The sequence below is a fragment of the Acanthochromis polyacanthus genome, chromosome 20 (assembly GCF_021347895.1).
Source record: "Acanthochromis polyacanthus isolate Apoly-LR-REF ecotype Palm Island chromosome 20, KAUST_Apoly_ChrSc, whole genome shotgun sequence".
NCBI lineage: Eukaryota > Metazoa > Chordata > Actinopteri > Pomacentridae > Acanthochromis > Acanthochromis polyacanthus.
The window spans coordinates 1846844-1918932 of NC_067132.1; the positions used below are offsets into that span (position 1 = coordinate 1846844).

At 41.5% G+C, this 72089-nt stretch overlaps 3 long non-coding RNA genes across 6 annotated transcripts; 1 reads left to right on the forward strand and 2 right to left on the reverse strand.

The window, feature by feature from the left end:
* Nucleotides 1-9537: 9537 nt before the first annotated feature.
* LOC127531257 (uncharacterized) lies at nt 9538-18316 on the reverse strand. The gene is made up of 6 exons (XR_007938206.1): nt 15741-18316; nt 12771-12907; nt 12327-12586; nt 11993-12179; nt 11084-11215; nt 9538-10979 (listed from the first exon to the last, which is right to left on the reverse strand). It is a non-coding gene; the product is annotated as an uncharacterized LOC127531257 (long non-coding RNA).
* A 152-nt stretch (nt 18317-18468) lies between these two features.
* On the forward strand, nt 18469-21317 carry LOC127531249 (uncharacterized). The gene is made up of 5 exons (XR_007938194.1): nt 18469-18627; nt 18722-18813; nt 20297-20388; nt 20486-20808; nt 21186-21317. It is a non-coding gene; the product is annotated as an uncharacterized LOC127531249 (long non-coding RNA).
* A 489-nt stretch (nt 21318-21806) lies between these two features.
* Nucleotides 21807-25067, reverse strand: LOC127531252 (uncharacterized). Of its 4 annotated transcripts, none has more exons than XR_007938200.1 (5): nt 23410-25067; nt 22927-23033; nt 22707-22822; nt 22456-22578; nt 21807-21928 (listed from the first exon to the last, which is right to left on the reverse strand). It is a non-coding gene; the product is annotated as an uncharacterized LOC127531252 (long non-coding RNA). The 4 variants fall into 4 exon arrangements; XR_007938198.1 differs by having other exon boundaries at nt 22456-22574; nt 22927-23046; XR_007938197.1 differs by having other exon boundaries at nt 22927-23046.
* Between the last annotated feature and the right edge of the window lie 47022 nt (nt 25068-72089).

The following is a 72089-nucleotide window of genomic DNA, read 5'->3' on the forward strand; positions in this document are numbered from 1 at the left end:
GGTGGCATTAGTCCTCAACTCAGTGGCGCCCCATCACAAAAAATCCAGGGGGCTTAGATCAGGTGAGCTCGGGGGCCAAATGCCTTTAGGCCAGAAGTTCACCATATTCTACTCACAGAACTTTTGGACCTTGATTGATGTGTGAGCAGGAGCCCCATCTTTATGCCACACATAGTTGTTGTCAGGGTAGGTGGCCTTCAGCCAGGGCAAAATGGTGTATCTCAGAACTTTGTAGTACACATCAGCCCCAATTTTCTGATCTGGCTTGAAGAAGTAGGGGGGCATCTTATTACCATCTGAGCCCAAGACTCCCAGAACCATCTGGAGATCTCTTGGTGCCCAAACTGGATTGTCTGGCATGCTGGATGTGGCGAATGGTTCTCTCACTGATGCCAACAATCTTGGCAATGTCCTTCTGAGGGATTTGGGCATCCAGGAGATCATAAACCCTATTGTGTTTTGCTTGTTGCTTGCTCACTTCACAATGCACCGAGGTCTGACAAATACTATAAAGATTGGTTAAAGGTAAGGAACTTTGATTTTAATTGTTTTGATTACCCTCGCCGTTTGGGCAGGACATTCAAATTTGTCAATAGGACATTTTTGCTTCCCCACCCTGTAAACTAAGATCAAGTAAATGGCTGAACTCACAGGGATGACAACTCAGGAAAGAGGGGGGCAGAAAGGCACCGGGAGTGACGATCCAGGAGACATGCTGGTGTGGACAGAGGCACACCACTAGAGGCGGCAGGCAGAATCCAGGAGTGTGACTGTGACCCAAAGTAAGCCAGTGTCACAGCGGCTTGGTCAGGGCGGGCAGACAGACAGACAACAGGGCAGACTGACAGAGAACTGCTGGCAGAGCAAACAAGAATGAACTTTTCCTTTCATATAAGCAATAGAATTACTGAGACTTGATCAACTGACTGTTCAAGTGGAGTCTATAATGTGGTGCAGAGTGGAGTGAAGAGCTGGGCTTTATGAAGAGTGGTGCAGCTGTCTTCTCTCCCAGGTGATTGTGGATCCATGCTGTCGGAGGCAGAGAGCACAGAGAGGGAGAGAGAGCTAGAAGGGCACAGATGCAGAGGCAGAGGAGAACATCTTGGTTCATATACTGCTTCCCCCAACATAACTGTAGAAATATGTCTCTATTGCCAGCATTTTATGATGAGATATTGATGTTTTCACTAAGTACAAAAGAAGCAGGAGCAGGTTTTATTTCAGCAGGTCACTGAGCTGGTGAGCCAATTGAGGATTTGGGATTGTGGCTCTGGAACCAGGGGTATCCCAAAATGAGAGGGTGCTATGGTGAATTGGTGAATATGGTGAAACCAGGTAAAAGCTAAATCTCTCTCTGTTATTCGGGGAATGTGAGAGTTACCGAAGTGGTGTGGTCGGTCAGTCGTCTGAGGAGGTTGCTGTCAAGGGTCATGGCTTCTAGGAGCTTTGTCAGAGGTACAGAATTCAGGCAAAACTCTCTGGCAAGGCTGGCATCCATTAAGTTTGCATTGGCACCAGAATCCACCAACAATGTGAGTATGACACAGACGGAGAGGACGGGATTACACTGGGCAAATGGCAAGAGGGATTATCAATAATGTAAATTTGGCTCACCAGGACCCTCTTCTTCACTCGTGAGCTAACCCTTTATCGAACTGGAGGTGATAAGTGACCCGGGTGGGACATGAGATGCAACGGCTCTCCTTGATGCAACACTGTCATTACTTGAGAGTGAGGTGCATCTGTGTCACCCCAATGGGTTCCTCCATGGGTGCAGGATAGCAGCATCAAGCAACAAGGTGGGTGAGGAGGTCTGTTTCAGAGGATTCATGTGAAGTGAGCATCTCTGGAAACTGGGTGATGACCTGAACCAAGCTTTTTCTCTGTCTTTCTCTCATAGAGGCATTTGTCGATCTTAACAGCCAGGCAATCAGGTCGAGAGTAGATTGTTGATCCTTTATGCTAGCTGATAGTCTACACAAAATGCATCAAAAAATACTGATTGGTTCAACCTGCTGTCTGCAACTGATTTCCAAAAGTCAATGATGTGGTCCTGGACTCTGTTTGCCCTGCTGGAGACCCACCAGAGCTCTGTCTGCTTCTCCGCTGATAGTGATATGCTAGAAGATTTGCGTTACTGTCTGGTTGAAAAACAAGATAGAGCAACATTCACTCCACTGTGCTGTAGCCCAAGCCTCAGTACTGCCGGTGAGGTGGGAAACAACAGGCAATTTTGTCTTGCATGCTGGGATATGCTGAAGGCTGGAGCTCAAAATGTAGATCACACTGGCAGAGAAACGTACTGCAGTCTCCTGAATCTCTGGAAAACCGCTACGCACTGGCCAGGCATGGAGCAGACAGATATGGGTGGGGGTGTGACTGGCAAGGGAGGAAGAATTGCAGTGAAAGGCGGACTTTTTTCAAAGTGAATCCTAACAACATAAATGTCAGTCAGTGCAGAAAAACATAAAGAGAATAGAACTATTTTATAAAGGAAACATGCTACATTTAAGAGCATAGATTGCATAAAATATAATTTGTTGCAGTGTTCTTCGGCAAGATGGGCACCACTATGTATCGTTTTTTTAAAGAGTACTACATCCACTTGCCAACGGGTGGGAAAACACCTGCATATACTCCACCTCTTATGTACAATACATTTGATCATTCAACATGTCAAAGAATCTGTGTAAATTAAGTCTTGGTTATAGTCCTTTCCCAACATGCACATGTACTGCTGTAGACAATAAAGACACATAGAATAGAATAGAATAGAATAGAATTTATTGCCATTTGCACAGGTACATCACAGTACAGGTACACTGGAATTTTTGCACATTTCTCTGAGTCAAAATAAGAATAATTTAGCAACAATTAAAAAGAAACAAAAACCCTAAAATAAATCATACTAAAGTTTAAATTAAATTAAATATAGATATTAGCATAAATAGATTAAAAAAACCCACAACAATCAATAAAATGCTTATTGCACATCGTGAGAGTATTGCACATTTGTCCCTTGTAATTTGTGTGATGTTGCGATATTTTGATGTTATGCCATGTTATAGCACCTCCCCTCCCTGATGTCCAATGCCACTTGTCTGATGGTGGCTGGGAAAAAGCTGTTATGAAAATGGGCTGTATGGACTCTGATGATCACTGGTCTGCTGTGTCTCAGGCTGTAGCCTGAGTTCCCCCGCCGAAACAAGCCATGAACTGGATGGTGTCTGTCCGTCAGAATGTTCTGCGCTTTCCACCGGGACCGATGTGTATTTATGGTGTCCATAGACAGGAGGCCAAAGTCAACAACTTCTTCTGCAGTTATGATGACACACTGGAGTGATTTCCGCCCAGCCACAGTGGTGTTGCCATACAGGTGGTGCTGGTGAGGATGTTGTCAACGAAATGTTTGTAGGCTTGGGTGAGAGGCTGGTATCCTAGTTCAGCCTTCTTCAGCACCTGAATGGAGTTCAGCCTCTGCTGAGCTTTTTTCATTGTGATTGCAGTGTGTTTGGCCCAGCTGAGGCTCTCTGAGATGTTCAGGCCCAGGAACCTGTAGTTGTCAGTTCCTTCCACAGTGGTGTCTTTGATGGTGAGTTGTTGCAGAGGTTTGGCTTGTCTCCTAAAATCTATGATGAGTTCTTTTGTTTTATCTGTGTTGAGTATGAATTTATTGTCCTCTCTGTAGACAGTTGTTTTGTGGACCACTTCCCTGTATGACTCATCCCCTCTGATGAGGCCGAGGATGGTTGTGTCATCTGCATACTTAATAATGATGTTTTGTCCTGAGTGGAAGTACAGTCATGTGTGTAAAGTGCAAACCATTGTGGGCTCAGGCAGCAGCCCTGCGGGGCTCCACTACTCGCTGTGAGCACTGTGGAGACCTTGTGCCCCATCCTCACCACCTGTGATCTGTTTGTAAGGAAATCTAGTATCCAGTTGCAAGTGGGTGTTGGTATTCCCAGGTCTGCTAGCTTCACAGTAAGCTTCATTGGTCAGACAGTATTAAACGCAGAACTGTAATCCAGGAAAAGGAGTCGTGCATAGGTGTTGGTGTTCCAGGTGTTGAAAGATTTTGTGAAGGGCTATGACCACTGCATCATCTATTGTTCTGTTTGAGCCGTAGGCAAACTAAAGGGGGTCTGTTTTGTTTGGAACCACAGAGTTGATGTGATCTAGTACAAGCTTTTCAAGACATTTCATTCCAACAGACATGATTGCAACTGGTCTGAAGTCGTCCATTGTGGATATGTTTGCTTTTTTGGGGAATGGCGCTGACTGAAGATTTGAAGATGTGGGGGACTGTTTCCTGTGAGACAGATATGTTAAAAATGTCTGTGTATACCTCTGCCACCTGTTCTTGACATGCTCTCAGGGCCCTCGGTGCCACCTGGTCGGGTGCCATAGCTTTGCGGGGGTTCACCTGCTTCAGTGTTCCGAGGACCTGGGACTGCGTTCTTATTATAGTATTGTCTAGTCACCTTGAGTGTGCTCTGACTAATCAGTTGCACACAGTTCAGACATGCACAATAGATCTGCATCTGGATATTCTGCACAATTCTGAGTATGTACACTCCTGCCCTTGTCCTGTAGTTGCTGTGCAGACATATATTTTTCAACTAGACATGGACATAAGCAGAGGGATTCATAGGGACTCTCACAGACTTAGGTAGATAATAAAATTTACGTATCATGCACCCTGAGAGACCCTTGTGTAGCAGGAACATGACAAAGTATAGCATAAGCCTCTGAAGAAAGCATGGTACTCATGAATAACAGCTACAGTGGTGGATTTAAAAAAGATATATTGGCCATTTATGTAACACATGTATAACAAACATGCCAATATTCAAGTGTCAATAATTTGCCATAAAACAGACATAAGCATGTAAGATGCATGCACACATCTAATTCTCATTTGCTCATGTGCTTGTAATTGGTGCATGTGTGTTTGCTGCCAAATTGTGTGTGTTTGTGTATGTCTGTGTTGCTCACTCCTTAGTGTTTGCAATATTCAAGCATCAACACGTTATTCATCACTGGTCTGTCAGCAACGTTCATCCTATCTCACTGAGTCGTAATTTATCACTCTACTTTGTTTCTTGGAAACTTGCTGCTGAGCCTTCCTACATCACATTGCAAAAAAACGCACTCAAAAGCTTTGCTGCAGATCTGTCTCACACATTCTGCTGGGAAAGTAAGGGAGAAATTTTAGAGACACTGTCGCTTTATGACATGTCATAGTCAGAGCAGCTTGCAAGCAGCATCATCCAAACTCAATATGTTTCTGTCAGTATGATGTCTCTTTTTCAATTAATCAAACTATCAATTATCAGTTATTCACAGAAATGTGACTGTTGACTGCTGATGACTGTTTAGATTGCACAGATGGTCTAATCATGATGACCAATTGCTAAAGGACTGAATTTCAAGTTAATACACAAGACTTAAACAACTGAAACTTTGCATATATGTTAAATAATGTTTCTTTGCTTTTGCTCATAATAATTAAATGGTCTGCACTTAAATAGTGCCTTTCTACCTAACTGATACTCAAAGTGCTTTACAATGTGTTTCACATTCCCTCATTCATACACCAGTGGCGACAGAGCTGCCATGCAACATGTCTGCCTGCCATCAGGAGCAACTTGCGGTGGAGTGTCTTGCCCAAGGACTTCAGTATGCAGAAGGGATCGAACCACCGACCTTACATATACTGCGCATGCGTCGGCGTTGTGCTACCTTGCTTGAGGCTCGTACAGAAGGTCTCCTAAAATTGATATTTTTGACTAATTTTCTGCTCTGTTTTTAAAGAATTTAGCTTTCGGACATCCTGACACTAAGTTTTTAAGTCTCCTGACCATGACAAGTGGAGTGTTGCTAACACACCATTTTGTTTGTAGCACGTTAGCTAGCTAACTACCTTAGGTGTGACGTAATGGACAGTAGTTCACAACAGAGTATGTCACTGCAGCAGAGGAGATCTTCAGATCCATTTTTGTTTCTTGTTGTCTCACTGTAACAGACAGTCCAGGGACTGGATTTAATCCTATATCTCCTGACAGTGAATGAGAGATCAGTAATTCTGGTACTTTTCGCCTCCACCACTGGCTAGCATGGCAGCCCGACCATCGGCTCCACCACCGGCGGGCCCAGCAGCCCGACGACCGTCACCACCACCGGCCAGCCCAGCAGCCCGACAAACGGCTCCACCACCAGCTAGCCCAGCAGTCCGACCATCGCCCCCCCCACTGCCTAGCCCGGCAGCCTGACAAACGGCTCCACCACCACTGGGTAGCCCGGCAGTACCACTTCCAGCCCGGCATCCAGCCAACACAAACTATGCCTGCTTATGACTCTGTGGATTATATTTCACTTCAAAAGGCAAATAAAAAGATCACTGACCTAAAGGAGGACATACGACGGCTCTCCGACGAGCTACGGAAGAAAGACTCCCTCTTAGCCAGCTTCATGGAGGTAGCCGCAGAGCAGTCCAAACATATCACCTCCTTTCATGCTTCAAGCCAGGCCACGGTTGTTTGGGACCCTGCCAGTTGTCCAAGACCTTCCTCTGGCTCAACCCCCAGCCATCAGCCGTCTTGGTCAGAGGTGGTGGTCCGCGGTCACAATCAGTGCTCATACGGGGCTGTCTCACCTCCGGGATTAAGCCTTTCCAATAACTATGCGCCTCTGTCTGGTGACGATCCGGTCAACCCGGCTGATCCTCCGGTCCACCAGGCTGATGCTCCGGTTCACCGGGTCGACCCTCCGGTCCACCAGGCTGACGCTCCGGTTCAACAGGCCGACCCTTCGGTCCACCCGGCCGTTCCTCCGGTCCACGTGGCCCTCCCTCCGGTCCACCAGGCTGCCGCTCCAGTTCAGCAGGCCGACCCTTCGGTTCACCAGGCCGTCCCTCCGGTCCACCCAGCTGACCCTCTGGCTCATCAGGCTGTCTCTCCTCTCCATCGGGCTGATACACCTGCAGCTGTGGCTCTGGCTGCTCCTCAACTGTGTCTCCATCTGCCTACGGCAGTGGCGGGTATTTCATTGGTGGGATAACAGCGCGGGGTGACTTCACACTCCACCGGGAAGGTTAGGCCCTCTCCCGTCTGAACGCCTCTTCTCGCCGTAGACTTCTGAGGGAGGTGTCCGCCAGTCTAGCCTACCTTAACCCTTGCCTCAGGTTAATTCTGGTCCAGCTCTCCGTTTAAAGGGTTAGATCCTATCTGCCTGTTTAGAATTTCACCGAACAGGATTCAGCAGAATAATTAAGCTGGTGTCGAGGAACACTCGCCTAGGTTCTGACTGCCATACATCCAAACGTCCTACCCCTCTTATCTGATAAATACTCTCTTACTAAGCAGCCCCCTAAGTAGTAGAATTGATTTATCATTCACGTTTGTTAGCGGCAGCTTTCCTCTTATGACTGCTTGCACTTGGTGCTATTCCAAGGTTGGTTTTAGAGGTTTGGAAAAAACTAACTTCAGGGGTAATGTTTAAACACTGTAAGATTTCTGGATATATGTTTTTATATATATTTCTGTAAGGGTTTTCTCCACCAATTATAACCATAAGATTATAATAATGTTTCTGTAACTGGGGTTAAGATTACTTTGTGCAGAATTATTAAGTAGTCTAACTAATTCGGACAGAATAAAAACCTCTGATTGGCTGGGCGGGCAAAGCGTCTCTCCGACTGGCCGAAAAGCCTGTCAATCTCAGAGCATAGAATTTATACACAGATCGGATCGTTTTGTAGTTTTGCACCAAATATCTCAGTGGACCGGAAGTACGATTTTGATTTGCACCTGTAGATTTCTGATTTGCACCTGTAGAAAACAGAGAATGTGTGACTCGTGGGGAGGATTCGAGTGGTTGTAAGTAGCAATTTGTGTGTTTGTGTGTTAGAGGATACAGCTATTTTCGTGGTAAATTATTTCACATACTTATTGCACAAGTTCACATTCAGATTTGCACATATTCAAATTCTCACTTCAGTTTCACTTCGTACAATACAGGTGGACAAATATGTTTTGCACTTAGTGTGCTGCAACAATAGGTGCAAAATGTGAGCGAGTCAGTGTTGAAATATGTGACTTGTAGAAAAGGATTTGTGCACCTGTGAATATGATTTGTGCACCTGTAAATGTGATTTGTGCACCTGTAAATATGATTTGTGCACCTGTAATTACGATTTTGTGAATGTGTATTTTTGTGTTGTATTTGTGGGAAGAAAAAAAATCGACACATACAAGAAAGTATTTTACAAGTACACAACTCAGAGTGTGGGAATTCAGATTTGCTGATACACAGAAATTCAATGTACACAACTACAAATTCAATGTTACAGGTGCTCAAACATTTTGCACCTGAAATACCTCCATACTCTGGGCTTTATGGTGGCCATTTATGTCCATTTCGCTTTCTTTTTTTTTTTTTTTTTTTTACCATTTCAGCTGTGTTAATGCAAATGGAATGAAATTTCCCTAGGGTCTGGATTCTTATCAGATCTTTTAATTTTCAACTTCAGCTCTTTAAATATATCAAAAATATACTATATTCTTACAATTGTAACACTCGATCCTATCGTGGCCATTTTTGGCAAATTGAAACCCATTCAAACTACATTTTTTCATTCCTTGTTATTCAGTACTAAATCATACAAGTTAGGTAAAACTGATTTAATTCCTAACTCAACACTTCAAAATTGTAGTTTTTAATGTTTTCTACTAGATTGTGTCATTTGTCGATTTTTGGCCAAAGGAACAATTTCATGTAGTATTCTTCATTTCCAATAGGGGGCATATGATGGCTTACTGCCCTCCAATGGAGTAAATGAATGACACAATTTTGACAGGTGAATTTGACATCCTTAAGATAGGTGTGATCTTAAGGATGTCAGATAATGAAAATTGTGTCTGCGTATGAAATTGCAGCACAAAAATGTATTTGAAAGAGAGAGAAATCAATTGTTGCATCATAGATCCAGCTTGCAGTGAATTTCTGCTGATGCAGGTTATTGAGCGTTGAGTGCATCGATATACTAAATGCCTCGCCGGCCAATGAGCGATGCGTCAGTGCGCCGCCATCTTTGAACGGGAGCAAGCGGGAGTAAACAAACCAGCGATAAGCGTGTTTATCACACACCGATTGCCAAAAAGCTCAAAATGCCACAGTCTTGTGTGGCCTGGGGCTGCACAATACAACGCAACCCAAACACAAGGGCACAAGGAATCACATTCCACAAGTGAGTATGCCCTTTCCATTGAACTTTTCATAGATTTCACCAGATATTGTAGCAGAAACCCATGGTATGATACCAAGACATTGTCAGTCTGTGGCTATATCTTTGGAGAAGTGCACATAGATATGGCAAATTGGGTTTCAGAAATAAACTCATACTGAATTTAGAAAAGGATATATTGTTTTTGATTAGCACCCAGACAGCAAGCAGTTACTGAAACTATATTGAATCAATGTTATTTTTTCAACTATAAGTCATTGAATCAACGTTGAAAACTGATGTGGATTCAACATCATGTTGCACCATTTTTTAATATTGAAACAACATTGAAATTCTGACCACAGACCAATGGTATTTCAATGGTTTTTCAACCATCAGGAACATTGAAACAACCTTGACATTTCTACTCAACTATAAATCAATGTGGTTTCAATTAAATTTAAACAGTAAAAGCGCTGCTTTATCTACAGCCAGGATGTGGAAAAGGTGATGAAAACATTTTACTGTATAGTCAAATGATTACAGCAGATGACTTTAAAATACAAAGGAACTTTTATTACAATTTATGCTAATTGAATTTTTTAACAAAACAAACAAACGAAAGAAAAAGTAACAACTTCAGGAGTGTGTGTGTGTGTGTGTGTGTGTGTGTGTGCGTGCGTGCAAGCGTTGTCTTTGTGTGATGTGTGTGATGTCCCACCTTCCCTCCACCAATTATTCAGGAATTCCAGAATTATTTCTACATCAACAAAAGAGAAGAACAAGAAGAACAAAAGAGAAGAACAGAAGTCTCAAGAAGTCGGTTGCACAGGGAATTTAGAGTGTCCAGTCCCCCCTGCCCTATCCGGTGCATAGCGCAGCCACTTCTGCACCACCTGTGCAAATTCAAACTGTGTGGCTGTTCCTCCCTCCAGAACAAGAGCATCTAAACAGAAAATGTCTAATTTGTCCTTACTGTCTGTGTCCTGTGGAGAAAAACACTGCATAGCTGCATCTTTTGCCTGACTATGAATCTCAAACAACACTTCCTCCATAGATGAGACAAAACTATTTAGAGTAGACTGATTTAATCCAGCTGCCTTAAGTTGTGCAACAGCATTGGCACACATATCCAGACAACTATTAGAGTTTCTTGACTCAGATGTTGTGGCTGACATTAATTGTCGCTGCCTCGTCTACCCTGTTTAAGTCAACATTGGTGTCAATCTGTTGTTCAGCACACTCAATGTGTTTGGTGTTCAAATGCTTCCTAAAACCAGAAAAAGTACCAAACACACGGCCGCATCCAGTTTGAACGCATTTAAGGCTTAGATTTTTTCCAGGCAGGTAACCATGAACTAGTCGTAAATGTCGGACAGACATGTTTGAACTAGTTAACTCAGCCTGACAAAACACTTCATGATGGAAGACCAATGTCAAACACTACAGAAGCAACCTTGCCCTTACTTCTGCAACACGAGGGCTCTCTTTGACTTTGCTAACATCAATGTTGTACACAGTGGTCTGGATGAACATGTACATGTTGTGGAGCATGGTATTGTATGATGTCCCAAACACAAAGTGCGCCTTAAACAGTTCATCATAAGCACCAAGAGGGTGACCTGCAGGGTATGGCATTCTTGTCGAGAATGACGAAGAAGTGGTGGATTGAGTTCTTCCTCGCTCCAACAGCCAAAAGATAAGGTTGAGTGCTCGTAGTAATGGCATCAAGATGCTCTTGAATGCTTGTTCCAGTCTACGGAGAAGAGATAAAAATGTATATGGTTAATATTATAATAGAAATGTTTACATGACTAATTAATGTAAAATATACCTTATCAATTAAGAAAAAATACAAACCTTCTTGAAGACCACAAGATGCTTCTCAGCCCAGGACACAGACACTTTTCCTGGCCTCTTTCGACCCAGAGCAGTAGGTGGAATCAAGTGTAAGAGCAGTAAAATCGATGAGGTCCCTGTCCCAACCTGTAACTACACAAGTTTGATAACGCACTTGAATTGGGGGACACCAATATCATTTAGTACACTGCAATGTCAGCAGCATCTTCATTACAATATAGATAAATGATCGACTTGACTTTAAAAATGACGTTAATGACTTAATTCATTAAACCCAGATAGCAAACTATGGGTGAATCAATGTTGAATCTATGTTGAGACCTAACATCGAAATTATACAGAAAGCGCAAGGTTGATAAAATGTTGAGTCAATGTTTGCTTACATAGATTACATGTTTGCAAACATAGATTCAACATTAATTAAACATTGACCTGTCAAACATTTTAATTAAACCAAAATACAATGTAGATTCAATGGTATCTTTTAAACACAAACTTCAATGTTGACAAAATGTTGTTGAATCAACGTTGATCCAACCATCAGTCTTCAACCGTAACCACAATTCAACCTTCTTAACCCTAATTCAACATTGATTTAACATCTTTTGCTATCTGGGTAAAGTGTGATTTATGGTTGAAAAACAAACGTTGACTCAACATTTTATCAACCTTGCGCTTTCTGTATAATTTCGACGTAGGTCTCAACATAGATTCAACATTGATTCACCCATAGTTTGCTATCTGGGAAGTCATTAAATGACTCTTAATGACTTTAAAACCACCACATCAAGCTACTCTATTCTAAAAATCCTTTTGGTTAAGCCAAACATTTTGTTCAATATACTGTTCCAGTCAACATTTTGGACGTACTTCCATATTTAAATGAATGTATGTTTACAAACATCTTACCAAAGTCAACATCCACTTCAGCCCTATCCTTAGGAGGATCAGCTGCCAGCAGGAGGTCCTCAAGCTCACTGATGGAAGGAAGCTTTCTGCATTGTTGAATGATCTTTTTCTTGAATGTGGTTGGCCACTTCTCCAGAAACTTGTCTGATACATCCTCACCAAACATCAGAACAAAATCCTGTTCAACCTGCAGTGGGATGTTTGGTGATAATTTCAGGATTACACAGATAACCAAAGTTAGAAGGTGCAATAGTTATAAAATACTGATATAATTCCCATCTACTGAATTGAAAACTATTAAAGTACCATAAAACTGTTAAAATGAGATCATTACCAAGCCTTTGATGTCTTTGAAACGTGGAAAATCAGATAGTATGTCATTTGACTGCTGTGGGTCAAGGACCATGTTACGTCGATGGACAAAGGTCAGCTTCATCTTCTTCCTGACCATGTCGTCATCAGCTGAATGTTTCATCGGTGAGATCGCTTCCTTGCACTCATCTTCACTGAGGACAGTCTCTGGAACGAATTGGGAAACTCGTCTGACAGTTGGTCCTCCCGACATGTCCTCACCAGATGGTCCTTCTGCTGATGCTAAACAATATGGGGACATAGTACTAATGACAATCACATACATTTTGTGTACATACATCAGGTGTACTGCAGGGGAAAAAAAAAAAAAATCACATTAATATTTCAGAGATTTACTTTAGATTTCAAATTACTCTGAAATTTGAACAAGAACACAAATGCTAATTAAAGCCAATAAACACATTACCCATTCTTCTCCGTCATATCAGCTACCAGTATGTTCACCATTTTCCTTCTGCTCTCATCTGCCAAGGACTTAGTTCGGTTGTATTCATTTAGTATATATTCTCCACCAGATTTCTTGGCAAGAATGGATTCCACCAGCTTAAGACAAAAACCAAACAAAAATAGAAAACAGTTTCAGGATTATACACACGTGGACAAAATTGTTGGTACCCCTCAGTTAAAGAAGGAAAAACCCACAATTCTCACTGAAATCACTTGAAACTCACAAAAGTAACAATAAATAAAAATTTATTGAAAATTAAATAATCAAAATCAGCCATCACTTTTGAATTGTTGATTAACATAATTATTTTAAAAAACAAACTAATGAAATAGGGCTGGACAAAAATGATGGTACCCATAACTTAATATTTTGTTGCACAACCTTTTGAGGCAATCACTGCAATTAAACGATTTCTGTATTTGTCAATGAGCGTTCTGCAGCTGTCAACAGGTATTTTGGCCCACTCCTCATGAGCAAACAGCTCCAGTTGTCTCAGGTTTGATGGGTGTCTTCTCCAAATGGCATGTTTCAGCTCCTTCCACATATGTTCAATGGGATTCAGATCTGGGCTCATAGAAGGCCACTTTAGAATAGTCCAACGCTTTTCTCTCAGCCATTCTTGGCTGTTTTTGGCTGTGTGTTTTGGATCGTTGTCCTGTTGGAAGACCCATGACCTGCGACTGAGACCAAGCTTTCTGACACTAGGCAGCACATTTCTCTCCAGAATGCCTTGATAGTCTTCAGATTTCATCGTACCTTGCACACTTTCAAGACACCCTGTGCCAGATGCAGCAAAGAAGCCCCAAAACATTACTGAGCCTCCTCCATGTTTCACCGTAGGGACAGTGTTCTTTTCTTCGTATGCTTGTTTTTTGAGTCTATGAACACAGAGTTGATGTGCCTTACCAAAAAGCTCCAGTTTGGTCTCATCTGTCCAAAGGACATTCTCCCAGAAGCTTTGTGGCTTGTCAACAAGCATTTTTGCAAATTCCAGTCTGGCTTTTTTATGAGTTTTTTTCAGCAGTGGTGTCCTCCTTGGTCATCTCCCATGAAGTCCACTTTGGCTCAAACAACGACGAATGGTGCGATCTGACACTGATGTACCTTGGCCTTGGAGTTCACCTTTAATTTCTTTGGAGGTTGCTCTGGGCTCTGGATACAATTCGAACGATCCGTCTCTTCAATTTGTCATCAATTTTCCTCTTGCGGCCACGTCCAGGGAGGTTGGATACTGTCCCGTGCGTCTTGAACTTCTGAATAATATGAGCCACTGTTGTCACAGGAACTTCAAGCTGTTTAGAGATGGTCTTATAGCCTTTACCTTTAAGATGTTTGTCTATAATTTTTTTTTCGGATGTCCTGGGACAATTCTCTCCTTCGCTTTCTGTTGTCCATGTTCAGTGTGGTACACACCTTTTCACCAAACAGCAGGGTGACTACTTGTCTCCCTTTAAATAGGCAGACTGACTGATTATGAGTTTGGAAACACCTGTGATGTCAATTAAATGACACACCTGAGTTAATCATGTCACTCTGGTCAAATCTTTTATAGAGGTACCATCATTTTTGTCCAGGCCTGTTTCATTAGTTTTTTTTTTTTTTTTTTTAATAATTATGTTAATCAACAATTCAAAAGTAATGGCTGTTTTTGATTATTTAATTTTCAATAAATTTTTATTTGTTACTTTTGTGAGTTTCAAGTGATTTCAGTGAGAATTGTGGGTTTTTCCTTCTTTAACTGAGGGGTACCAACAATTTTGTCCACGTGTGTATCTACTGCAATACAAAGTTAACTTAAATGCTGGACATAATGACTTAAACAAAGTCCTCACACAATGCAGTTTAAGACCTGCATTTGTACCATTTTAATCCTTGTCCAATAGAAAGCAGTAGTGCAGGGATGTGAGGGTGTAAATGGTCTGCATTTATATAGCGCTTTACTATACCTGCAAGGTACCCAAAGCGCTTTACAGGATACATCACATTCACCCATTCACACACACATTCACACACTGATGGCGGAAGCTGCCATGCAAGGCGCTAACCACGACCCCATCAGGAGCAATTAGGGGTTAGGTGTCTTGCTCAGGGACACTTCGACATGAGCACAACGGGCCGAAGATCGAACCGGCAACCCTCCGGTTACAAGACGGCCACTCTACCCACTGAGCTATGCCGCCCCGTGTATCCTGAATCGATTAAAAACTGATACAATTAAGGGAGGAGCTAAATCGATGCAGAAAAATTTGTGTCCGGATGGTCTTTTTAAATGGTGAGGGAGGTGTGCTTAATATGTAGTTTGTCACCAAAGCGGCACAACAACCAGGAAAAATAATCTGAACGCTGTCAGAAGTAGCTGCTGAGACAACGCTTCCTGATTAACTTAGAAGCTAATGTTAGCTGTTAGCTCGTCATGTAACAAATGCGTGCTCAGTGTTCATGGAGAAATGAGCCTCTGTTGACATTGTCGCCACCCACTGCAACAAAAGCTTTGAATATTCTCAGTTAATTATTAATGAAAAGCAACAACAATGTTGTGAGTGTTGACCTTAAAGCATAACATACACAGTCATCCCCTAACCAGACAAACAGAAGAGCTAAGGAAATAAAGTGCAGGTATTTCTATGACTTTTATGATGTTTTATGTTTTACAAATGTGGGATTTGATAAACACATTACAGCTAAAATTTTGCATTCCCATATCTCCATGTTTCAGCCAGTCTGTAACGCCTGTCCTTTACATGGAAACAAAAACTTTGTTTATAAAAGAACATAAGAGGGACATATATTTTTCAATGTTTGAGAGTGGAAATAACACTTATCTACATTTTAACTTTAATCTAGCTTTCTTAAAAATCAGAATTTGAATCATTTCATGGGTTGAGTGTATTATTATATTGCTACATTAGTGTCTGTGTGAAGTCTTACTTGCTTAGCTTCCGAATCCAGCCTCTGACGTTTTATGGAAGGGCTGTCTGGAAGGATAATTGTATCAGAGTCCGATGAAGCAACAGATGAAACCTGGGACTCAGTTGAGGCTACCATGGAGACAAATTCTAACCACAATTGGCAACAGGAGAAAGACGACATGTTACACATAGTTCCCTCACACCCATACTGTATCTAATGAAGAATATAAGTGTCACCCGCTGAGTGGGTTGCTTTTGGATTTGGAAGGGAAAAATGACCAGATTATTAATATTGTTAAGGTTTTGCACTAGGTTCTTAACGATCGGGTGGAGCACCTTGTCAGCAACAGTAATATACAGAGGGCGAGAAAACCAGATGCCGGTGGCAAACAATCATTTAATTACAAGATGAATTTCTTCTCATACAGTACAGGTTAAACTCCTACGTTACACTCCTCGGGCCTGCAGCCAGCAGGGGAAAGTCCATCGTGACCTCAGGGTCTCGTTAAAAACTGCTAAAAGCTAAAATCCTGGTTAAAATCCACCCTTTAAGGTCGTTCCAGGGGTGGTAGGATACGGAGCACACGGTTCAGCAGTCCCGGGGTTCAGCCCTCTTCTTCCTCAGCCTGGCTCGTGTCTGGGGGAAACCACCTGCATGACACAGATCCACTGCCAGTATGGAAGCCTCTTAACACCAACCCACTCCAGGGGATATAGCCACACCAGAACGTTACTGGACAGCCCCAAAGGGATACTCACACCCGAGGCAGAGCTAACCGCCCTGCCGCTACGAGTATGCCGCGTCGTAACGTTCTGGTTTCCTCTCGGCTTCGTCTCGGCGTCACCCACTGCCTCCGTCTTCAAACTCGTGCTCCGTCCACTTGTCCACCCCTTCCAGTTTTCCTTCCAAACTCACATTAACTCACTCGTTCCGGGTCTCCATCAGGGCGCCCTCTCGTTGTTGTCCTCCGCAGGCTCCTATATAGTTCTCTCCACCAGCCTTGAAGCCTCTATCCTTGCCACCCATTAGCTCCTGTAGGGAGGAAGGGAGAACCTGGCAGGTGCAATCGATTGCCTCGTCAGAGGCGTTCATGGGCAGTGGGACACTCAATCATAGAAAAACTCAAAACACAAATAATCAAGACATGCAATACAACTGAAAACACCCACAATTCAAACTACAAAAACATGCAACACATGCAAAAATGAATATCTAAACAAACAAAGAAACCCATCCCCACTGCCGTGTAACATTAGCTTCACTTGAGATTAAACTAACTTAGCTTTATTAGAAATAAAGATTCACCTCGTGTCACTATTTGAGTAAATAGGTTAATAGAGATTACAAATTTAACTGGAACAAACCTTTTTGTCATGGTTAGCACCCCAGTGGAGGGATCTTTTATGATGTCCTCAAAGACATCATCATCCAACTCAGTCCCTGAACTGTCAACGACTCTAACACCTTCCATTACAGCTGGGACACCAAATTTGGCAAATGCTAGGAAACAGGAACAAAAGCGGAAACCAAAAAGTAGATATCTTTAAGGGCTGGACCCGAATATCTGAATAGTCGTTTGTGATGGCAGGATGCGAATATTAAACTGCTTCTCAGATATTTTGGTGTCATAATTGTGTGCTCTGGCTGCCTATACTCACTAGTGTCCTCCATTTTTGTAACAAACATCATTTTAGTAGCTTACTTTACTAGCAGGTCAATAGGGCAGGTCATAGGTCACATAGTAAAGATTTACACAGCCATCTGCTAGATCAAACATTATCTGTTGGGCTCATAGATGGTACATTTTGAATTCAAACCTGTCAGAGTTACGATCTGAACTTTTAGTTGAAGATTTGACATAAAGCGAGAGCCCTAATCTCCAGTAAATCAATTTTATCTAGCTAAATCCAGTTAATAGCACAGTTAAAGCTCCTTGCGCAAACCTCACATTAACAATATCAAATTCTTACCTGCATTCAAAAAGTCTGACAGATTTGGCTCTGTTATTCTAACAAACTTTTGGACATCGCCAAGTTTCACCTTCAGTAGCATGTTTCCTGCAGAAAGTATATTGCACATAAGCAGGATCTGTCACGCCTCCCACTTCTGTGACTTGGCTCATCAGCGGAATGACAAGCGGCTGTGTTTTCAGCACAGCCGGCATGAATTGGCAATCAGCGCAGCATATAAGCCTGGCTCTCCGCTCAACACACTGCTGGGACATTGCAGACAGTTCTCCGTCTGGTTCTCACCACCACTTGGACCCCATAAGTTCTGGACTCTTCTCACCTGCTCCGTCCACCTATCTCTCTGTACGCTGCCTTATACCCGTCACTCCCCGGACTCTATGCATCGTGGATTACTCTGCTGGCTTCGTCTCCCCTTTTTGCCCTGGAATTCCTCACTCCGTTCTGCACCTCTCCTCTGTCTGCTTCGTTCCTTGCCACGTCTATGGAGTTATATTTGTGCCACAATCCTGAGCGCACAGTGTGAAATTTTGAGCACAGAAAACAATTTTGAGCAAAGAAAAACTTAATCTGAGCAAACAAATCTATTCTGCACTCAAAAAATATATTTTTATATTTGCAACTATCCACATACACACACAGTCTTAATGCTTTTCACTCGGTTTTTCACTCTGCTCTCCTGTGGATCTCTGCTCTATGTCCTCGCTACGTCTCTCTCGCTCTCGCTCAACATCTGCTCTCTGCACACGCTCAAATCTGCCTTCACGCTCGCTCAACTCTGCACAGCGTTACAAATGTGCCACAATTCCAGCCAATCACAGACTTCTGATTCTATCCAATCGGGTCCCTGTTTCGGCCGCCTCTCGGAAGCGCTGTTAAAAACGATCGCTAAATCAACTGGAGTTCTGCTATATACGCTGGACTACGACAGATTTTCGGTGAGTATTGTTTTATTATTGAATTACATTAAATAAAGCACTATTTTGTTTAGTGTGTTAAAGTACAAGTGTAATGTTTAAATCCACATTTCAGAGCCACTGGACCCTCGTTTAATTAGCCAAGATTAGCAAAGCTGTACCATGTCGGATCCTGAACGACAACACAACGGTGCACCACATCGACATGTAAGTAGTTGGTTTTGCAAACATATTTTGTCATGTAAGCTTGCATGAAAGTCTGTGTGTCTGTTTCATTGATTTGTATATTTCTATTTGCTTGCTAAGGGACACTAGATTTGTTGGCTGCTAGCTCAATCAGTAGCTCTCACCTCAACAATTAATTTACAAACTTGACAAACATACAAACTGATGGAACAGATACACTATCTAAGAATAATGCTTTTGTTTTTACGTGTAATATTCAACTGTGATCTTCTCACAGCTCACTAAAATAGGATGTGTTGTTTGACCAAGTTACTCTGTGCAAGGCCCTCTGTCCCTTGTCCACATTGACACAAATCATAAACTCATAAGGTAAATAAGCTTGCTCAGACTATTTCATTTAAAGAGGGATGTCATTAAAAATACTTCAGTGAAGTTCATCTTGTTTGTTACTTGGGAATACATTATGGAGCCCCTAATTTAAACATGTCCCCCAAACATCTTTTAATAGAATATTTGCATTCAAAAAAGGTTGTTGCAATTTAGAACAGCCTGCAATTAGCTGACACGACTCACACATGAGCAGCCTTATTGAAATAGTACTCCCCATCTTGAACAGGTACAACATTGCAGTCTTTGGTGGAGTGGATGGCTACTCAAGGAAGGTCATTTTTTACTCTTAAATTTATATGACTGTATGTATGAAGTTTTGCAGCTATAAATCAGAGTAATTTGATCCTTACGTATATATCAGAAACTTGGACATGGCTGACTAAGCTTTATGAACAGCGTTTAAAACTGTAGGTACTTTTATCATAATCTTCAACCAAAGGGTACAGATCATTGGTGATGGCTTTGGAATAATAAACACAGCCAAGTACACAGAGATCAGTATGCCAGCCTTTCAACTTGGTTTTGAGTATTTGTTTTAGCTAGTGGCTTTCAGTATGAAATTAATGATAATTATAATGTAATCAAACATTTAATATCTCATCTGGATACATTTTTACATACAAGTAATCTGAAGAGCAATATTGTCTTTTTGTAAGTGCCCTGTATATGATCATTGAGACGAGTGAAGCAGAGCTTGTCACACTTTCACCATTTCTAGCACAAAAACATTAATAAAAAAGTTATTTAAAGATGTAGTATATCTCAGATAGTAACTGTTGGCAGAACTACAGCCCCATTCACTTTGCAGAAGGTAAAATGAATATAAAGTTGTGTATTTGAGATCCAATTTGTTTTTTGCTTTATTACATTTTTTGAATATTATTTAAACGTGCAATTGGTTCAATGAAAAATTTTGCTGCATTGGTTTCAGCTGTATGTGTCTAATAAACTCATTGTATGGAGTGTTTTTGTTTGTAGGATATACCACATTGATGTTTTTTTTTAAAAATAAAATAACACAACAAATGAGATACCAAATGCTACAAAGAACAATGTTATAATATGCTGTTAGCTAAACACAGATCTGTACATTATCCATGTGGTTTTACTGCAGGTCTTGTACTTGGATGCTGCAACAAATAACAAAGCACAAACTGCATTCTCATTCTTCATCACATCGGTCCAGCTTCATGGCTTACCGTCAAGGTATTCTGACCTGATTATCTAGTTATATGAAGTTTGATTAAATCTGTATAAGTTGCATTAACTATTACTGATACAACTTTATCTATTTTGGTTACAGGGTTAGGGCAGATCAGGGAGTAGAAAACCTGGATATTGCACATTTCATGTTTGCCACACGAGGAACAGGAAGATCGAGCTTCATCTCTGGAAAAAGTACCATGACATTCTTCACTCTCTGGAAGAGGATGGTCTACTTGACATATCTAATGCCACTCTTCTCTTTGGTGTGCACTACGTCTTTGTCCCCGACTCCGGGCAGATCTTGATACCTTTATTGAAGGATGGAATAATCATTCTCTGCGGACAGAGGGAGGTCTCACCCCTGAACAGCTGTGGTGCATGGGACGTCTACAAGATCTGGATGAGGGGGAGAGACTCGAGGTACAATATGATGTAAAAACAAGTAGGACATGTATTTTAAGAAGTTGATTGTAAGACTGAGCAGTACGTATCTGCTACACATTCTGATAGACTATTACAGACTGTAGTTTACAAAGCCCACATATTTTCATAAAATGAAGAGTACTGTACTGTTTATAAGGCCTGAATCAGGAAATATGTCATGATTTGTGGGATGATCCTGATTTTTTTGTTTGTTTGTTTCTACTACTTCTAATGAAGTAATTTCTATGCTGATGAATAAAAATAAAGCATCACTTTTTGTAATGTTGTGTTTATTCTTAAAAAAAACTCACACAAATACCAAAACTGTATTTCAACAAGTATCCATTCCTGACTGATATGTTTTGAATTCAAAGGACCTTCAGGACCCAGGCATTGACTGGCAGAGTGCTGTGCTGCAGGAAGACTCTCATGGCACAGTTGTGGTTCCGGAATTTGAGTGCCCACTGGATGATGAAGCCCTGGAAGAACTTCAGAGAACTATCAACCGTCTGGAACATTCAGAGTCACATGGTCGTGACTTATACATCAGGTTCTTGCAACAGGTGTCCAACCAATAGACATTTGGACAAGAACTTGAAAGTCAACAAATATTCCAGCACAGTGACAAAAATGATTGAAGCTTTTCTAACTAATAAAAGCAAGAGAACCCTGTATAAAGGGAATTTGTATGACTGAAGAGAAAGTCAAACACTGAGCTAACAGGAACAATTGTTTTGCTTTTTTCATTAGCTATGAACATATTCTATCAGTTAATGTTTAGAAATGGCTTCTCATTTTTTGTTTCAGATTACCAGAGAGCTATTTCTGTTAAACTCTGTGGAAGCCACCACCATATCTAACTGCTTCACTCATAAGTCTTCTGAATTCAGTGTAAGTGCTGAGAGGCTGCACTGGAAAAGTTACTGTACGAGTGCATGCACTCACAGTTTGGTAACAAATGGAGTGATCTCCAAGTGGCTCCCTGCAGTCGTGGTCAAACATGAATATTATTTTGAAATGTCTCTTTTCATCAGGGAGGATGGGAATGTGGGCTTGCCCGGTCAACCACTGGAGGACATGCTGAACTCCAAGAGAGTGGGGCTCCTCAACTGCAGCACTGTGATGTTTAAAATATAAGAAATAAAACATGTTACAAACAATTTGAACTTAAGGAATTTCAATTTAAATAATCATGTAATAGTGTAATCATCTTATAGCCTGGTTATTATCATCCTGGAAGAGACAACCCTGTCATGATCAGTGTGAGCACTCGGAACTACTTTGTTCTGATTTGCTGTGACGCTTGCTTCTGGTGTGTTGGATAGCTATATGTTATTGCCATTCAATTTTGGTTATATAGAAATAAATTGTTAATAAAGTAACCTTGTTCGGGGTGGGATTAAATAAGTTCTGTCTTCTTCCCACTCCCTTTCGAACATGTATGATTTGTAAATTTATATGATGCCTTGTTTTAGCTGCGGTTTTATTTTGTATAAGCTGCATCGGCTGTCTGTTAATTTCATGTTCGAAATAAGTAAATTTAAAAAAAATTGGACAAGTGGCATAACAGCATAACAGACCTACTGGATACCTCAACTGTACTGATTATTAGTTACTTGCCTGCAGTACTGTATAGCATAGTACCTGATATTTCAAGCTCCTGGCAAAAATCTTGCATGAAGTTTATAATCTTTCAGTTCTCTCCCGAGATGTCCCCTTTTCACTGAGCTGTGGTCGGCAGTTCATCATTATGAAATCAGCATCTGGCTAAAAAGAATAAGTGAATATACAATTGGTGTTAAAATTCATATACATATATAACAAAGAACAAAATCCAGAACAGGGGGATTGTCTGCAAGAACACGGTGAGTTAAATTGTTATGAATAATGCTTACTTTGATGATCTTCCCAGGAACAAAGAGTGTGTAAAGCTTCAGGGTTTGCAGCCATCTGACTGAGCAGACCATACAGTTCCATGCCCTTTCTCACTTGCTGAAGCATTGGAATCAGTCTTGTGGTAGAGTGCAAGACAATAGTACTATGAAAGAAAGAACACAACAATCAAAAACTGGTTTAAAAATTAAAAATATTTGAATGACAGTTGTTTTTTCTTACCGAATGGTGTTTTGTTTATTATCCAGCTTGATCTGGCTTGTGTATCCACAGTTTATAACTTCATCAGCCAGCAACATCAGAGACTGTGCATCAGCCACATGTTCAACCTGAAAGTGTTCACTGTTAAGCGAAAAATGTAGAAAGCGAAAGTATGCATAGCTCAGAGTACTACAGATTTACAAAACAGCCACTTTAATAAACACTATGTTTTGTAATTTCCATCACAATGAAACACAAACAATTTTTCTCACCTCTTCATCACTCTCATCAGAAAGTGATTTTCCTTTGCATGTCTTAATGTGTATTGCAAGCATCTGCATCTACATATTCTAATTAAAAATACACCTATTTATCGTCAACGAGCCATCTCTAATGCTTACAGCTAAATGCCTGTGCAGCAATAGCCCTTATGTACAACTAAAATAAATTACAACTACAGGAGTGGGATGTGATACAAAAATACACAATCCTGGCCTTACAAACCTGTTGCTTTATGCAAGAGCCATCCCCCATAAAGATCTTCCATTTTTGGGAATGTTTCAGCCAGGACCTTTGAAATTTGACAACAAAGAAAAGAAAGAGAGAAATAAAACACTACAATATAGACGTTAACATGTAATTTGGGTTAAAAGTGTTGCCCAATGACCGCCTTAAACACGGAAAGTCAAAACTATGAACTGACTACTGTACCTCTGCATGGTCACTGTCGTCAGGCAGCGACACCGTTTGTCTTCCCATGCCAGCTTGAAGGAGTTCAAGCTCCTCAACTGGCAAAGGTGTGTAGGGTGTGTTTTTTGGAAGCAGATAAAAAATGAGAGTAATGGTCTTGCTGGTTGTTCTAGGAGGCTGCTTGGTGGAAGTTAAACACCTCTTTTTACCTCGACTAAAGTTTGATCTGAAGTATCCTGGAAAAGCTCTGTACAGGACATATATATGTATGCATTTATAAATAATATAAATAGTCAAATATTAGATAATTTGATTTTTTTTAGACTCTCTCAGTTCTGATTATATATGAATTTAAATGTCTCTGTTAAACACATCCACAAACTAAATGAGAACATCAAATTCACAATATTATGAATAAAAACCTATGATTGACTAAACATGCAAACCTTGCCATCTCTTGCGGTACAGTTACATTTCTAGGCTCTGGCTGTCTGGTCTCTGTAGGGCTTGGTGAACTAGTTGTGGCCATGGTGTTAACCAACAAAGTTATTAGATTTCTGGCTGCTAACTCAACTGCACTTTGACCCTAAATCAATACCAAATGTAAAGTTAATATGTTCTGTCAAAACACAATTATTTAACACTTTGAAATCAAACACTAATGTCCAACAAAGTTTTCATTAGCTATTAGGTTAGCTTAAGCTCTACAGCTTTGACTCCTGCTAGTAAATCAGCTTTAATCTGAAAGGTTGGTTAATAGAAAGATTAATCAAAAGCACAGCTAATAAAAAATTAAAAAACCCAAAAATCTTAACTAACCTGACATGGTGGCGGAGTATTTGGGTTGTCATTATTTGGATCTGTCATGCTGTTTAGCTAGCACATCTGCTAAATCCCTCGTTTTGTTGCGGAAGCAGGACTGACTTTCTGCAAAACCGTACCAAAACATTACACCTGTATTTAACACACTAAACAAAATAGTGCTTTATTTAATGTAATTCAATAATAAAACAATACTCACCGAAAATATGTCGTAGTCCAGCGTATATAGCAGAACTCCAGTTGATTTAGCGATCGTTTTTAACAGCGCTTCCGAGAGGCGGCCGAAACAGGGACCCGATTGGATAGAATCAGAAGTCTGTGATTGGCTGGAATTGTGGCACATTTATAACGCCGTGCAGAGTTGAGCGAGCGTGAAGGCAGATTTGAGCGTGTGCAGAGAGCAGATGTTGAGCGAGAGCGAGAGAGACGTAGCGAGGATGTAGAGCAGAGATCCACAGGAGAGCAGAGTGAAAAACCGAGTGAAAAGCATTAAGACTGTGTGTGTATGTGGATAGTTGCAAATATAAAAATATATTTTTTGAGTGCAGAATAGATTTTTGTTTGCTCAGATTAAGTTTTTCTTTGCTCAAAATTGTTTTCTGTGCTCAAAATTTCACACTGTGCGCTCAGGATTGTGGCACAAATATAACTCCATACACGTCTTCCTTCGGCCCCCCTCTGCTCAGCCTCCCACCTCATCTCCCACTCCCTGGACTACTCGTGAGTTTCCTTTCCTCCTGGCTTTAGTTGTTTAGTTTCCATCGCGGCCCCAGGCCGTCGTCCTTAGTTTTATTAGTTACACCTCCCGTTAATTTAGTATTACCCTGTTCAGCGTTTTGTTATATTTATTCCTTTATATTAAAGATAGTCTTTATTCCACCTGTCTGTCTATTGCCTGCTGCTTGGGTTCGATCCCTGTTGTATGACAGGATCAGCACAACATAATAGAGGAAAAGTTCACATGTTCATTCTTACAATAAACAAAGACAACAAAATAAGTTTGACAGGCGCATAAAGCCAGTTCTAATTAAATTAGGAAGGGTTTTTTTTTTTAGATGAATGCATGCAACTTTTGATGAAAAAACTGTTTTAAGCCACATGCAGTTGACAAGGTATCAACTAGGCTAACAACTCATCTTGTCTAAGGTAAAAACACCAGAAAATCATTTTTAATAAATCACATTTCTCTATACAGCAATACGCCTTCTAGAATTAAAACCTACTTTACTATGATCAGCCCTGGCCACTTGTCTACATATTCTGACCTGAGGTTGTCAAATATCGTAACTTGAGTAGTTTGTCAGTAACAGTCACTGTAGTTATGTCAGTTTAAGACTACTGAGACATTAATGTCAAGTAAAATGTACTGCCCAACACACATTAGACAGAACTACATGAGTAGGAAATCACTACTCTCCTAGTTTTAATGAGCTATCACAGTCACTTTAATGGACAACAAAAATAGTGTTTGCAGCTGAAAGAGTAATTCAATGTTAACAGTAACACTACACTGAAAATCGCTTTTTAGTCAATAAATAAGCCAAACATAAATCTGTTAGGTTGATCAATAACTACAAAATGTAAAACTTGCATACTAAATCCTCTGGTTCACTTACCATTTGTACTTGTTGCGTGGCCAGCGTGCGCAATGTAACCCGAGGTGGCTAACTAATCAAGCTAACGTTAGCTAATTTCTCCCCTCTCAAACTATGAACACTATGCATGGTACACAACTCAGTCACTCTTCGGGCTTATATAAACCGTATTAACCTTATCTCGTGTCTAGTCTGACGCTATCTAGTTAGTTAAAAAGTTCACCGACAATGGCACAACTAAGCTAGCATTCACTCAGTCACATTAGCTCTTTTAGAATTCGGTATTTTCAGATACAAAACCGCCAGAAAATAACTGTAATGTTCAGTGAACAATGATATAAAGTAATTCTGACAAGCTGTTTCAGTTGAAATTCCAAATAATTAGTTTAGTAAGTAATGAGGAGAAACTTACTGCACTCTTTCCATTTTGAGAAAATGGCGTACTCAACATTCCAAGGAGTTTGAAAATGAGGAGGATGTGGGCGGAGCTCTTCAGAGTACTTCTAACACTGCCTCATTTAACGCTGGGTGTTGTACTCCAGCTGTTGTTAAAATAACTGATAGTCAATGCACTTTGACACAGCATATTTAACACTGGGGAATTTACTGTGTATTGCCTTGATGATTCAATATTTATTGTTGAGAAAACGATATAAACCAGTCTGACAGCTCAGATCAAATATCAACATTTATTCAATGTTGCCTTGCATGCAGTCTCCTTGTCAACCATAAATCAATGGTTTTTCAATCAATGTATTTTCGAGGTCAACTATTCTTCGACTGTTTATCAACACTGGTGTCATCCCTAGATCAACCAGATATAGATGCTAAATCAACCACAATAGGCGATCATAAATCAACGTTGTTTCCATATCATAGTCATCAACATCAGGTACCATCTATATTGCAATGATGATTCAATGTTGAAGTATGGTTGAAAAACTGATATCAACCATTCTGACGGTTCTGATGAAATATCAACATTTATTCAATGTCGTCTTGCTGTCTGGGCAGTTAATGAAATCAATATTATATCTAGCTTTTTTTTCATGCACGCATGGAACACAAGTAAATTGAAGAATTTAGGCATGAAACACACCTCCCCCCAGATGAGGGTGGAATACACAAAGAAAACAAGATTTTCTCCGAAATAACTCTTACTGCTGTACTGCTGTCAAACAGATACTATACTGTAATATAACTTATACTATGGTGTAAAATAAAACAATAAAAAATATTATATTGTGTACATAAATACAAACAATATAATATTATACTATAAAAAAACAATTCTGAGTTCTTACTTATCGAGTCTGATGTCTTTCCCCTGTAGGAAAAGCTCCTCTGCTTCTGAGTCGATAGACGACACTTCACTCTCTTCCTCCAGCTGCTCATCTCCAAACTGATCACTATCTCTGCGTGTGCAGGCTTCAACTAACTCTTCAATAGAGTATTTCAGTTTTGTTGTTCGTTTGGACATTATTTATAATCCAGAAACAACTCTAAAAACGATAAAACCAACTAAAGCTACAAGTTACGACGGGATGCACAAAGACGCACCAGAAGCACACCGGAGAAGAAGCAGTTGATTGTGAGATGCGGAAGCGTCCTGGAATGTTCCTTCGTCAAAGGCAATCATGTTGTACGTCTTTCTATTCAGCAGCTCATTGGCTACAATCCTGTCAGTCAAAAGGTTCCTCAAATGTGATTTGTTTAGCTGTAACCAAGGAAATGTAGTCGGGTCCATCTATGTTATTCTCGACGACGGTTGGCTGTTTAGCCATGGAATGCCACCTAAAGTTACTGGATTGGTTGAAGTTTGATGTCAATCAAAAGGTTAGAGTTCAGCTGCAATTTTGACTGCGAAACAGCGCGGGTATCTGTATTGTTCATAAAAATATGGACAGAAATACAATGGATATGAAACACGCAGCGCCACGACGCGCCGCGTGCGCACACATGGAGCCGAGCTTTTTGTGGATTATTTACTTATTTTAAGACATATTTTGGACAAAATATTATACTTGCTAGTTTTATCTGGATCCCAAAGCTTGGATTCTGGACGGTTTTTGTGGATTATTTTCATCTTTTACCAGTAAAGAGCGTCCAAATGTTTTGCTGTTTGTTGGAGAAATGTGTTTATATTAAACGCTGTGGTAATCATATCTGAAAGTGGTTTATATCGGCAGATTCATGAGAATCAAAGCTTTCCATGGGTGTATAGTGTTTCTATAATCAAGTTTGCAGCTTCGGACATTTAGTAAATTGCTTATGCAGATCTCAAAGTGTCCCGCGGGCGGGACACTGAAGCGCAATGGGTTAACGGTATTCTTATCAGTACTTTTACATTGTTTTTGTTTTGTTTTTAATGGAAAAATTAAATAAATTAAAAACATGAGTTGATGGAATGATCACTGGAGGCTGTCAAAGGTTTTACTCAATAAAAATATCTTGATGAAAGCAGTTTCATGCCTCATTTTTTAGCATAACACTAATGCAGGACGTTGACAGTCTAAACACATCTCCCTGATGCAGGCCTCCAGGATCACCGGCCTGTGGCCCCCAGCTCTGGCGTCACAGTTGGTTTCGGCCTCCGCTGATACTTTACCATGGATGGCATCTCTGCACTCTCCCAACGGGCCGGCTGAGGGCCCTGCGGCCAGGGCTTCAGCTGGCTCACCGGCACCGCAGCACAGCGCCGTGTTGGTCGGACTCTCTCTCCTGCTCCCAAGCCGCAAGTCGGGACAGTCGGGATCTGAGGCCACAAAACGATCCTGATACTGGCATCGAGGTAGGGCTCCTGACCCACCCTACCCACCGCTCCACACCAAAGCCGCTGGCGCAGCCAGCCTGGCTGGAGGTGGTGCAACGTGGCCAGAGGCCAATCGCGGGGGGGAGAGCTCCTTCACCACCACGGCTCTCGCTCTCGAACAGCTGCTGGGCCCTGAGGGACGAGGCTCAAGCCCGCGTCGCTGACCCTGCACCTGCACCAGCTCCACCTTCCCTGACTGACCAGTTTCCAGCGGAGGCGGCTCCGGCGACCACCAGCGCGGACGTGTCGGCTCCGGGGACCACCAGCGCGGATGCGTCGGCTCCGGGGACTACCAGCGCGGACGCGTTGGCTGCATGGCCCCCCTTGACTGGGATGCTGCACCGCCGACTCCTTAAGGAGGCCGTCTCCAGGCACTTGGGGGGGCTCCCCCGGCCTCCCGACACCCTCACTCCACCTGGTTCACCAGCGGCGGCCCCAGCACAGGTGGAGCGCCCGGCATTTGGAGCCATCAGCGCGCGCTCGTCCTCATCTCCCCGTCCTCTCTTCCCCCCCACCACGCTAGTCATTGGAGACTCCATAACCAGGTACATCAGATTTTTCAACGCCATCACTCACTGTTTTCCTGGTGCCACCGTTCCCGTTATCCTGGACAAACTCCTCCACTTACTCCGCTCCCTCCCTCCCTCTGTCTCCAAGATCGTGGTGCATGTCAGCTCTAACGACACCTCTTAAAAGCAGTCTGAGGTATCATAGAGAGATTTTAACTTGCTTTTTAATATTTTAAAGGACACTGGAAAGACAGTTTTTATTTCTGGCCCGATCTCCACACTTTAGCAGGTTACTTAGTCTCCATACCTGGCTCCAGTCCACCTGCCCCACCCACAACTTCTGTTTTATTGACAATTTTAATCTTTTTTGAGACAGCATCACTTTTTAACCATGACGGGATCCATCCCAACAGTAGGGTTAGCCAAATGTTGTCCTCTAATATCCAGTACATGATCCACTCCTCACCTGTTTGACAGTCTGCACTCAGCAGCTCATCTTCCCGCTGTCAGGCCACTCCCCCTCCTCCACACAATAACCTCTGGTCATCACAATGCACCCCCATATTCCCCGCTCACTCACCTGCCAATCCCCACCTTCCCCTGCCCCCCCCCCCCCCCCCCCCCCTTAATCAGTCCTGTTTCAGTGTCTGTAATCCCAGTCCACATCCCCTCCTCATGTCCTCAGCCCCGCCCTGTCAGACATTGTACTCCCTCCAATCTCATCCACATACCCCTGCTTCCTCGGCTACCCACCCTGCTTTTAACAGTATACCTGCAAACGTTGGACTTTTAAACATCAGATCCGTCAAACACAAACTTTATTTGTCATGATTTTATTTTGCAGAACAGCCTGGACTTTTTTATTTTAACAGAAACTTGGCTCACTCCGGACAATCCCATTTCTCTTATTGAAGCCACCCCCCCTGATTTTTCTCACCTCCATCAACCCCGGCAGTCAGGTCGGGAGGGGGGGTGGCTGTCATATACAAGAAGGTTTTTAAATGCACCCCAATCACCTCCAGCACTTTTAACTCTTTTGAGCACCTTGCTTTTATTATTAAGTTCAAAGACCCTGTTTTAATTTTAGTCATCTATAGACCCCCAAGCACAACACTGTTTTTATCCAAGAGTTTTCAGAGTTTTTATCCCATTTTATTTGTAAATATGACAGAATTCTTATTTTAGGTGATTTTAACATACATGTCTGTTGTCCCTCATGACCATTGAGTGTCAATTTTATCAAAATTCTGCACTCTTTTAATCTAACCCAGGCAATACAGGAACTGACCCATGTAAATGGACACTGTCTAGATTTAATTTTATTTACTGGGCTGAGCCCAGATGAGTTTTTAACAAAGGATATCTGTGTGTCTGATCACAAACTGGTTTTATTCTCTGTGATTTTATCACAGATTTTTATATTTATTTTCTTTTATCGATCAGACTCCAGTTTATCGAAGGGTTTTAAATCCAACGTCTGCTAGCAGGTTTTTGGAGCTTTTTATTTATGCATCTTTAACTGCCTTCTATCCAGATTTGTATCCAGTTTATAATACAGAAGAGCTTGTCTCTCTTTTTAATCATAAATGTAGCACTGTCTTGGACTCTGTAGCCCCCTTGAAACTAAAAAGTTCAAACAAAGAGCCCCAGCTCTGGCTTACAGAGTCCACACATGAATTAAAGAAACTATGCAGATGAAATGAAAGAAAATGGAAGAAGACTGGTTTGGTAGTTTTTATGAGATCTGGAGAGACTCCATGAAAAGCTACCAGAAGGTGGTTAAAGATGCAAGGGCAGCATTTTACTCAAATTTGATTTTAGCCAATAATTCTAACCCCAGAGTTTTATTTAAGGTTTCAGATTCCCTCACTAACCCCTCCCCTCTTATTTTACTGATGCTTCTCAAGATACCTGTGAGAAGTTTTTAATTCATTTTATTAACAAGGTTATAGATATCAGGCTTCAGATCACTCCCACAGATCACCCTGTTCATGCTAGTAGGGAAATTCTTTGTCTTTTTAGCAGTTTTGAGCCGGTGTCTTCAAACTGCAAGGTTCAGTTTTAGGTCCAATTTTATTTTCTATTTACATGCTGCCCCTTGGCCAAATAATTCAGCGCCACCAAGTCTCCTTTCACTGCTACGCAGACGACACACAGATACACCTTCCCCTGAGACCTGAGGACCCCTGAGGCCTAGCTGCTGTGCTGGACTGTCTCAATGACATTAACTGTTGGATGGCTGATAATTTTCTGCAACCGTATAACTCCAAATTGGAAATTATCCTCTTTAACATAAAAAACTCCCCCCTCAGACAGTCAAGTCTTGGCCCACTCTCTCTAAACATAAAACCATCTGCTAGAGAGTTAGGAGTCATCTTTGACTCAGATCTCACCTTCGCCACCCACATCAATAAAACCATAGAGTCCTCTTTTCCTTCACTTGCGCTCCATTTCAAAAATAAAACATATACTCTCCCCACCAGACCTCGAAAAAGTAATCCACGCCTTCATTTTCTCAAGACTGGTCAATTGTAACTCTCTCCTCCCCAGTTTGAATAAAAAAATCCCTTTCTCGCCTCCAACTAGTTCAGAATGCAGCAGCCAGGCTTTTAACTGGTTTTAGCAGACGGCATCACATCACTCCAGTCTTAGCCTCAATTCACTGGCTTCCTGTCTGTTTTAGAATTGATTTTAAGATTTTATTGGTAACTTTTAAAGCCTTCATGGGCCTAGCCCCCAGCTATATTTCAGAGCTTTTAATCCCATATCAGCCAGCCCGCAGCCTTAGATCCTCTGGCGAAGGCCTCCTGGTCGTTCCAAAGTCAAGGCTCAAAACTAAAGGTGACAGAGGTTTCTCCATCAGAGCTCCTCGACTTTGGAACAACCTGCCAGAGGAGATAAGGCGTGCGGAGTCTGTAGCTTCCTTTAAGTCATTTTTAAAAACTCACTTTTATAGAATTGCTTTTATGTGATGCCGTCTTTTATCGTCTTTTGTTTTCTCTTTTATGTGTTTTGGTCTGTTTGGCCTTTTATTCATGTTTTAGTCTTATATTTGTGAATTACGCTTTTTTAACCTTTTATTTGTGTTTCAGTTTTCTAGTTGTGTTTTTGTCTTTTAGTTATTAGCACTACTCGTTTTATTTTAGTTCCTTTGTTTTTATTGAATTCTTCTATGCCCTGCTAACTGATTAGTGTCTCAGTGTCTGATTTGTTTTTAATTCTGATTGTTTATCTTTACTTCACCTCACTCTACACTCTTAATCTTTAAAATCTATTTTATAGCTTATTGTTCTGTCTCTTTTTATAATCTCTGTTCTATTATTTTTAGTATGTATTTTTCAGGTTAGTTGTTTTTAGCTTTTACTCTGGTCCTCATGGTCTCTTTTATGTAGCAGGGTTCTTGTATTGTCTGGGTTCCAATGACAGTACTATCTCATTTTCATTTTGTGTTTTGTGTATGTCTTAAATGTTCTGTCTTTTAAATTATCTTGTTCTTTGCTGTCTCTCTTGTGCTTGTTCCTGTCTGTGTCAAAGCACTTTGTAAACCTCAGTTTTTAAAAGGTGCTATACAAATAAAGTTTATTATTATTATTATTATTATTAGTCCCTTCCCATTGTTCACAAATCTGTCTAAATCTGTGATAGTGAACATTCTCCTTTGCTGAGATAATCCATCCCACCTCACAGGTGTGCCATATCAAGATGCTGATTAGACACCATGATTAGTGCACAGGGTGCCTTAGACTGCCCACAATAAAAGGACACTCTGAAAGGTGCAGTTTTATCACACAGCACAATGCCACAGATGTGGCAAGATTTGAGGGAGCGTGCAATTGGCATGCTGACAGCAGGAATTTCAACCAGAGCTGTTGCTCGTGTATTGAATGTTCATTTCTCTACCATAAGCCGTCTCCAAAGGCGTTTCAGAGAATTTGGCAGTACATCCAACCAGCCTCACAACCGCAGACCACGTGTAACCACACTAGCCCAGGACCTCCACATCCAGCATGTTCACCTCCAAGATCGTCTGAGACCAGCCACTCGGACAGCTGCTGAAACAATGGGTTTGCATAACCAAAGAATTTCTGCACAAACTGTCAGAAACCGTCTCGGGGAAGCTCATCTGCATGCTCGTCGTCCTCATCGGGGTCTCCGCCTGACTCCAGTTCGTCGTCGTAACCAACTTGAGTGGGCAAATGCTCACATTGGATGGCGTCTAGCACGTTGGAGAGGTGTTCTCTTCACGGATGAATCCCGGTTTACACTGTTCAAGGCAGATGGCAGACAGCGTGTGTGGCGTCATGTGGGTGAGCGGTTTTCTGATGTCAATGTTGTGGATGGAGTGGCCCATGGTGGGGGTGGGGTTATGGTATGGGCAGGCATCTGTTATGGACGAAGAACACAGGTGCATTTTATTGATGGCATTTTGAATGCACAGAGACACCGTGACGAGATCCTGAGGCCCGTTGTTGTGCCATACATCCAAGAACATCACCTCATGTTGCAGCAGGATAATGCACGGCCCCATGTTACAAGGATCTGTACACAATTCTTGGAAGCTGAAAACGTCCCAGTTCTTGCATGGCCAGCATACTCACCGGACATGTGACCCATTGAGCATGTTTGGGATGCTCTGGATCGGCGTATACAACAGCGTGTACCAGTTCCCACCAATATCCAGCAACTTCGCACATCCATTGAAGAGGAGTGGACCAACATTCCACAGGCCACAATCGACAACCTGATCAACTCTATGCGAAGGAGATGTGTTGCACTGCATGAGGTAAATGGTTGTCACACCAGATACTGACTGGTTTTCTGAGTCCCCAAACCCCCAACCTCACCCCACCCCAATAAAACAAAACTGCACCTTTCAGAGTGTCCTTTTATTGTGGGCAGTCTAAGGCACACCTGTGCACTAATCATGGTGTCTAATCAGCATCTTGATATGGCACACCTGTGAGGTGGGATGGATTATCTCAGCAAAGGAGAAGTGCTCACTGTCACAGATTTAGACAGATTTGTGTAATCTCCACTCCTTTGGAAAGTCAGTTGAACGGTTTCATCAGTCAAAGACAGACTGCCATAAAGTATCTCTCCCTACCCATCCTCAAGTCCAGTCCACTAGACTAACCATGGCCAAGACACTGAAGCTGAGTCAGCCACCTCCTCTTCCTCCTCCTCCTCCCTGCTCTGGTTCATCAAATGTCCCATGACTTTGAATTGATCCTACATACTGTACGTTGGGTGAAGCATTATCAGTTTTAATTTTGGCTACAAAGAGAACTTTGTCAGCAAGATAAATTTGTTCTTGACCTGCTTTTGTCCTTTTTATGTCTGCTGTTACTTTTATTGCATGGTGGTTAGTAGTCACAGACTGTTAAGGGTTATTGCAATATACGGTATTAATTTTGTCTAAGTACCTTCTATAAAGTCTTAAAACCAGTGCACATAAAAACCAGGTGTACACATGTGATATACTCACACAAATACTCTCCACAAGGAGAAAGCTATCTTTGCAATAGGCATTTTCTGCTCTGCATGTAGTGAAGTGTGCTGATGTGAGCACAGTGGCTGATGTCTCCTTCTTTCTTTAGATTGGTCACTTTCAACACCCACAGTCTCTGGCCTCTAGAGAAATAAATAAAAAACTAATAAGGTATACTTTCCAACCTCATAGCTAAACCTCAGCAGACGCAGCAGACTACAATCAAGGCTGGCATGGTGTAGCATGTTCAAGTAGACACGCAAGAAGCAAAAGCAGAAAATACAAAATGGAATTAAACCCATCTAGGCATAAATTTTGCAGGTAATGGTCTGTGGCAGAAATATTATGTATACAGAAAAGGCAAAGATCAAGTCAAATAAAATCAAATCAAATTTGTAGAGCACTTTACAACAACATAAAAGAAGACCAAAGTGCTTTCCATCAGCTTGACAAAACAAAACAATACAATTTGGTTACTACAAAACCATAAAAACTATAAAACCATAAAATCATAATGCCACACTAATGAATCAGTGACATTTAAACAAGGCATTTTGGAATGGCATAAAAATAAAACAGTGCTAGGAGTCAAAGGAGCATCTGAATAAGTGAGTTTTAGTCTGGACTTGAACAGCATCAGGTCGGTAAGAACACGAAGTTCCAGTGGAAGTCTGTATGTTTAGGCAAACATAGTCAACACATGCAGGGCTACTTTCTTCTCGGTGTCCTCCTCTTGTCTGTCCCTCGCCTCTCAATTGTTTTCTGAAAGCAGAGCTTACTTAGCGGCTACGATGCAGAGACATCATTGGCTAAGTAGTGTCATGTGGGATGTCTGAACTTGTACGGAATTGGTCTGTGTGTTTACTGAGTTGATAACCAAAGCTGTAAACATTGGAAAAGCTGCGCTGGGATAATAGAAGCGACCCGTGAAATTTAAAATCCTGTTACAATTTACTGATTACAGGTCCAGGGGAACCTGTTAACCAGACCCCACTAGACACCGGCCCACCCGGACAGTGCCCGGTATGCCAGATGGCCAGTCCACTCCTGCATCTAGTGTTGGACTTTTTTGTTATATACATTACTTCTTATGTGCTATTCAATAGTTTCATGTATTCAGTATTGTTTTACACTGTAGAACATAGTTAAAATAAAGAAAAGTATTTGAAGGAGTAGGTTTGGTACATCTTTTGACTGGTACTGTAACAAATATGTTTTTTTTTTCTGCTTCTTTTTGTATTTTGATATTTGGACACGGGGGCTGCTCAGTGGAGTAGTGGTTAGCACTTTCGCCTTGCAGCAAGAAGATCCCCAGTTCAAATCCTGGGGTGGGCCTGGGATCTTTCTGCATGGAGTTTGCATGTTCTCCCTGAGCATGTGTGGGTTTTCTCCGGGCACTCCGGCTTCCTCCCACAGTCCAAAAATATGCTGAGGTTAATTGATTATTCTAAATTGTCCGTAGGTGTGAATGCGAGTGTGATTGTTCGTCTGTGTATGTAGCCCTGTGACAGACTGGCGACCTGTCCTGGGTGTCCCCTGCCTTCGCCCAAGTCAGCTGGGATAGGCTCCAGCACCCCCCGCGACCCTAATGAGGATAAAGCGGTGTATAGAGGATGGATGGATGGATATTTGGACACCATTAAATGGGAAATACACGTTTATCCACATAATGTGCATGAAGAATGAAGGACTTGGCACTCAGCAGGTCTGTTTCATCAAACCTCCTCACCTGTCTGTGACTCATTGATTTTGTAGAGCATGTCCATGGCTTGACTGACTGATTGTGATCATCATCTGTGCCATTGATTTACTGTAGTCTTTTCCACTGAAACCTCTGACACTGAAATGGGATTTCACAATAGTTGTTTGTTGCTCAATTCCATCCCTACCTTACCTACATTTTCATGTCATCCCTTGTGAGTCTGTCTGTTCTGTTTCAACATTCGATCAGCATCTCTGTCCTTAATGTGATTAAGCCCAAATAATCAAGGTCTTTATGAGAATAAACACATGAACAATTAATCCTAATTAAAGGTTTATCACAGTTTTCTGTGGCTACACTGTTATTTGGCCTATAGTTAAAAATCAGAGTTTGGCATATGTACTGAATCCTAGGGGTGCTGTCAAAGTGACGGACCATGTGCTTATAATTAGCAGTCAGTCCACAAGGTTAATGAAAACACACTAAAGTTCCTGATAAGGTGTAAATGAAATAAGGAAAATAATTAACAGCCAAGTATGTTAACTCAGTGGGCTGACACATCACTTAATAATAATAATAATAATAATGGATTAGATTTATATAGCGCTTTTTTGGCCACTCAAAGCGCTTCACAATTCACTCACACATTCTCACTCTGGTGGTGGTAAGCTACATTTGTAGCCACAGCTGCCCTGGGGCAGACTGATGGAATCATGGCTGCCAATCCGCACCAATGGTCCCTCCGACCACCACCAACATTCACACGCATTCATACACCAGTGTGAGAGCAGCACTGGAGGCAAGGTGGGTTAAGTGTCTTGCCCAAGGACACAACAGCACATGACTAGGCGAGAGCGGGAATCGAACCGCCGACCCTTCGATCATTGGACGACCCGCTCTACCACCTGAGCCACAGCATTTAAATTGATTTCAGTACATGTTCTCAGGTCTCTTGGTGTTTTTATTTGTTTTTTGTTGTTCTTTTTATTGTTTAATGAGAATGTTCTGTATGTATGTGTGTATGTGGCAGTGAGAGTGTGGATGTAAGTGTTTGCGGATGTCTGGACTTATTCATGACAAGCTCACGATCTTCAAAATGAAACCTATCTACCTTCATTTATACTCCACATAAAGTACATTAAGATCCTGTACACAGCAGCTTCACTTAATGTTGACATCAAGAATCAAAATGTAGAAAAAAATGTGATCTAAATGATTCAGATGGAGATGATAATCTCCTGAGATTTTCACCAGGCCAGTTGCTAAAAGTTTGCTCAGAATGGTGTGAAAATCAAACAAACTATAAAACACCCACAAGAATCAATTCTGTGGACCGTAATACCTCCCTGATAATAAAGGTCAGAGAACAGCCAGACTGTTGGGAGCTGACTGAAAGGCTATGTTAAATCAGATAACTTTTTACAAATGTACTGAGCAGAAAAAAACCACCTCAAAGACATGGCAGGGTCGAGTCCTGACAGCCAAGAACAGAAATATGAGGATGCAGTGGACACAGGCTCACCAAAACCAATCAGCTAAAAAAAAATGCAATCTGGTTTGATGAATCTTTATTTCTGCTGAGACTGCAAGTTGTAGGCTCAGAATTCAAAGAGATCACTGAGTGGTCAGTTGTATGCCACTCCTGGTGTAGTGCCATGTGCAGATTCGACAGTGGTGTGCTGCTGCTTTCGGATGGCAATACCACTTTTATTTCTGCTCTTAGCTAGTGACAGTCACATCTGTGTTGCCTGATATATCTGTCCATTTTATACCAAAGATCCACCTCTATGACAAGTACTGTCGTGAGGATGTGTTTTTATTTTTACCTTTATTGACAATACAAATTAAATGCGATGAAGATGGACCTAAAACAAATAAACATGAAGGTCCTTTATTGCTTATAGACATGCTTATTAAATGTGTAATAGTAGAACAATTTTACATATGAATGTCAATGCAGTAGTTGCTTGTCCAGGGTGAACCCTCCCTTTACCTTAGCCCCTTGATGCCTATTGTCAAGAATTCAAAACAAACCACCTTCATTCAGACTGCAGTCGAGATAGCGTATCCATCCCCCCAATGCCGGTTTGTGCACATTCAATACATACCTCAGAACCTTTAACCAGAACTGGTTCTTGTCTCGGAGTGTGACCTAGTTATTATATACCTGTTATTACTATTATATATCTGTTCTATATGCAAATGATAAATTAACAATCTCCACTTATTTATCAGTAACACATTAACACATTAAACACACAAAAAAGTGTTTTAATTAAATGTTTAAATAAATTCGGGCAACCAGGGGTTAAGTCAGCTCATCTAGACTTCAGACTCCCATCCAGTTTATTTTCTACAATGTTACGTCTTCTTATTTAAGGTATGTGGCGCTGCAGTGCAAGACAGGTAATAATGATCTCTCTGTCCTTCACACACGCACATTTAACCCTCCTGTCGTCCTGCGGGTCAAATTGACCCGTTTAAAGTTTTAAAAATGTGGAAAAATACATACATATTTTCACAGTGAAAACTTCCACATTTTCAAAAAATTTTTAGGAAATTTTTGAACATTTTTTTAGTAGGGAAAAAACTAATTTAAAAAATATTAAAGACAATTCAGGAAAAATCAACCAAAATCCAGTGATTTTTGCTGTCCAATTTGGGGGTTTTTTATTTAAAAAATTAAATTTTTGAGGGAAACTTTTCAGGAATTTTGTTCCTGAAGATTTTTGCAAATTTTTGTAAATTTGGGGAATTTTTTCTGAATTTTTGGACTTTTTTTCAGACAAGGCAACAACATTTTTTGGTAAGGACAGCACGGGGGTTAAGACAGCTACAGCAATACATGGATGTCACATCACATGGCTGATTTATTGGGTTGATCAAAAATGTCTCACCTAGCATTTATTCATTTTTTTCTCATCTCTGTTTCTCTCCTTCCCTCCCAACAGTCTAATTTTACATGTGGTCAAAATTTGTATCTACTTGTAGGGGAAACAGGCTTCTTCCATCCGAAGTTGATTTTGAGGGTTCTCATAATAAGCAGCTTCGGAAAATGCGCAGGAACACACACGCGCACACACAGAGACACACAGACAAACAGACACAGACACACACACACACACACACTATGTTTTTCTATCATTGTGGGGACTTACCATTGACTCCCATTCATATCTAACCCCTAACCCTTACCCCAAAACTAACCTTAACCAACACCAAAACGATGCCTAACCCTAAAGGAATGTTTTTGCACTTTTACTTTTTTCAGTAACAAGAACATGGCCAGGAAAACACTGTTTTAACTTGTGGGGACCGAAATGAGGTCCCCACAAGTGACATTGTTTTCGGTTTTCCTACAGTTGTGGGGACATTTGGTCCCCACAAGTATAGCCAGCATCTGACCACACAGACACACACACACACACACACACACACACACACACACACACACACACACACACACACACACAGTTGGAGCAGAGACCTCAGCACCAGTGCATCAGCTTCTCATCAGTGACACTCATTTACAACACCGCCTGAGAACACAACTTCCCTCAGTCTTGAGTCCTCTCTAATGCAGAGATGATGGGAGGGCAAGATGACTAAGTGAGTGTCTAAGTGGTCTAAATGAAGATGAGTGAGGAAGTGGTGTGATCGTGATACTAAAGGGAATGCTACTGTCTTCCTCCACAATGCTCTACAATGACGGGAAGCCTCTGGAAACATTTAAGAGGCAGGTGTTGTTGTTTAACGCTGTAATTCCAGTTCTGTGCTTCTCTCAGTCCTTCTAACAAGGAGTAAATACCCACCAAGGCTACAAGGTAAAAATGAGAAAAGATTTGGAACATTTTACACATGATTGTTAAATCATAAAAACTGATACGTCTCATTTCCTTTGTGGGGGAAATATGCATACTCCACCCTAAGGAGGTGTTGGAGACCAAAAACGGAGATGAAATAGTGAATTGTGGGGCTTAAATTCATTAGGTGAGCACAAATTTGTCTCCAAATGACTGCCAATGTTGCACTGTAATTACAACATGTATAAATAGGCAAGTGTGCTAACTTGATCACTCATTCATTCAAATAAAACTGTGACTCCAAATACATTGAGGTATTGTATGAAGTCCCATTATCAACATACCTGAGAGAGATCATAAAAAATGTAGGCATATAAATAAGAAACTTGGACAACACTAATATTAACATTAAAAGGTTAATAAAAGAAAATAAAAACTTATAGTGTGTGGAATGCAAACATAAATTAATTAAAAATGATCTAAAACAGCAGGGTAAATAAGCAAAGATACAACTTAAAAATCAGATCAAGTTACAAACCTTTATTGCTCTTTGGATAAAGTAAGTCCAATTTTTTATTAAGAGGCTTAAGAATCACAGTTGAGGCACACATGTAAAAAAATCTTGATTATCCAATATTGACAGAAAAGTTGCTTCCAATGTAATATAATCATCAGTTTTTGTCAAGTATTTAAATGTCAGCCTCAAATTGGTCCATCCTCCACAATATTTGTGCTATTCATGTTAGAGATGAAAAGATTCTCCCATTCAGTGTTTCTGGCTCATGAACTTAGTTTTATCTCATTAAAAACTGATTCATGGTTATTGAGTTCAACCTGAACTCAACAAAGCAGTGTAGAAGGGATTTGATAGTAGAATCAATATTGTCTGCACTAGAGTACAAAACTGTATCATGAGCATGAAGATGTACATATGAGGTTTTGGTTTAGTTTTAGACCTACATGCAGAACATGGAGAGGAGTATGAGGGGAAAAAAATAGATAAATACATTAATTAATTTAAAAAAAGACACAGGAGAGCATTAGTAGTCAGAAAGCAGGAATCTCAGAATCACTAGAAGCTGATTTGCAACTGACTAACTGCAGAAGCTAGAGAGTCACTATTGCTGTCCCAAATGTGCAGAACAATCTGGCACTGGAGTGAAGGAAACTCCAGGATTTTGTGAAGCAGTTGATGAACTGGAATGAGCTGCTCAGTCAGGCAAGCCTTCTAATGAAAACAAATACTATGAAGACTATTTAAAAGTTTGTCATGTTATAGTAAATTATTATGCTTTATTCAAGAAAATTGTAAGGGGTATGTTTGTGGTTATGGTATTGTTTTCAGATTATTACTCAAGGAGGAAAAAGGGGAAAAAGAAATGAAAAGCAGACCTAATACACAGCCAACTTTGTCTGATATGATATTTTTACGCACACACAAAAAAAGGAGCTTTAAAGACAAAATGTCTCCTACATCACTGATAGTCACTGTTGTGTTTGTGCAAAGCAGTGCCAGGTCTGGGAACCCACAAGAGCCTAGGCAGGATCGAGGAATGACTAGTTAAAGGTTTATTCAAACTGAAAGTTAATACAAATCAATACAGAAAGTAAAAATAAGGTCAGAAGGGAAAACTGAACCAAAGGTCATTCAAAATAAAGGTAAAGCTACAAAAACCTACAAAACTCTAAACCAATAACATCAGCAGGAATCAGACTAAAGAGACAGACAGGTTCGGGGAATCCAGGGTCTGACGAGAGGAGCTGGAGCTTGCGAAGGCCAGGTAAAGGCCAGAGTGGGGCCGGAGGCAGGCACAGGCAGGACTGGGTCAGCGAGGACGGGCAGGTGGCAGTGGCTTGAGGGAAGCAGGCTGGAGACAGGCAGAGATTGTGGAGTATGAGATTCTGGGATGTGGAAGTGTGTGAAGGAATGAACCAAGCCTTTATTGAGCGAGGTGACTGTGGTTAGGAGAGCGATCCCTGCAGCTGTCTCCAATCCTCGCAACAGGCTGATGGGATGCAGGAAGGAATGACAGAGATGGAAAAAGTGGGCAAGTAATCCTGACAATTAAGACTCCAAGTTGTTGTGCAACGACATAGAAACAAGACAATGCATTTTGATTGTTGGCATTCTGAAACCACATTGTTACAGAGAAATAGTTTGTGGTGTACTAGGGAACGGTGGTTTGAAATAAATAAATAACAGAGGTTACACAGGGTAACTAATGATCCAAGGTACCTGCTTGAGTGTTATGGTCACAAGGGTGCTCCAATTCCCTTTATGTATTGTATAAAAAGTCTGAAAGAAATAGTGCACTTCATTCCACCACTCAGGAAAACTAAGTTTGTGCTCAATTTCAGATGTAACACTTGCTCCTTGTTGTTACTATTGAATGTAAATTGCTTTAAATTCCCAATCCTTTTAATATCAATTTTCTTACTTCTTTAAGAACAAGATAAACAAGAAAGAGAAGACAGAACAAAGTTGCCCTGCCTTTCTTCATTACACATTTGTCACTTTCGTCATGCAGATTTATTTATATTATGTAGACTGCATCTTTCTTTCAGTGGATCTGGGAGGAGCGCTGTAGGCGTCGTTGTGGGTGTATATGTGCTTAAATAGCTCTCAGTTCCCCCACTGTGTACACAGATCATCTCATTCTACATCAGCCTTCATGCTTCACACAATAGTGAGCAGGATGCCTCGGTCTCCTTCTCTTCTCTGTACTTTGTGAAGGTTACTTACGCCTACGCACCTCCTAAACTTAATATCCCTTATAAACAAACTTAATTAGTGGGAAGTGATGTTTGCAGGGTTTAACTATGAGCTGTGCTGAAGGGTGAGGGTGGGGTGGTTGGCAGGAAAACAGCTGCTGATAATCACCTTATATTTCAGCGGCATTGGGGGTGGGGATGACGGATATTTTCAGTGTTGCTATGGTGGGTACTTGGAAAGTGGATGACATGGTGCGTGACAAAAGTTGCTGATGGTCGATGTACAGAGAGAGTTCTCTACAGTATGCCTCAACCTTTAACCGCTACAGCAGAGACACCGCATCAGTGTAATTGATTCTATTATTACTTCAAAGCAAGATTGTCATTAAGAGCAGAACAGAAACTTTAAGAGAAAAAAAGAAAAGAAAAAATAACTTTTTGTGCTTTGTGGTTAACTGTGCTGATGCGAAATGTGGAAAACAATAGCAAGTACAGCTTGTGATCTGGATCAGATCTGGATAATTAAGCACACAGAGAAGCTGGACCCCAGATGTTCATCACAGAGCAGCAATGCGTACAGGCTTTAATGAGTGGCTTATTTTGTTTCTTTTAATTACACAAATATAACTTGAAATAGTTCTTCAAACAATACATTGTATGGGATTTATAACATTATTTTGATTCAGAAAAAAGACCCATTTGACTAAAATAAAAAAATTGAAACAAAAATACAGCAAAGAGTGAATCTTAAGAGGGTTGTAAGCAGTAATGACAATAATTATGGTATGTGAGAGAGAAGCAAATTGATTTCAGTATGTTTCTAGTTGTTTTTTTAATTGAGTTATTATTTTTATAAGTATTTCCCCCACTATTGCACATTCTTTAATACTGCTCTGCTTATAAAGTATAATGAGTTTACTCAGTATCTCTTATTTCTTTCCTAATTTCTGATGTCATGGGCAAAACCTTACATTATTTTTCGTAGGAGGACGAGGAGTTATCTGACAACCAGTTTGTTGTCATCCTGTTTTCTTCTCTTGCACTTTACATGACTGATCACATCACAGTTTGCATTGTACTGTGATACTCTTATACAGCTCCAATCTATTTGGGTCTGTCAGGACCCTCACCCCAGCCTCGGCCTCAGACCCTGTCTGACTCTCTTTTTCTCCCTTTTGCTCACTCTCCTTCTCCCACTCTCTCTCTGTCTCACTCGGACTTGCTTGCCCTCACTCTCCCTCTCTTTCTTGGCTCTTGTGCATGCAGTAAGTCTGATTGCGGGGATTGGCTCACCTGTTCATGATCCCTCCTTCACACAAAAGCCTGGTTCATTCCTCCACTCTGTCAGACCATTGACATTTATACTTCATGTCCTTGTCGATCCCCGATCTGTCTCCTGCTTACCTTCTTCGCCATTTCTTTGAATTAAGTCTGCTTTCACCTTAATCTGGTTGAGTTTCCACATTCTATTTTGGTTTCAGTTTTATTCCTTTATTAAATAAAATCTTTGTAAGCCCTCACTTGTCTCTGCCTGATCTGTGTCTGCACCTGGCTCCCAGACCTGTCGAGACAGGGTCACATTTCTACTTCTTCATGCTTTGAGTTTAAGCACATTGAATGAGCATGAATTTGTTTAAGTTTACCTCAATAGATAAAGAACTGCATGAGATATGCAGCCCCTTTTAAGACATGACGACCACAGTTAAGAGGTTCCAAAAAAATTGGGATGATACACATAAAGTTACACTAAATCATCATATTATGTATTTGAGAAAATCATTTGCAGTCATTTGACGTCTTGGACCCACAGACATCAACAGTTTTCTGTCCTCCCTGGTGATGCTCTCCTAGACCTCTGCTGACACCTTCAGCTCTCCCTTCTTTAAAGGGGAACTTCATTTTTTTTCAACCTGGGGTCCGTTTTCATATGTCATGTCATACATGTGAGTGATGAAGAAATGAATTTTCGACATAGCGCCATTATTAAGCCAGGCAGGCAGCTTCGCAGCTCAGCTAGCGTATGGGGCAACTGGCCCCCCCGTGTCAAAGTCCGCCCTAATGTGCTTTTTTTCCCCACACTGACCGGCTCGGATAGTCTCAACGAGTGTCCCACAACATACTAGAGATGAGAAGTGAACGAAAACCTCCACATTACTTGGCGATCGCTATTTGTTGTGGTCTGTATACAAATCTCGGGACGCTAGAAAGCAAATCTCATTCCAAAATCGCGCAATAGCTTGCGCCAAAACATCAGTGGGGGAAACAGCTGTTTGCCTCAGGTGAAGAGAGACGAGTGGAGCGATTTTGTGTCAGATTACAAAACAGTTAGTTTTTTCTAAACCTGGTAAAACTAATGGGTCGTCAGTGCACATTTCCGAGTTGTGGCAACAGAGTGGTGCGCTACACTTCGTGTAGCTTTCACAGACTAGCGTACTCGGAGAAGGAAACGCTAAAGTTGTGGCTAAACGTTTTACAAATGGACCCTGAAACTCCAGTTGATGCACTTCGACGTTAAAACTTCGGTAATCCAACACAAAATCGCTCCACTCATCTCTCTTCACCTGAAGGAAAAAGCTGTTTCCCCCACCGGTGTTTTAACACGAGCTATCGTGCCATTTCGGAATGAGATTTGGATACAGACCACAACAAAAAGCGATCGCCAAGTAATGTGGAGGTTTTCGTTCACTTCTCATCTCTAGTATGTTGTGGGACACCCATTGAGACTATCCGAGCCGGTCAGTGTGGGGGGAAAAAAGCACGTTAGGGCGGACTTTGACGCGGGGGGGCCAGTTGCCCCATACTTTTCGCTAGCTGAGCTGCGAAGCTGCCTGCCTGGCTAAATACTGGAGCTATGTCGAAAATTAATTTCCCCATCACTCACATGTATGAAATGACATATGAAAACAGACCCCAGGTTGAAAAAAAACGAAGTTCCTCTTTAACGAGAACTGTTGCTCAATCAGATTAAGATCAGGTGATTGACTAAGTGAATCAAGGATATTCTAAATCTTCCCTCTGAAAATCACTTTGTTCACTTTGCCAATATGTTTAGGATTGTTGTCCTGCTGAATGATGAAATGTGGCCCAATGAGTCAAACTTGTCAGAATACTCTTATCTCTACATTAATCCTGTTTCTTCCACCAGCAGTGAAAACATGAATAAATGCTAGCATTTCAGTTACATTATCAGTCACACATGCTCAAGTCATAACAGTATCATGCTGGATGGATGCACTTTGTTTCAAGCTTTCTTAGTTGTTTTTTTTATAGCATTTCAGAAGTTTGTTTTTTATTTAATCAGTCACAGAACTATGCTGAATCCTCTGAGGTTCTGGTTGTTAATCCTTCTCTTCATCGTTGGCATAGAAACATGCAAATGCAATGACTTTCTGCTGATCCACAAGACTTGTACTCCTTGGCTGGCTGCTTGCCAACTGCATTTAATATATTTCTGCTAGATTTTTTCTCTAAACAAACACAATATACATTACATTAGACAATACAGAAAAGTGGCTGCAGTGAATCAATTGAATCACTTCTTTAAGTATTTAGTCAACATAGGAAAAGTGAGGCCTACAGTATAAAACAGAAGTGAATGCACCTTCTTATAACTGTCAAATGACTCAAAATGCATCACCTTACTGTAACTGCATTACTCCTATATTTAGCAGTAGGGCATTTGATGTTATGTTGAATAAATAGAGATTTGCTATTTTAAAAATACAGGCCACCCAGTAGGGAGTTAATGCGACAAAAGTCAGTATACCTTATTAATGAGATTTAAATATTTTATTTCTTCAGTACTTTGTATATCAGTCCTCCTCAGTATGGAAGATGTCTGTCTGCACCAGTGTGAGATGGAGATGTTCTGCTATCCTTTACCAACATTTTTGTATTTGACATGCATGCATTTTCAATATAGTTTTTCTAAAGTATTTATGTTTTATTTTTTAAAAGAATAAATATTCTACTTGTTACCTTAGAAACAATTCAGGTATAGGGAGGTAGAGCAAATTAACTTTAAAGTGATTTTGCACTCAGGTGCTCTCACAAGTGTTCTTTGCTTGTCTGTTCAGTTGAACCAAAGACAGAGCAGATATTCTACATGATAATACATCAGAGGGACCTGTAAGTTACATACATAATTAATATTAGCTGCCAGAGACAACATTATTTTTACCTAATTCTATGTTGCAAAGGTCACGACGGGGCTGAAGAACAGAAGAGAACTTCCACAGTCCATCCAGCAGCATCAGATGTGATGAGTACCAGCAGGAGCAACCTCACTGAGTGAAATCCTCCTCTTACATTCTACTTTGAAAACAATGAAAATACTCCACATCAGTCTCACTGCACTCTTTGTTACACAAAAACACACCATCCACACAAGAGAAGAGAGTGGAGGGGTTGGGTGGGGTTATGACAGTTATCCCAGTCTTTGTAGTAAATGGCAGAGAGGAAGAGGGTTTAGCAGAGGAGTCAGTGAGGCCAGAGAGAGGACATTCACAGATGTCTTAATAAAACCTTTAGCTCCCTCCTCTGTCCTCCGACCACCCTTCTCCCTTTGTACACTGTCGACCTCCCTCTCTTTCTCCACATACCCCCCTTTCTACTTCATCTCTCTTCTCTGTCTTTTTGTCAGTCTCTATCTTTCCTCTCTTGTCTCTGTATTCAGCTGCCTTTAAAGACTTTAAATTAGATCTTTGCCTCTATGTCTCCTCACTTCCACTGTCCTTCACCACACACCCCCACCCATTCTTTTAACATCTAATATCCTCTCCACACTCTCCTGCACTCCTACATCTTATCCATCTGCTTTGTGGCCTTGTAGCAACAATATTGTTCCACATATTGTAATATTGACAATGTTAGAATAGTAAGTACTGCACAAAGTAAAATGCCCAATAAAATGTAATAGCTGTCAACTGCATATTTGTAAATATAGGTTCTTTTCTCACAGAATGAGAATTCTGCTTTAAGAAGGTTTTGACCCGTTAAAGTACGCCGGCCCGCGGGCGGGCCGTTTTTTTATCGGTATACGCTTTTTTTAAAATAGAAGGACACTGCAAACACGATTATACAAACACTATACACACATAGAAAGCTGAGATTCTCATGAATCCGCCGGTATAAACCACTTTCAGATGTGATTACCACAGCGGGTAATATAAACACATTTATCCAACAAACAACAAGTCATGTAAACGTGCACAGCTCACCTGTCGACGCAGTTTGGACGCTCGTTTCTGGTCATAAAAGAAGATAATCCACAAAAACCGGCCAGAACCCAAGCTTAGCCATCCAGAGGAAACAATCCAGTATAATACTTTGGCCAAAACATGTCTCGAAATAAGTAAAAAATCCAGAAAACGATCGGCTCCGTGCGCGTGCACGCGGCGTGTGGTGGCGCTGTGCGTTTCATATTCACTGCATCTTTCTATTATAACTTTATCATACACGGTCCTATTCCCTTTGTTCGCGATTCAAAATGGATACTGAACGCTTCTCTACCGCTTCAAACCGGACTTCAACCAATCAGGTGACTCGTTTCCGCCTACTTCGGCGATATAGCCAACCATGGCCGAGTCTGACAGATATCGATTACATCACTTGATTGACTTGTTTCTCAGCAAATCACGCCGGAGGAAACGTTAGATTGACAGGCCTGGTAGCCAATGAGCTTGCTGAATGGCTTGAATATAAATCCCGCCTCTGCCAGCGGCTTTATATGATATTTCATTCGTGAGCTCCGGGCTCCACCTGCTGTTTCTCTGTATTCCTCTCAATCTGTGTGTGTGATCGACACTGAAGCCTATCTGAAGTGATTTTTTGAGTTCTTTATGAGTTTTTGGAATGAAAATAATGTGAAAATGAAGTGAAAATGAATTTATACCATTCTGTAAAGAGTGTGCACAGTGTATAAAGATTGCATCCAACATTGACAGGGGCGGAGCATATCAGTACAAATACATGTGTGAAACACTCATTTCTTGTAGTATTGCTCTGAAATTTTGACCTGAACTATGTAAGACCCCAGGCTTTTGCAATATTGTGTTTTCAAGCTCTTACAGTGCTGCCACACTGATTTTCAGGTGTTTTATTAGGGAAAAAATGTAGGCGAGAAAAAAATTCATCCTAATTCAGTGTGTGCCAACATGAAATACTCTGTGCCAGTAGCACCTAGAGTAATTCTGACTGCACTGGGTGAAAATTCAGGTTGTCAGCTTTCAAATGAGACCCCAACCATGCATGTACTCCAAACAGTTCAAGAACAGCATTCAATTTACTTTCTGTAAATCTCAGTAGAAATTTCGGGCGGAAATTGCCCAGACCTTAAAGGGTTGTTTTTAGCCTCCTTATTGCAATGCCAGAGTTTTAGCTGTCCACAGTATGTCTGCTCATCCCTTAAGGTCCATTTTTATTTTTGTCTGTTGTATTCTTCAAAATGCCAAATTAATTACAGGAAAAGATAGACTGGACAGCATTTTTTTCTTCAGAAATGAAATTATTATTTAAAAGCTGCATTTTTTGTTTTCTTGGGTTGTCTTTGTTGTATATTGAAGTTTGTTTGAAACATTTATGTGTGTAAATATACAAAAATAGAAGATTTCTTTAGTGTGTGTGTGTGTGTGTGTGTGTGTGTGTGTGTGTGTGTGTGTGTGTGTGTGTGTGTGAGTGAGTGAGTGAGTGTGTGTGAGTGCGCACACATCATTTCAAAAAGTCTCTGCCCATCCTGACTAAAACACAACCCTGGCGTTTTAATGCTGATGGGGTTAGCGTCAGCACTGTTTATAAAAAGGCTCTTTTTTTAGGGCTTTGGTGTTGCTGTAGCCTCAGATTGCTCTTTGCTGTCTGAATCTACTCAACAAAGAACTGGGTGGCAAATTACTCCTAATCATTTCTTGAACCAACTCATAAACTGTCCACTCTTCCAATAGGTCAATGTGTGCGCCATAGAACTAAGGAGAGCTCCATTTGTCTTCCTACACCTAACCATGGCTGTAGCTGCAAGCCAAATGTTCAAGCAGCTCTAAAAGTTTTTCTTTCTGTCTTTTTTTAAGTGCTCACCTCATGCTCCTGTCGAATGTGTTTGCTTGGCTGCATTGTCTGTGTGGAAGCAGTTGCACAGAGAGTTACTCAGTTAATGTCAGCAAGTTGGTAGAAAGCTTTGTGTAGAATTTTTCTCCTTTTGAAAGGTTGAATGCATACCTCAGCTTTATGCAGGCCCATCCATCGTCCATCCTCCATTCCATACAGTCCATCCCATCTTCTCTGCTGATGGCGATGTTTGGCTGCTGGCCTTGGCACCCAGAAAAAAAGAAAGTAAGAAAGACAGTGGAAATCCTTGGAACTATGGAAGCTTTGTTCCATTGTTGTCTCTTCAGAGATGTGATTTGTATTTGCCTCAGGTGGAGCTGTTAGCTGCAGTGTTAAAATGCCAGCTGTCAGATGCATGAGAGCAAACAGCAAACAATCAGAAAGAAATATGTTTTTGTTTTGCCCGGAGATTTGGCTAGACAAGCTTGGTACTGCATTGGGGTGTCAGGTTTGGAAAGAGTCACAAATAATATTACTGATTAAAAGATATTTATTTTAATGACGCACAAGTCGATATTATTACTGTACAGGTATTCCACATCACTTGTAGATTTTGCTCTTGCAAAACTTCACACCTCTCTTACAGACTGTTTCATGTCTATTCTAACAAATGAAGTACTCACAGAAGAGGTACATTTTGGCAGAGGTATAGATGGTTGTGATAATTTCTTCTTTGCATTACTGACTGTGAGGAATTACTATTCAATTCAATTTTATTTTTACAGTGCCAGTTACCGTCAGATTGTCTCAAGACGCTTCACAGAAGCCATATGCCTAACCCCCAGAGCAAGCCCCAAGGCGATACTGGCAAGGAAAACTCTCTTAACAGGAAGATGCGGGAACAGTTTCAGAGTCCTGGAAAAGAGCAAAAATTTAGAAATGACGTTTATTTTTTCTTTAATTTGTATCATTAGGTTTGTTTAAATAAAGATTCCCATTCACTTGAACCAGTTTGTCGGCTTCTGTGTCCACACCTGGGTTCCCAGACCCACTGTGACAAAAGTAAAATATACTTTATGTCACAAGGAAGGTCAGAGAACCCAGACACGGAGAACTGACGGAGACTGGTGGAGGATTCAAAGGGCTTTATTAAACAGAACAAGAAACTGCAACCTATGCAGAACGGGAATCTAAAACTGAGGGAAAAACTAAAAAACTCTCTCAAAAAATAACCAAAACTACTACACTTACAAATGTTACTCCCTCTGGATCTAGATAGTGGCAGTTCTTCCTTCCCTCCCTCTATCTCTATCTCAGGTGTGTGTTTGTGTACAGAGCTGGCTGGCAGATGGGAGTAATCTTGGCAACTACCTCTTCTCCCATATAAGCAGACGCTGTACATCACTCAACGCTGGACCGTTGAACAGCCATAATCAATATTGATTCTCTGTTCAGTCTAGCTCCACTGCTTCTGTTGTGTTCCCACCTCATCTCCTTGCTTTCCAGTCTGGACTCTTGCCTGCTCGTGCCTCACCTGGAACCTCTGCTGCCAAATCACCTGTCCATGCCTCTGCTCCCTTTCACTCCTCGCCTGTCTGGGTTCTCCCACACCGGTGGAACCCCTTCCGCTACAGCACCTGCCCACGCCGTCCAGTCACACACCACCCGCCACCGTTTCCCTGCCACGGACTCTCATACCCACCGCTCTGCTTCACATCAGTTAAATCCCCGCTTGATCTCTGAGCCAGACTTAGTTACTCCTACTGGCTGGTTCTGATTAAAATCTAGACTCACCATTTTGTTGTTTATTCTGTTGGATACATAGTTCTAGTTTTCTGTAATCGAGCTCTTCTGTCTAGGTCATACTTTGCATGGGTTAGTGTAGTTTTGTGTAGACTCTGGTTATTGTGGCTCTGCCTGGCCACTAATGGGCCACTGCATGGAATTCATCTTTGCTCTTCTTCTGTTATTATTATTCTTGTAGTACTTCCTGTTGTAGTCCTGTTGACTGCAATTGTAGTCCTGTTTATCAAACCCTTTGTTATAAATAAATTTTGTATTATTTTTGCCTACACCTTGTGTCATGTCTCTGATCCTGCGCTTGAACCTCTACAATGGCTCCGTAACAACAAAACTAACAACTAAGGCCAAAAGATGCAAACTACAAAAATCAAAACAGAGTAAACTAGCAAAACTATGAAATGGGGTACTTACAAGAATGGGGAACTGAACATTAGGGGGAAGGCAGGCTCAGGAAATGCAGGGTCTGAGAAGAGGCGACGGAGCTGAGCTGGCGGCCGGCAAGGCAGGCGAATGTGTTGCCGAGACCAGTAGGCTGGAAGCAATGGCTCAAGGAAGACAGAGCAGGGACCAGTGGGAATACAGGGGGGTGACTAGAGTCCAGATTGGGCTATGATAGTCTATGATCTGGCAGAGAGTGAGTGAATGAGCTGAGCTTATATTGCAAGAGGTAATTACTTGCAGGTGAGCTGATCACTGCAGGCAAGGCGGGAGATGCAGAGGGGCGGAGAGACAGGAGGGAGAGACAGACAAGAGAGGGAGAAAGATGACAGACAGAGGCAGCGGGAACAAGGTGCAGAAATGAAATAAGCAAAAGCAGGGAGAAAGAGGGAGATACTCAGGGGCTGCAGCGGGGATCATTACAGTATTTTTTATACTGATTTTGCAACAGAAATTTAATTCATAGGTGATGGTGGTTTACGCATAAATAGCAATCTTGGAGCAACTGACCTTGCAGGTGAAGGAACAATTAGAAAGGATCTTAGAGAAACTTCCCTGGTGCATAGGCGTTGTTTGTTCACTGCATGCCAGTTTAAATAAAAAGTCAAACATGGCATTTGGAAGTTTAGTTGTTCCTATTCTTGTGTACAAAAACTTTTTTACTTATTTTTAATTGAGGAGACAGCTTTTGCTATCATCATGTGAAAAGCATATTCGCTGAAAATTCTTGCCATTTTGTCATATAACCAAGCATTGACATGTCATAGCCATTTTACTAATTGAAACAACAAAGCCATAGGAAAGTGAAAAACATCCACACTGTAAAGTATCCGTCATACCAGAACTTAAAACCCATAAAGTTTGAAACAGGGGACTTAGATTAGGTACCATAGATTAGAACCTCCTTATGAAGTGAAAAATCATCAGGAAGGCTAATGGACAATTAGTCCAGGACTGACCACTACAGCAAATTCAGCAGAAGGGCAGACAGACACAAAAACATGTCTCCAGGACCCCAAAATGTCACCCCAGTATCTGCAGGTATCTCTGCAACTGTTGTTGTAGAAGGGCAATGTCTATTCAGAGATCGCATGAATTTGACCTGCATGCAAACCTTTGCCAGTGAGCATATAAGCAAAGACCAGACCTCTTAAAATATGTCCCTCTGGATGGACAAATTAAAGATAGTGTCCACATCAACAGTAGAAATGTTTGGCACAGACAAAGAACAGCTTTTCAGCAGAACAACATTTTATCAACTGTGAAGCATTTACCAAAGCAATTATTCCACTTCCTCAGGGACTGGTTAGCTTGTGGTCACTGATTCAACTATGAATTCTACACCATATCAATCAGAGATTGAACTTAATGTGAAGCCATCAGAAGCCATCAGAAGGTTGAAGTGAATCACGGAATCACGGCTCGGTATGAAATTTCCAGGGAAGGTCAGAAATGACACAAGGACCAAAATATTACCTTTTAGCAGTGATGTGGCTTATAGTCTGGGTACACAGATTTGTTAAATATTTCAGTATCATTGCGAGACAGCGGCACGGCGTCATTGTAACTATGACAACAAGTGAACACTGCGAAAGCTGCTTGCTGACGATCACATTATTGCAATCCAACTACAAAGTCACCATTGCAGACTTATCTGGACTTCTCCATTAGAAATCATACAAAGAACAATTGATTAAATTGTGGAGGTGTTTCTGCATCTGATCAATTTAGCTACATATTTAGGTCATGCCATTCGTTATCTGTACATAACGTACACATGCATAACACATCCCTGTGCTCAGCGCAAGGTATTTTTTTATTCAAGAGTTTATCCGTCAGAAATGATACAATGACTGAGCAGCCTTGGCAGAGTACTGCGTTCTCTGAGTGTTTTCTTGTTTTTGTTTTTTTTATGTGAAATCTCACTTTAAAAAAATAACTTACAGTTACATCTGTCAGATACGTGAGGGTCAGTAAAAGTTTCAACATTTTTTACTTAACTCCAGCTTAAATGACAAAGTATCATAAGTATCAGAGAATTGTACTGTTTGTAAATTCAACACCTAAGTAAATTTGTTACTTTCCACTAACCCTCATAATGGAGAAATGCATTATGTACTGTACAAACCTGGCCTAGGCCTCAAATTGTGCCATAAAACAAATCAAATGTAATAATAAAAAAACAACCTTAATCTAAAAATAATATTAAGCACATTTTCAAAATTAAATGTTAACAATTATTTGCCTTGTGGTTGCTCTCTGTATCATGCAGGATTAAGAAAGATGCACAAAAGTGACTTTTTAGTGCAAAGCTAAGTTGTGCCCAAGCTGTTTGAGGTGGCTGATAGAGTCCAAACCTCTCTGCTCTATCCTTCAACACCTCCGGGTCAAAGCTTAGTATAATTTAAGCGACTTGCAGTGAGCTGTGTGATTTTCATCTCTGCTGAAACACAACAGTGTATTCAAAAAGAAAACTAGTTTCAGAGGCATACAGAGATCACAATGCTAAACTAAGATAGACACACATGCATATGCACAACATTGCTGTGCAAGTCATAAACCTGAGAATTTCATAAACGCTCCAATCGGGAAGAATTTGGCCATAGCTGTGCTGTTTCTCGTTAACAGTAAATAGCGTCACAGGGTCCTGAGGTGAAATTACACTACATCATAGCTGAGAGCTCATTAAAAATGGATATGAGTGGTTGACTAACAGTAGCTCCCAGGCTCAAAAGTGTCAACGGGCCCGCTGCTTTCCTTCCATGTTGTAAAAAATTCAAGCTGATGTGACACAGTGGGCACGTTGGTGCCAGACATGCACAGTGATTTATGCCTCTCATTTCCAGTAAGGGACATTTTAAGTGAAAGCACAGGGAATTTGGCAATTTTACAGCAAGGCACTGCAGAAGAAAAAGTACAGCAGTTGCACACTTGGAGAGATGCTCAACATTGTTGGGAGAAAAAGCTGGCTGACTGCAGTGTCTGTCAAGAATATGCACACAAATTACCTGTTGATGCTCGCTGGCAAGTGTCCAAGGCCAATCGCCTATACCACACAAACTAAGCAGCAAATATAAAACAGAATTCATGTTAGCACCATTTGAATAGGCTAGAAATAAAGGATGTGGAGCTGACGGGAACTCACAGTCTTAAGGGTTGTTTGAAAATAGTAAACTTATTATATATAATCTTCAATAATAGATAACAACCCAGATAGCAAACTATGGGTGAATCAATGTTGAATCTATGTTGAGACCTAACGTCGAAATTATACAGAAAGCGCAAGGTTGATAAAATGTTGAGTCAACGTTTGCTTTTCAACCATAAATCACACTTTACCCAGATAGCAAAAGATGTTAAATCAATGTTGAATTAGGGTTAAGAAAGTTGAATTGTGGTTACGGTTGAAGACTGATGGTTGGATCAACGTTGATTCAACAACATTTTGCCAACATTGAAGTTTGTGTTTAAAAGATACCATTGAATCCACATTGTATTTTGGTTTAATTAAAATGTTTGACAGGTCAATGTTTAATTAATGTTGAATCTATGTTTACAAACATGTAATCTATGTAAGCAAATGTAGACTCAACATTTTATCAACCTTGCGCTTTCTGTATAATTTCGACGTTATGTCTCAACATAGATTCAACATTGATTCACCCATAGTTTGCTATCTGGGAATGTCAGCTAAAAGAGAGGGAAGAACAAAATATATACCACCTTCAGTGACAGAGAGTGGAAGCTTATGTGTAGGTTCCCAGTCTATGAAGTCATGACTAAAGTGCTGCAGTAGAAGGCTACTGGATTACTCCTTACTTCTTATGGGCATTTCAGCTGTCCTCCCTAAGGCTTCATTAGTTGAAATTAAGAGGTGGGCAGCCTCAAATGTTAATTCTCACCCTCCAAATCATATGGCTCATGGTCTGTTAACAAACCAGGACTCACATGACTCAGGGTGTGAATGCATGTGAGGCTGCCTGGAGAGGGATCTTAGGACTGCATTGTAAATACCTGATAAGTGATGTTAAACAGAGATGGCTTCCCTGAGTCTGTCTTCAAGAACCAAAAAATCCAGATGCATTCAACTGAAGCTCTAAAAACATTTGATTTTTTTGTGTCTGAAACAGCTATACGTCTTGTTTTAAGGGTTGTGTCAACCCAAGTGCCATCTCTTTTTGACAATGAATGATTAAGTAGGGAATGTTTTCACCTTAAATAAGACAAAAAAACAAACTCTTTGGTTTGTTTTTTATTTATTCTTTTTTGTTACTGTCTAATGCAATTTCCATATAGATAGGCTGTAATCTGGACATCTGTACAATGAAAACTATGGGCAAATCCTGGTCTTTAAATAATGTTAACTGTTTATCCAACCAGAGGAAGTCATTAAGATATGAAATTTAAGTAGGTTGTATGAATGGGGTTTGTGCAAGTTTGGTTCAATCGACTGCCTCACAACAAAAACAGAGATCTTTAATAAATCAAAACAATGAAATAGGAAAGCAAAGGGACACCATCTGCTGAGTTTTGAGTTAGCCATTGATAGAAAGATCTCAGATTCAAGGTAATGTCATTGTCTCCCACGAATTTAGTTTTTTGACACACTACTGTTGTTTTTTGAAACAGACAATCTTCCATTCACACCTACTACACATCATGAATACTGTGTGACAGTTACAAAGGAGCCAGGGAGAGAGAGGAGCGGAGAGGAGGCTATGCTGTGACTCTCGCGAGACTGCCAGTGAGATTTTGGAATACAACATGGCGGCGCCCTGCTGCTGAAATAGAAATCACTAGTCTTAGCTCTTTCTCGAAACAAAATTAAATTTAATCACCGCATTACTTGCATTTAATTATTGATATTTCCTTACTCGAACTGCGGATTTGGAGCACCACCCACCGTGGAGGACCTCGAGCGATTTATCGACGGATATTTTTACAACTGCGTCATGGAAGACCCGAACCGCGACAATCCGTCTAAAAAGAGGAAAAACGATTCCTCGACTGATACGGACGACCTAGCTACAACGGACGTCCCGGTTGATGTCCTGGAGTCCATAAATAAAAAATTAGATGTTCTCAGCGTCCTCCGCGACGAAATTCGAGACCTGAAGGTAAGTTTGGAGAACGCCTATCAACAGGTAAGTGAGCTTCAACTGGACAACGCGGAACTACGTTCTAACTTTTCCGCAGTTACAACCGAGCTGGAAACGATTAAAAGGGAGAATAAAGTGCTTAAAGAAACTGTACTGGATGTCCCATCCCGTAGTATGCGGGACAATTTAATATTTTCAGGAATCTCTGAAAGCACCACAGATAATCCAGAGACAGAAATTAAGAAATTTATGACAACGGCTTTAAAAATTCCCCAGGAAACGGTGAATAATATTTCCTTTCACCGCGTTCACAGATTTGGAGCCCGTAGAGGCAATAAATCCCGTCCTATTATCGCTAAATTCGAACATTTTAAACAGAAAGAATTAGTTAAAAGTAAAGGACGGGAGCTTAAAGGGACCTCTTTCGGAATGAACGATCAATTCCTGAGAGAGATCAACGAGCGGCGGAAGGTATTGTTTCCCATACTGAAGCAGAACAGACAGAAGGGTAAACGGTCTACTTTGGTTGTAGATAAACTTTATATCGACGGCCAACTGTACCGGGACCCCAATACCACTCCCTGGCTGTTCTGATCAGTATGGTGAAACGAAAGAGCTTTGTCTATTTACTTAAAAAATAATGTATATATTGTGTGTGTGTATATATATATATATATATATATATATATATATATATATATGTAGGTATGTATATATGTATATGTATTTAATCTCACTATGGCTACTTATAATAATGGCTCACTGTTTTATGTTTGACCCCCTTCTGTTTACCTTTTTGTCTACCTCCCCTCCCTCTGCTTCCCCTAACCACCTAAACTCACACCTCCCCTCTCCCCCCACACAATCTCCCTATGTAAATCTTTTGTGTGTTATATATGTCGAGGCACCAGTGTTCTTTGTTTTTTTGTGCTCACGTTTGACATGTTTTACAGTCTTGTTATCCACACCCATCATAGATTTAAACCCTGCCATACACCCATCCAACGTTATCAGTAGACTGAGTTTATTTCATAACATGCCAATATTAGTAAGCTGCTCACATAGCTATACATCCAAGGCTGAATTTAAACAGTCTATATGCATAAACTAACTCTGGTCTCCTGGAATGTGTGTGGCACTCGCTCACAGGCAAAAAGAATAAAAATCTTAGACCATTTTTCAAAATTAAAAGCAGACATTTGTCTCCTACAAGAAACCCATCTACAAAAATCTGAAGAAAAATTACTTACTGGCATGAATTTCAATCAGGTTTATTCTGCCTCTTATAACAGTAGACCAAGAGGAGTCTCTATACTTATTCATAAGAGGCTACTTTTTACTTTAAATGACATAATAGTTGACTCAGAAGGCAGATACATTATTATCCAGGCAACTATATTCAATAAAGAATATACGATTGGGAATTTGTACGCCCCTAATAATGATGATCCGGCCTTTTTTCATTCATTTTTCTCTCAACTATCTGACTTAACAGCAAATTCAACTGTTATCATTGGAGGAGACTTCAACACAGTCCTAAATCCATTAGTAGATCGCTCCAATAACACAACACGTACAAGGCAATCACAATCTGCTAAAGTAATAGAGGAATATATGGATGATTTTGGCCTTGGCGACAGCTGGAGACTAAAAAATCCAACAAAGAAGGAATTCACCTTCCATTCCTCGGTGCATCGATCATTTTCAAGAATTGATTTTTTTCTTACAAATAATTCTATTACTGAGAAAACTTCTACAAGAATACACCCCATTATTATCAGCGACCATGCACCAGTCTCCCTGTCCTTACAAACTGACCTCACCTTTAAACCACCTCCGACATGGCGTTTTAACATCTCACTGTTAAAAGATGAAGAGTTCGATAAGATTATAAGGAGAGAGTGGGCAGACTATCTGGAAATGAATGACTCCCCAAACTCATCTCCATCTTTACTCTGGGAAGCAGGGAAAGCAGTACTTAGAGGTAAAATTATATCATATTCATCGTATAAAAAGAAACAAGATCAAAAATTAGAAAAAGATTTGGAAGATAAAATTAAACAACTAACTGATGAATATACAACAAACCCAAATAATCAAATATGGACTGAATTACAAAATACAAAAATACAGCTAGATGAGATGTTATCCAAAAGGACCGAGTTCATAATACAACAATTGCGATACAACAACTTTGAGCATAATAACAAATCAGGTAAATTTCTTGCAAACCAACTCCAACGCAATCGGGAAAAATCTCTCATAACAGTGATAAAAGGGACAACTGGTGAGTATACGCAATCGCCAGAAGAAATTAATCATATTTTCTACAATTATTATTCGAATCTGTATTCAGAAAATAACAAACCCAACCCTGAGCATATCGAGGCATTTCTCAGTAGTTTAAATATGCCTCAGTTATCTACTGAACATAAAAATATCCTAGATGCTCCACTGTCCATAAATGAGCTGTCCAGTGCTCTAGACAGTATGCCTAATGGTAAGGCACCAGGTCCAGACGGTTTTCCGGCCGAATTTCTGAAGCACTTCTGGTCAACTCTGGCTCCACTGTTTTTTAGATTAGTAACAGAAATTAAAACCAGTGGTCACATACGGCCTCACATGAACACAGCAGCAATTAAACTTTTATTAAAACCAGATAAAGACCCTACCCTTCCGTCAAGTTATCGCCCGATATCACTAATTAACACCGACATTAAAATTATTGCAAAGGCCTTGGCATCTAGACTAGAGACAGTAATTTCGACAATTATACATAATGATCAAACCGGCTTTATTAAAGGTCGACACTCTACCAACAACGTAAGAAGGCTCTTAAATTTGATTAACATGTCACAGCGGCAGGACAAAAAGGCAGTTATTATATCGTTGGATGCAGAAAAAGCCTTTGACAAAGTTAACTGGTCCTTCCTCTTTGCTGTTTTAAATAAGCTTGGCTTTGGAGAGTCATTTGTTCACTGGGTATCAGCACTATATGACTCTCCTAAAGCTACTGTCACCACTAATGGAATCGCCTCAAAGACTTTCACCTTACAGAGAGGCACCAGACAGGGCTGTCCACTCTCTCCTTTGTTATTTGCGATATTCATTGAGCCGTTGGCAACAGCTGTGCGCCAAGATGTCAGGATCCAAGGAATCCGCTCTGGGGCAACAGAACACAAAATTAATTTATACGCAGATGATATATTACTTTATTTAGAAGAACCGGCTATTTCATTAAGGGAAGTATTTAATTTAATAACGAAATTTTCAGAGTTATCAGATTATTCCATAAATTGGACAAAATCAACATTACTTCCGATCACAGAAAATTCATGGAATCCTGCAGACCAGGACCCTCACTACTCTTTCCCTACAGGCAACTTAAAATACTTAGGCATAAAAATTTCACCTAAATTATCTGAATTAGCTCACTTAAATTTTTCCCCATTACTGGATAACATCATCAATGACCTACAGCGCTGGAACAATCTCCCTATATCTCTTATGGGACGAATAGCTACTATCAAAATGAAAATCCTACCAAAAATAAATTACTTCTTTGCAATGATTCCATTCAAACCAACGTCCAACTGGTTCCAGTCGCTGGACTCGGCTATCACAAAATTTTACTGGAATAATAAAAAAGCAAAAATCAGTCTATCTACTCTTCAGAAAAGTAAAGCCGAAGGAGGTCAAGAAGCACCAAATTTTATGCATTATTATTTAGCTAACCAGCTACAATATCTTATTCTATGGACACAACCTACCGTAGATGCCAACTGTTGGTTAGAATTAGAACAGAAGGATTGCAATAGCATCAGACTTTCAGACATACTCTTTATTACAACATCCATCAAACGACACAACTGTTTTAAAAACCCAATGATTTCCTCCACCTTGACCGCTTGGTGGAAGGCATTAGAAATTGCAAACTCTAAATTGGAGCCCTGTAAGTTTTCTCCCATTTGGTACAACCCTGATTTTCAAGTTAACAATCAGCCGCTCCATTTAGCTGTTTGGGAGCAGAATGGAATCACACATCTCCACCACCTCTTTTCAGATAATACGTTCATGTCATATGCAAACTTGCTTCAAAAATACAAAATAAAAAACGCGAATTTTTTACATTATCTTCAAGTTAAAAATATTATTAAGAAAAGAATCCCAACACTTCAAAGCACGCTCCGGCCGCCGGCATTAGCTGAAGCAATCATAAAGCTTTCTCCGACAACAACTAAAACCCTCTCTAAAATATATAAGTTACTCTTAAGCACTGATACAATACATTTACCTATCTCTAAATGGGAGTCAGATCTATCTATATCTCCGGAACCAGACTTCTGGACTCAAATTTGTGATAATGCATTTAAAATGACAAAATACACAAACTTACAACTCATCCAATACAAAATCCTCCATAGAACACATATTACTCAATATATGATGAACAAAATGGGATTCTCCGACTCCGACATCTGTCTCCAGTGCTCCCAGAACACTGCTGATACTTATTTTCATGCTCTATGGCTGTGCACCCCCGTAAAAAATTTCTGGACCAACGTCTCAGAAAAACTTTCCGCTATCTTAAACTGCAGGATTCCTCTATCTCCAAGTCTGTGTTTACTCGGCGACTTAACAACAACGGACCTACCCCGCAAACAATCTCAATCCTTACTTGTAGCCCTCGCCATTGCCAAAAAAACAATCCTTGTTAACTGGAGAAATAAGCAATCTCTGAACATTAATCTCTGGTTGAACCTCCTAATAAATCACATTTCAATGGAGAAAATCTCTGCTTCAAATAAAAATCAGTTGTTAAATTTTATACAAACATGGTCACCGTATGTTAACTCCCTTAACTTAAACCTGGTAACCTGACTCTGCCTGTTAGCGAGAGCCACCACATCACCCCAATATATGTTGCTGCTTATGTATGTTGGCATTGTGTAACTAATGATTGTCTTCAGTTAGGAACCCAGTCGCTGTCAGCAGGATCGAGCGGGCCGTATCGACGACAACTTACAGTCAACAACTCCCCAGGATCCTCTGTCTATATGCATGAATGGCTAGCTTGGTGGCACTGCATGCTTGGCTAATCTTCCAGGTGCTGTCCCTTGTGGCTCGGTGTGGTTGGCCTTGTTCCCCGGGCGGCGCTCGGTTTGGGCGGGCGCCGGGTCGCCTCGGGGGCCGGGGGTCGTGGGGGGCTGGTGGCGTCCTGCGGGGTGGCTGCTTCTGTGGGGGGGCATGGTGGGCGGTTCGGCTCAGTCGGGTGCCTGGTTTGGGCGCCCGCCGGGTCGCCATCTGCGACTAAAAATGTCGTGGGTGGCGGCCCGGCGGTCGTTTGGGTCTGGCGCCCGGTCGGGCTGGGTCGCCTGTCGTGTTCTCTTCATGGGGGTGGCCGCTTTGTGTGGTGTCGTTGGCCTCCCGTGGTTCCCTTGGCGCTTGTGGTGGCCTGGCGGCCGTCTGGATCGGGCGCTGTCCCCCGGGTCTCTGCTGGGTCGCAATGCGTCTCGGCCGTCTCCCGGTGCCCGTGGCGGGTGCTGTGCGGGGGTGTTGCCCGGGGGCTCGGGGCGGCGCTGTTCCGGCATGGCCTGTTGCTCTTCGGTTAGCGGTTGCGGTTCCGGCCTGGTGGGTCTCTGGGTGCCCCGTGGTACCCTCTCCTCTCCCCCTCCTCCTCCTTGCCTTTTTCCCCCCTCGCCTCCCTCCTCCCGTCTTCCTCCGCCTCCTTGTCCCCTCTCCCTCGCCCCCTCCCTCCTCCCTCCCCCTCGTCTTCCCGCTCTGCTGCCTGTCCTCTCCTTTCTTGTCGTCTACTCCTCCCCCTCCTTCTCCTGACTTCCGCCCTCCCCCTGGGGGGTGGGGCGGGGGATGGGTGTGGGATGGGAGGGCGGGTGTGGGATGGGGTGGGGGGGCTTGGGGTCTGGGGGGCGGGGGGGCCGGGTTGCGGGGGGGATGGGGGGCGGGTGGTCGTGGGGGAAGTGGGGCTGTGGGCCGGTGGGGCGCCGTGGGGGTCCGCTATGGCCCGTCCTGCTGCGCGGGCCTTGGGGCTCTGACTGTGTCGGGGGGGGTCGCTCCGGGCTCCTGGGCTGGGTCTCCGCTTGGTGGCTCCTGCGGGGGGGCTGGGTGGACCTCCTTGGGCTGGAGGGGACAGCTCCCTCCTTTTGGTGGAGGTTTTCATGCATGCCAGACCCACCACACCGGCACCTACCAAAACTCAATAGAGTGTGTTCCTCCGGTTGCTGAGTCAGTGGAGGTTGCTGGGTTAGTGTCTGTGGATCTCACTCTGCTCTATCTATCCTTCTTGTGGCCTCCTGACATCTTCATGATTGATTCAGTTGGGACTTTGTCGTATTAGGTGTTTGTGAAGGGTTTTAGATTTGTAAATGGTTTTAAGGTGTGAATTAAAGAGCACAAACAAATAAAATGCACCTTTTCTCTTAGAACACTGTCTATGCCTCACCTTTCTGTCTGTCCTGTGTTTGTTTTATGTTTCACTTGGGTGTGCACAGCCCTCAATGGCATAATGTAGGAAACAGCTTGAAATAAACATGATAGGTTAATTTGCCATGAGGGCCGGTGATGGTCACAGTCACAAAGAAGAAAAAAAAAAGTTGCACATGAAGCTTAGGCAATGGCACCATGAGTGGTTGGTGTCATTTTTGAGCGGACTTGCAGACAAAAAACAAAACAAAACAAAGGAGCCAGGGTTTGAACATCGAACACTACCTGCTCCCTTTCATCCATGACAACGGTCAAAGCACTGCACTTTGTTCACAGTGACAGAAATGTGTTGCAGGAGACACAATTATCCCATATTTGAACATTATTGCATCTTCTCCCTTCCTGTTTGGACATTATGGATAACTATAATACACACAACTATAATACATGGATGTATTATAGTTGTGTTCTTTGACCACATCAAACTGGTCCTTGAGAGTAACCTGAGCCTAAAGATTGGCAAAACCTGTGGGAAGATCCTGAAATCTCAACAACTACTGGATCAATTGCCAAGAAAAGAAAAGAAATTTCTTAACATAATGAATGTTAATTGTTTTATTGACTTTTCATCTAGCTCCATCATCTGGTCAAAATTATAATTTGTCCAACACAAACAAATCATTGCAAAACCAAAAGCATTGCCCTCAGCATCAGCGTTACTTTTGTGTGTGTTTTATGTTAATGTGCAAATGAATTTGTAACCCAACCAACCAACCACTACAAAACAATCAGTGCAAGAGCCCTGTTTTGCTGTTTCACCATTGACTCTTAGTCTTGTTACAACACCATGTTATCCTCCAACTCCTCTGTAGGCACCATTTGTCACATGTTGCATCTCACTGAATTTAGCATTGCAGGACATTCTAGTTGTGTCTACAGGGATAAGGACACAGGTGGTCTCCTATTCTCTCTCTCCTTTCTCTCTCTCTGTCTCTCTCTCTCTCACACACGCACGCACGCACGCACGCACGCACGCACGCACGCACGCACGCACGCACGCACGCACACTAAGTGAGCTGGATGAAAGAATCTAGCAGAATAAATCATAGACAGATGTTTTAATTCTTGCCGAGGACCCTGCCCTCATTAATCACACCTTATCAACTGCAATCTGAATGAATAGAGGCAGAAAATGGAGTGAGAAGTGAGGGAGGAAGATAAAAGACAAGAATGCACAAAGGAAGAGGCGACTGAGCAGTGTTTCTCTGCTCACTGTGTGACTCAAAGGTTCGGTGCAGGCCCTGACCTCCTGCCACCTCAGTGAATTGAATAAAGAAGCAGCAGCAGCCCAAGGGCATAATGTTAAATAATGCCCAGGCAGGAGTACATTACGATTTAGCATAAATAAGAAACAGCAGCCTAACGGATGGTCTATGTCCTGCCAACCCCAGACAGACAACTCCAAAGGGATATGTTGAAGGAAAAATAGATGCCCACATGAGGCGGAGGACGAGGATGACTTGAAGAAAAGGCCTTGAAATTTGAGTCACATTTCAAATGTTTCTGAAGCATGGATTATGACGAAGATTTGAATTTGTTTATCTGTTTCCTTTGTGATGAGATGAATAGACAAGATGATATTGACATTGAAAAGTCTTTTACAGTAAATAAACAACCAGTGCTGTATCTCTGAATGATGCAGTGCTACTGAAAACAACATGCACACTATTCTTGTTATTATACAGTACACAGTAGCAAATACACAGCAGGACTGAAGAAAAAACTTGAGCGTTTTTTTTTTTTTTTGCTTAATGCTACATGCATTTAAAATCACGTAATAAGAGCACTTTAGGGCTTGCTCTGGTGGTTCAGGTCATTTTGGTTCTGCAAAGCATCTTGAGACAATGTGAACTGTAATTGGCGCTATATGAATAAAATTGAATTGAACTGAATTAAAAGTCCAATGTGAGCCTACTTATTATGTTAATGATTAGTCATCTCCTTGAACTGAGCTTAGCTGTGTCTCCAGATTCTCCTTAACACGAAACCATATTCTTGGCATCATTAAAATTGACACACCAACTCACAATCACATGGATTTTTACTCTGTTGACAGGTCTAGTCCAGCCTTACTTTGCATAAAACTTCAAATAAGTCCAATCATTAGCTGATTCAGCTTAAAATTTTATTACCTAACAACATTGAATAATATCACTGTTGTAATACTGTATTATACGGCGCCCCTCTGATGACATGGTAAAAAAATAAATAAATTGTGGCCACGATATAGCTATAACATGCGCACGAAATACTAATTCGTTCCCACGAAATAGGTATAATGTGCGTACGAAATACTAATTTGTGGCCACGAAATAGGTATAACGTGCCCACGAAATACTAATACTATTAATATCATTCCTGGACAGCTGGGTAAGCAAATCGAGCGCACCCTCTCTACAACCTGCAATAATATGTGTATGGGCCATACCTACATGATGTTCCTAAAATGAGTGTCTTTTCTTAGCTGTTCTAGTCCATATCTTGTTATCCCGCATTTAGGAAGTTATTTATTTAGGCCTGTGTTTGATATTTTGTTGCAACGGGTAGCCTATGTGCTGACGTGTCACCCGATTTACAAACTTTTTATCCTCATTCTGTTACTAAATGTTGTTTTGTTGTGCTAATATGTAGCCGTAAACTCATTTGTGTCTGTAGGAGCTGCAGTCCTGCACACATATCAGGACACTTTTCAAGAACAGCTGAGGGGTGTAGGCATACTACTAAGTGAGGTATGTTGAGCATAAAACCGGAGTTTTCTGTGTCACAAAGGCGCCTCTGTGTTTAATTCTGATCACTGACAGGCTACTGGGTCCCTTGGCAACGTATACAGAGAGCGCTACCGTAACTGCACAGCTTCATCCGGTAGCATCATTAAACGCTGCGGTTCATATAGCCTATCTATTCCCTCAGCTGAGAGTCTGACACACATGATGCTACTTTCAGAGGAGATGATCCGCGAAAAAGGCACTTTTTAAGACGATTTCAAGCTGAAACTCTGAGCAGAATGTGGTCTGAACCAGGTTTGGTCTGCAGCTTAAGTTAGCATGGTGATCTAGTCAGGTTAAAACAGAGACACCTTTGTGACACAGAAAACTCTGGTTTTATGCTCAACATACCTGGCTTAGCAGTATGCCTACACCGCTCAGCTGTTCTTGAAAAGAGTCCTGATATGTGTGCAGGGCTGCAGCTCCTACAGACACAAATTAGTTTACGGCTACAAATTAGCACAACAAAACAACATGTAGTAACACTAGCGGAACAAATCACAGCCGGGGCGGGGATGGGGCAAATGACCGGGCTCCTTAAACCCAAATAATAAAGCTCATGATAACAACATTTTACAACATAGACATGCCCGCAACAGCGGGGCTTACAAGCTTCAACACCACGGAGAGCGACTGTCTTTTAGAAGTCCATCAAAAGGACATGAAGTATAGCAAACCAAGAGAACAACAAAAACTTTAGGCCATATGGCCACTCTTAATTAAACAGCACAAATTCAAAGCAGTTCAGCACCACGGATAGCGATCGCAACATTTTAACACCCACTTTAACTATTTCAACTCAGAGCCTGTATCAGTAGCTATAAAGTTGTGTAAAACTGCTACAGCGGCCCACATGTTCACAAACACAATTTCAGTGTGAAGTACTATAGGCCTACACACCACTATTTGAAGAGCATACGACGAGGCTTGCGGTCCGTAAACTCGTCTACGATGTTCTGTATGTCCATTTTCTTTGCTCTCTCATTCTCTATGGACAACATGGCAAGTCCACTCAGTCTCTCTTGTCCCACTGTGCTCCTCAAATGGTTTTTAATGAGTTTTAACTTGGAGAATGAGCGCTCAGGGGTTGCAACAGTGACGGGAAGAGTCAAAAATAAAAGGAGGGCGGTGCAAACCTCACTGAATGTAGAAGTTACTGCTGGGTGGTTAACAAGGAGCATTTTTGCTAGATCCGCAACAGACTTTTGCTTTGTTATCTGGTCCCTGAAACAGGTTCTAAAAGAAAGCAGCTGGCCAGGGAAGCTGGGGGCGATGTCCTGACGGTAGTGCTCACAAAGCTGCCGGGCAGCTTCGTGTAACTCCTCATCTCCTGCTTGCAGCAGTGTGTTGGGGTGAATTGCCTCAAACATATTCACGGTTCCATTTAAGCTGGTGAATCTCTGGGACAGTTGCTGGATGATAATGTCAAGACAGGCATTGAAAACGTTCACCCGAAAGCTTCTCTCTGCATCAGTGAGGCAGCTGTCTTCAGAAAGTTCATCAAAGTGACGCGTAACTTTTCTGGCCCTGGTTGCTTCAAACTGTGTTTGACTTCCCCATTTTGTAGCTAGAGCAAGAGTGGCAGACTTAACCTCATCAAAATGCCTCCCAAACTCCATCAAAACACTGATGGCGTTTTGCAGAAGAGTAGATGCTTTCAGAATGTCCACATCCTTAGCTTGCAGTAACTGTGAGGCAGCGTTTATACACTCAAGAGTCTTGGTTTGCACGTTGACCAAAAATATGAAAGAAAATTTGCTTATAGCATTCTTGAGCGCACTTGCTTCACTACGCACCTCTTTTTTGTCACTGGTCAGGGATATGTTGATGTGGGCTTTTATAATGTCTCCATATCTGTGCCTTAATGTAAAAAGCGCATCATGTCGAGATGACCAGCGAGTGGGACAGAGGCGTTTTAATGTGACCCTTCTGCTATCTGGTGTAATTAATTCACTGAGGAGCGCCCATCGTTTGATACTGTGACCAAAAAAGTTGTACAGGTTCTCTACAGTGTCATAGAACTGCTTCACTCCAGGGACATTTTTTAACAGAGTCGTTGAGAGCAAGGTTGAGGTTATGAGCAGCGCAATGAACATAACGGGCAAGGGGCACCCACTCTGTTATTCTTGCCTGTACACCTGAATACGCACCACTCATATTCGCGGCCCCATCATAGCCCTGTCCGCGGCATTTTGACAGATCTATTCCATTTTTCTCTATAGAGCCCAGGATTTGGTTTTCAAGCTCTGACGCTGATGAGCCCACAGTCATTTCAAAACCCCCAAACACTTCATTGATCTGTATATCTGTTGCAATATCCATGTCATTCTTAACAACAGTTACGTAACGGTACACCTGGTTCAGCTGGTCTATCTTTGACACATCTTGCGTTGTGTCCATGATAATGGAATAAAACGGGGCTTCGTTTATTTCATTAATTATGTCAGCTTTCACACGTTGAGAGATGTAAGTAATCTCATCTTGAATCTGGTGACTTAGGTATTTCACTGACCCTTCTGGTCGGTTGATTAGCTCTTTCAAAACAGGGTCGTAGCAAGCTAATAACTCGATTATTGACAAAAAGTTGCCAGCATTTCCCTGACCTAGAACTTCTCTGTGCCCCCTGAATGCCAGGTTGCATGAAGCCAGAGTAGGAGTGACATTTACAATGCGCTCCAGGACCTGTCTCCAAAACAAGGCTGCATTACACACATTGCTCTCAATTTCAGCATCTATTGTGCTGTTGAGTTTCCACTGCTCATAGACTATGCATGCACCAAGATGTATTAGCGTAGATTCATGCTTCTCAACTTTGACAGAAAGATGTTTCCAGTCTCTTATTCCGTTTACCCATGCCTTGTTGTAATACGGGGCATTTCGGTTGGCAAAAAGCCAGCAAGGCTCACAGTAACAGAGGTCTAATTTGGGGGAATAGCACAGCCAGCTGCGTGGAAGTTTCATCCCAACTTTAGTGATAGAGGTGTAATAACTTTCCGAAAAACACTGATTGTCGTTATCAGTGGGAAATGGACCTTTGGGTCTGCATGGGCCCATCTTAAGGATGTATCTTTTAATGTTGGCATCCTGGATGTTTTCAGCAAAATTGGCCCGATCAGACGGAAAACATTCCAGAGGAGGGTTTTTATCCTCCGCGGCCTGCATGTCATCTATAGCGGGAGGAGACCTGCTGCTGCTTTCATTTCCAGTGTTCAGCACGGGTGAGGAGGGGGGGCTGTTCGTCAGGCACCAGGTCTGGCTCTGCCCTAGAGCAGCTAGCAACTGCTGAGTCCCTGACATCACTGCTCTACCGCCAAGAGAGAAAGAAGGGGATGTAAGCTAGGTGGATGGGCTACTAAAATGTACAATCATGAACAGTTTACAACTAACTCACACATTGTGTAAAGTGATTGTTAGAATTGCTACCTGTAATTAACCTGGCTTCCTGGCTGTGCTGGCAGTTTTGGCGGGCCTGAATCACTGCCAACAAAAAAGTCAGGTTTATGTCCAGTTTGTGTAACTTGGCTTTTCCTTGCTCTTGTTTTTCCTTTTCTTTTCGCTTTGCCACTCCACTTTTATGCTTATATGAAGTGCTACTCATGTTAGCTTAGTACGTAAAAATGCTCTACCTAGTTTTAAATTGGTTGACAAGTGACAGATGAAGATGTTCGTGGACACTGATGACGAGTTTTACCCAAAATGCACTTGGAGACAATATCAGCCATGCACTTGTAAATTTGTGCTATAAAGTTAAATGTGACAGTGAAAATAAAGCCAGTCATGCAGTACAACACTTTATTCAATATTTTACACCTACTACATCACTAAAGTCAGTCGGTCTTGTAAAGTTTTTAGCAACCATGAGACAGTCCTGACTGGGAAACCCTGTATAAACATTGTACTTGTCAAGCAAAGTGTACTCATATTCTAGGCTCCTCTGGACACAAGTCATGGAAGGGCCCGCTCTGTCGAGCTCCGCAGAGCAGTGATAGTGGCATGGCTTTCTCAAGCCCCACCCCATGTCCGGGCCCCGGAGGCGTCCCACCCTCTCAGCCTCCCCGAAGCCCCGCCCCTGTGTAGTGACAGAATGAGGATAAAAAGTTTGTAAATCAGGTGACACGTCAGCAGATAGGCTACCCGTTGCAACAAAATATCAAACACAGGCCTAAATATCTTCCTGTAGTATTATGGGTGGTATGATGAAGGCACATAAAGGATACGTTAGGTGTGCGTTAACCAGTGTTTTACTGACGTCTCAGTGGGGACTACATAGCTTGACACACAGTCGTGCATTACATTAATACAGGTCTGGATTGCACTCTGTGTTCACATAATTCCTATACATTTTCATGCATATCACTACACTTCCTAAATGTGGGATAACAAGATATGGACTAGAACAGCTAAGAAAAGACACTCACTTTAGGAACATCACATAGGTACACATATTATTGCAGGTTGTAGAGCGGGTGGGCTCGATTTGCTTACCCAGATGTCCAGGAATGATATTAATAGTATTAGTTAGTATTTCGTGGGCACGTTATATCTATTTCGTGGCCACGAATTAGTATTTCGTGCGCACGTTCTACCTATTTTGCGGGAAAGAATTAGTATTTCATGGGAACGAATTAGTATTTCGTGCGCACGTTATAGTTATATCATGGCCACGATTTATTTATTTTTTTTACCATGTCATCAGAGGGGCTCCGTAGTATTAGATGCCAACTAAGTTATTAGTAAAGTGAAGGACCACAGATTTCAGCTTGAAATATGCCTCTCTAAAAGCACATTCATATTACTGGATATTTAGTGTCATCCCCATCAGATGTCAAACCAGGGCGGCATAGCTCAGTGGGTAGAGTGGCCGTCTCGCAACCAGAGGGTTGCGGTTCGACCCTCGGCCCATCGAGCTCATGTCGAGGTGTCCCTGAGCAAGACACCTAACCTGATGGGTCGTGGTTTAGCGCCTTGCATGGCAGCTCCCGCCATCAGTGTGTGAATGGGTGAATGTGATGTATCATGTAAAGCGCTTTGGATAAAAGGGCTATATAAATACAACCATTTACCATTTATTCACTGTAGTCTGGTAAGAATCAGAAGACTGCTGAGGTACTAAGTTTACATGATAGTCTTAGCTGAGAAAAAAAAATCCAGGATGTAAAACATGTTATGTAAAAAAAAAATGATGTGAAAGGCCAGTGAAAGATAATCCTCAGGTAAAAGCAGTAGTTCTCTTTCCAGTTAGGTCACAGTCAAACTCATATAAGTTTAAGTATGGACCTGAAGCACTGAAGGATAGCTTAGGCTCTCACTGTACCTTCCTCAGTGTGTCAGTATTGTTATTCCCAACTTTCTTCTGTTTGACAAGGTCTGACCTATGCTTGACCTAGACGCTAGAGTTGGCTGGCCA